Source organism: Leptosomus discolor, chromosome 1, assembly GCF_034619465.1.
Source record: "Leptosomus discolor isolate bLepDis1 chromosome 1, bLepDis1.hap2, whole genome shotgun sequence".
Classification (NCBI taxonomy): domain Eukaryota; kingdom Metazoa; phylum Chordata; class Aves; order Leptosomiformes; family Leptosomidae; genus Leptosomus; species Leptosomus discolor.
In genome coordinates, this window is record NC_141391.1 from 71893448 (window position 1) to 71954395 (window position 60948).

General features: G+C 44.2%; 2 protein-coding genes across 2 annotated transcripts; one reads left to right on the plus strand and one right to left on the minus strand.

Moving 5' to 3' along the window:
- Positions 1–1364: 1364 nt before the first annotated feature.
- TBC1D8 (TBC1 domain family member 8) lies at positions 1365–51432 on the plus strand. Its single transcript, XM_086482177.1, has 20 exons — positions 1365–1491; positions 15796–15906; positions 20276–20394; positions 22197–22425; positions 26109–26349; positions 33563–33770; positions 34954–35148; positions 36351–36533; positions 36916–37066; positions 37964–38178; positions 39009–39126; positions 43398–43683; positions 44183–44312; positions 44599–44697; positions 45255–45323; positions 47208–47448; positions 48688–48753; positions 49339–49428; positions 49591–49691; positions 50927–51432. The coding sequence occupies exons 1-20, from the start codon at positions 1365–1367 to the stop codon at positions 51383–51385; spliced, it is 3438 nt and encodes a 1145-aa protein (XP_086338303.1). The 3' UTR covers positions 51386–51432.
- Positions 51433–52476: 1044 nt separating this feature from the next.
- Positions 52477–57911, minus strand: RPL31 (ribosomal protein L31). Its single transcript, XM_086482178.1, has 5 exons — positions 57833–57911; positions 56989–57105; positions 55331–55456; positions 53090–53202; positions 52477–52548 (listed from the first exon to the last, which is right to left on the minus strand). The coding sequence occupies exons 2-5, from the start codon at positions 57093–57095 to the stop codon at positions 52517–52519; spliced, it is 378 nt and encodes a 125-aa protein (XP_086338304.1). The 5' UTR covers positions 57096–57105; positions 57833–57911; the 3' UTR covers positions 52477–52516.
- Positions 57912–60948: the final 3037 nt, after the last annotated feature.

A 60948-nucleotide genomic window follows, 5' to 3' on the forward strand; every position in this document is an offset into this window, starting at 1 on the left:
TGCTAAATGTTCCCACTGGCAGCTGGAAACCAGTCCGCATGGGCACCTTCCAAATCCCAGTTAATAATTACTGCTGGCTATGCTAAGCAGCACACTGCAGCATCAGGCCCTTTCAAAGAGCTGGGAGGTTCACAACTCACATAACAATAGGTTGAGCTTGGTAAAGTGAAGCTCGGGTCTTTTTCCCTAATCAAAATTCTCTGCTTAGAGGGGGTCTTTGCCCAAATTACGAGTATGTGATTTAACCCACAGTGACTAGGGTCCTTAATCCAAATGAAGAGCGTGTGAAGCTTAGCAGCCTGCTCCTGCAGTGTTTATAAAGAAATTATTTAATATTTGCTCTTAATCAGAAGCGGAAAGTGGCTGAGAGAAAGTGCATTGGCCATGTTTTAATGGCATTCTGGGTTAATGAAAATGCAAACTACAGTGTCAGAGGATTATCAACGTGAGGTGCTGCAGCAGTAACCGTTTCTGCAGGTTCACAAATGATCCTGCCAAGACCTCAACCACAAGCAGTGCCTGATTATTTCTTAAATGAGAAAAAAAAACCCCAACCAAAAAAACAACCAAAAAACCCCAAAACAAAACAAAACCAAAACTGTAAAATTAAGTTTCTGACTTTCCGGTTGAGATAACGAAGTTTCAAGCGCTGGCATTCACACATCAAAGCAAATCGCTTTCGGCTGCGATCTAGAAGCACACAGGAGAGCAGAGCCGCCCCGCCGCAGCCCGGGCACACGTCCCGTCCCGTCCCGTCCCGTCCCGCCGCCCCCCGCCGCGGCGCCGGGGGTCGCAGACCCGCGGGTGGGGTCGCGCACCGGTGGGGCACAAGCCGTGTGCTTGGGCGGGCCTGGGGGGGACGGGACCTGGGGGCCTGACCCAGGCGCTGACGGCCCTGAAAAGGCGGGTGCCTCCCTCCTCGCCTTGGGAGCACCGCAGCCTGGCCTGCAGCAGCCTCGGCGGCAGGCGATACGTCGGGACCCCGGGGGACCCCCGAGAAGGAGAACCGGGACCGTCCCGTCCCGTCCCACACACCACCCCCCCCCCCCCGCCACAACCGCCCGGCAGCACAGCGCTGCTCGCGCGGTTGCGGCGGCCCCACAAAGCCCCCGGCTCCGCGGGAAGGGCGGCCCGTACCCGGGCTCCGCCTTCGGCCCCTCCCCGGCGGCCGGGCCCGCGCGGAGGGAGCCGGAGCCGGAGCTGGAGCCGGCGCCGCGTCGCGCAGCCCGCGGGGGGCGATGTGACCCGGGAGGCCGGGGTGCGGAGCGGTGCGGGGCAGAACGGCGGGGGGCAGGCGGGCGGGCGGGCGGGAGAGGGGGAGAGCCTGAGAGATCGAGAGCGAGAGGACTGCGAGCCGGGGAAAGATGTGGCTGAAGCCCGAGGAGGTGCTGCTGAAAAACGCCCTCAAGCTGTGGGTCACGCAGAAGAGCAGCGGCTACTTCATCCTGCAGCGGCGTCGGGGCCACGGAGACGGCGGCGGCCGCTTCACGGGTACCTGGTGGTGTGGGGTGGGCGGGCGGGCAGGTTCGGCGGGTCGCCGGGCCGGGCCGAGCGGCGGGTCCCCCCCCTGCCCCTGCTCTGCCCCGCAGGAACTTGGCCGCGCCGGGGGGACCCGCCGGCGAGGCGGGAGGCGGGAGCGGCCTCTTTGTTCGGCCCGCGGCGGGGCCCCTCACCGGGCCGGCTCGGTACGGCTCGGCGCGGCTCGGCTCGGGGATAGCGCGAAGCGGAGAGGGCGGGGGCGCGGGGCGGACGAGGGGCGCCGGCGACCCCGGGGCATCGCGGCTCCCCCGCCGCGGGCGGTGTGGAGGCTGCGTCCGGCCGGACCGTGGGGGCGTCCCCGGTTTTCCCCGAGTTGCCTCGGGAGCAGGTTGGTGCTTCTGTAGCCTTGAGCAGCGCTAAAGTCACTTTTATTTTTATTTCCCCTCGCGGTGGCTTCCCCTAAGCGTGACTAAGGGCAAGCTCGGAGCCCGTAAGCCGCGGTGCGGAGGAGCCGCGCCGGTGCCCGCGGCCGGTGAGACCCACCGGGGCGGCCCCGCTCCGCGCAGGGAGTGGGGGGGCTGCTGCCCGCAGAGACCCGAGCGGGGACGGGGCGGGGGTCCCTGGGCTCGGCGGTGCGGGGTGGTGGGGTGCCGGGGGGGTGCCTGTGCCACCCCCTTCCCCGACCGGCTCACCCCCCCCTTTATATAATGGGAATTACATAAATAACGTGTTGGGCTTCTGACTTTGGGCCGGTACATGCGTTACGGGGAGCGGGTTGTTAGTTCAGTGTTGTGGGAAAGGGGGTTCTGACTCATTTTTGCATTCATTATAGTACGTCTTATGTGGCTGTAGGTGAGGCACGTTGTGTCCATGTGGCACTCCAGGTACGTGTAGGGAAGGATGTACATGAAGAGGAAGGATCATGCTCTACCCTCACAACAGTACAGATCCGCGAATAACTCCAGCGAGGACGTTGCGTTAGGCTGCGTTGACGTTGTAGAGTAACCAAGGAAGGAATCTGGGCCAAACTTTTTGGTTCAAAGGCATCAGCAACTGAATTCAAACAAACAATACTTTGGAGAAATAATACAGTTTTAACAGCGTAAGTCTTACTTAAAAGCAGATGAGGCTGTTTTGTAACTTTTAAAAATTAGAATTTTTAATGGTGGCTTATATATTTGAAAGGATGGTCACGTATTTTCAGTCAGTATTTTCTATATAGTTTAAAAAAGCTACATTACCACCATTGGTATTTATTTTATTAAAACCTTTTGCTCCTGAGCCATTGACCCTTGCCATTCGATAATACTACTTTCTGCCTTTTTTTTTTTTTTTTTTTTTTTTCAATCGGAGCTCGTCCTCGCTGTGGAGTCATAAGGAGCACAAAACTTCATTGTGGCTTGGTAGATCCCATGTTATCAATGTGTTACTAATGAAATGCTAGCCGTGGTAAGGTTAGTGGAAGTTTTGCCATTGAGTTAAACGTTTACCCTCATATTTTCCCCTGTTCCCTGTGTGGGAGTCTTAGGCCACTCTTTTGTGATTGTAAGGACGATGTGGATTAATTTTCAGAGTTAAAAATAGCTGTTTACAGCTGCTTGATTTAGGTCCAGGACAATCATGAAGTTCAGATCCACAAATGTTAACTCCTTGCACCCAAGCAGAAATTTGCAAACTTAAACCAAACAAACTGCTTTTCTCTCTGGTTAAGTTTCAGGTGAATCATTTTGCTGAATCTACAGTGCATGGGCTTGCATGAATCTCTTTTGGCTGGCGAAGGAAAGCCGCTCCTGTCTCAGACAACATTTTCCAAGGGAACTTTAAATCCTGACAGTCTCTTAGACCGTTTGGAAATGTTTGTATTTAAATGGGCTTAGAGATTAGAGTCTTGTAACCAAAAGCAAGCGTGGGGGAGCATTAAGCATAGCTGGGATTAGGTGGATAGCTTCATTTTTTTTTTTTCCACAGTTTTTACTTGGGATGAGTGAAATGGAGACCTGTACTGAGGAACAGTTGGGCTTTGCTGGTAACTGCTTTCAGTGTAAAGCTTACCTCTTGATTCTTGCTTTACGTGACTATAGAGACACTTTATTAGTTCCTGCCTTTTCCAAACTGACAGATACAAAGGGCAATTAAGCACTACCATATTTCAAATTGTGGTCTGCCAAGCTCTAGAGCCGTAAGTTAGACGATTTTGTTTGTTTTGCTGGGGAAGCAAAGCTTAACTTAGAACAATATCCATATGTGTTTTCTTTTCCCTTTAGCAACTTGAGCCCTGGGCAATTGCAGTTAAGTTGGATGGAAAGGTAGCAGTTCCAAAGATGTGAAGATCTTGTACATGAAAGCAGGGGCCATAGTAAAGGAGAATCTCATAGCTCCTCTGGTGAGGAGGAGGTGCATATCCTCAGGCTGTGTTAGACCCATGTGGGATTAGCAGAACAAAACCCCTGGGAGACTAGATTTCGTACATAAAGGGTGTAAGTGGAGCAGTGGACCACCCGTGATGTAAATTGCTTTAAACAGGGTAGAAGGGTGCAATGCTTTAGCTGCCCTTGTGCATGTTCCTGCAACATGGTATTTGCACTGCAACCTAGGTGAGGACATCTGTTTTATGGCCCTATTCTCATATTTGCATGTCTGTTTTTCTTCTAGGACACTTCTCTCCTTACCAGGGCATTTTATCCATTATGTAAGAGTAAGTTAGCACAGCTGGAGGGTATATGTTATGTGGATTTAATTCCTGAAGGATGGACTAGAGAACATCTCGCACACAAAAGCGCTTTTCTTCCGTATCTAAATTTCTTTCTTTCAGTACTGTGTTTCAGTCAGACTCTGAGCAGATGTTTGTAAGAGAGAGACCGTATTTACTACTGTTATTTAATTTGTGTCCTAGGGCAGTTGCCGAATGCACACTGGGCTTGCAAGCAGCGGTACAAAAATTGATGGAGTCTGTGTTTAACTCTTCATTACCTGACTGGTGTCATTCTGTCTGCCTGAGGGACACGCTTTTCAAGTAAATGTTTAACTTGCCACTTTACTTGGGTCTCTACTTGAGAGCTCTGTTGGATCAGAGACTTATCAAGAAAATTGATTAACTTTTTAGAAATACTTCACAGAAACAGAGTTACAATTTTTTAACTAATAACTAATTTTAAAACTAATTTCAAGTTACGGATTTAAAAAAATTATTTAGCTTAGCAATTTTTGTTGTTTTTTTGTTTTTTGTTTTTTTTTTTTGCCTAATTGGATACCTCTTTAGGTATCTCTACAAAAGGGATAAGCCCTACAAAAAGGTTTATGATGTAGCCATGATTCACAGGTCAAAGGTGGTTGGATTTGGTACTTGCTCATATCTTTAGTTCTGAGGTTACATATTAATAATAAGCTTGAGATGCCATCAGTAGTCAAAAATACTGTCAAATCCCTTATGGTAGAGTAGTGCAAGATGGTTTAGCCTATAAGTGAATCACTACTTTCATTTTTATTAGGGGATGTTGAAAGCTTCATTCTCCTTCCCGTTTGATTAGATTAGTTTTGTGCGTTTTGACAGCAAAACTGCTTGTTCTGGGAGGTGTTGGGAACGATTTCATCACTAGCACTGGACTGGGAGTAGTTTTTCACTCTTCCCAAGCAGCTAGCTTTTCAGTTGCTGTTTACATAGTACTTCACATTGCATACTCTTAGTATATAAAAACCCACTTAGGATTCTTTTAAATACTTGTAAATTTTCCCTTTTATAAATACAATTAAATAAAACTTTAAAAAGAACTCTTGTTTCGAGCAGCTTTTTGTCTTTAGTTTTTGAGATACAGTGCTTCTTTTACTTCTTGCTTGAAATAGATCAATAAAAGGTTATGTTTGTTCCTGTTTTACCTGTGTTTTTAATTTAGTTATTTCCTTCTAATATTCTTCTAGCCTCTGTTTTCAGCTCAGGGCACTTTCCAAGTTGGATGTGGGCTTACGTCATTTGCAACTCACAGAGGATGAACATTTTGAAAAGAAATTTCTCCTTCAGCTCACGTAAACCTTTATGGTTCACAACTTTAGATAGGAGATAATACACTGGCAAAAAGAAGCATCTTCTGTATATAAATCTGCATTTCATTATTCCTTTAATAAAAATAAATGTGGTAGGCATGATATACACTTCCTTGAGCTATATGCCAGCAATTGAAGTATACTAATGTCCTGGTTTGAGCTAGCTCAAACCAGGACAACTTCCATCTTAGGAGTTTACTTTTTTCTTTTAACTAAAAATCTTTCAGGGCAATAGCTTTCGAACTGATCTATAGAGCACCTCTTGCTTGTGAATGGGGATCTGACTAGTTACATGATATGAGCTCTCTTCCTTATTTTCTCCTTGCCTGGATTTTCATTTTTTAAAGCATACAGAAAAATGACTATTAATAAACTTCGTCCTTTTTCTGGAAATTAAAAATGCAAAAGGTCTTTTGCTGCTCTTTCATACTTTCCAGTGTAAACAGTACTGTAGTCATCATAAATACATCAGCTTTTAGTAGCTCCGTGCACCTCCCAGGGTCTGGGTAAATAATTTTATAATAGAGTGTGTTTCAGAGAAAGGCGGTGAGGGGTTGAGGGTTCCCTCGACTGGGATGGGGAATCCATCTACATTGCCACTGTTCATTACATTGTAGCAGGAGGGGGTCAAAAATATGGTGAAGACTTGGAATATGGTGAAGAGAATGCAAATGGGTGTCCCCATAAAATTTTTTACCTTTTGGAGAGGTGAAAAGCAAAATGAGTAGCATATTAAAAGAGCTGTCCCAATACAGTCTTCAAAACGGCTTGTCTTTTCATCTTAAAATATGTCCAAGATACCAAAACAGGTTACCGATAGATACAGGCCTAATATGAGCTGTAATTAAAAAAAAAAAAAAAAAAAGCTTTTATTTTAAACGCAGCAGATTGAGGAGAGGAAGTTGCCACAATAATGATGTTAATAAAGGATATTGGTAGTGCTCACTGTATTCATGGTTTTGTTTTCTTAAGGAAGAGCTCGGTCTCAAGCCTTGCACAAGGAGAGGGGGAAATCCAAATACTTTACTGAAAGCTTGGACTCTCGTCAAAATGTTGTCTAGCCTTGCCCACAACTGGAATTCAGATTGACAGGTTTTTTCCCTTTTTTTTTTTTTTTTCTCCTTCTTTTACTGTAACATTTGTTAAGGAGAATGCATGCTTATAAGCTCTTTGCCAAGGAGGTGGCTTCTCCACTAGAGCATTTGGCTGGGAGGCATGAGCTGGAAGGAGGGATAGGAACAGGAGGGTCAGGCTCCTACTTGCAAAGCCATGCACCCCAGTTCCTGACCTCTGAGCCTCCTGAACTGTGTGTGCTGCTCTGGCTCCCTCTGCTTGCTTTTCTGGGTTGGATTTCCTGCTCCTAAGGCACAGCGGTGCTGAGATGGGTAAGGTGAAATGCAGGTGCTTGTGTTGAAATGCTAACATTGTGTTAAATACTAACATTAAAGGTGAGGATGTACCTGTGCATGGGGGGGGGGGGGGGGGGGGCGGGGCTGGGTTGTGCCAGCTTAGAGACTGACCACCAGCCTATGCCACAATAATCCAGTGAACAGCGACGATGACTTTTTATTTCCGTGTTGTGAAGGCTAAATGGCACAGAAAAAGGCAGGAAAACCACAGAATGGTTTGGATTGGAAGGAACCTTCAAAGACCATCTAGTTCCAACCCCCCTGCCATGGGCGGGGACACCTTCCACTACACCAGCTTGCTCAAAGCCCCATCCAGCCTGGCCTTGAACACTGCCAGGGAGGGGGCAGCCACAGCTGCTCTGAGCAACCTGTGCCAGTGTCTCACTACCCTCAGAGTGAAGAGCCTATTCATTATGAAATAATTGAGCGTGTTTGTGGAGGCAGAGTTTAAGTAACACTGGATCAGTTTCTTCAGCATTGTTTACAGCACCCACCAAAAATGAGAGGGGCTTTTTTATATTGCCCCAAGTAGTGCCCCGTGTCTGTGTAATTACAGGACTGCAGCAGCAGCTTGTCCGTCCTACCTTCTCATCTGTTTTCAGGTGGAAAACCGTTTCAGATATTTTCACTTGCAACATGAGAATCGAAGCATTTGGCTCTGTGGCCTTCGGGGCTATAAAAATAGGCTTGGCCTGACCCAGAGTGATGGCAGAGGACTGAGATAAGCAGCTGCGAGAGCCCTGCCACGGCAGCATGCCTGCCTGGGGGGAACAGCCCACAGGGAAGTGGGGGTGAGGAGAAATAACCAGTGCCCCAGGGTTGCGTTGCTGTTTCCACCATCCTGGGAGAGTGGGTGCACAGTTTGGCTCACTTCTCCTTCCCTAGTGTGGACTTTCCCTCCCCACGTGGTGGTCTGATGCCGGAGGCAAGATCTCAGCATCACACCCAGGGATACAGGAGTCACAGGACACTGACCTCTGCAGTGAACTGCCCAAACTTCCCTTGTTTCTCGTGTCTAGCCTCCCCGGAGCAGCTGGAACTGAGGAGTAACAATTAAACAATTTGTTTCAGTTGTTTTTACATGCCAAATTGGAAAAAAAAAAAAAAACCAAAACAAAACAACCAAAAAAAAACAAACCAAAAAAAACCCAAACCAATTTACCTGGTGGCAATGTTTGATCTGGCAAAGCCCACATTGGAAGTAATGTAAGGCCTTGAATGCTGATATTTCCCTGGGTGAATAAATGCTTGGAGCATTAGGTTTTTACACAGAAATCTAATATTATCTGTGCTTATCTTCAAGTGTGGTGAGCCATTATCGTTACAAAGGAAACACAGCCTTCCTACAGCCGTTGGAGGAGTCCTCCGTCATCCTTATGCATGTGCCCAAATAAGTTCTGCAACTTTTTTTTTTTTTTTTTTGGTGGGGGAAGCCTAGTAAATACTCTCATGGGTGCTGTATTGTATCAAAACCTTTTTATAGAATTTTTCAGAGTTCAGCGAAGACAGTGTGGCTGGTGTAAAGCCAAGACGTTGAGCCGCTCTCGTTATTGGCCTTGCATAACTGAAAATGTTCTTATTCAGCAAAAAAGTGGATTTTAGGGAGGCCTGAGTGAAAGTAACAACCTGTTAAACATCTGAATTCTGAACTTTTAGAGGAATCAAATCAAGACGGTATGAAAGACCTAGGGATGTCCCCAAACATTTACGCTGGGGGCCAGCAGTAGCTTCATGCCCGCTGTCCTAGGCTGTATCCTACCTTGGTGTGCCACAAAAGCCTCCACCCTACCCTATAATGCCTGGTGCCTGTGGGGTGAGCAACGTGCTCTGGCTGGGATGTAAGAGGTGAGGATGAAGATAGTGGTGGTCCTCAGTTTATCTCAGCTCTGAGTCTGGCCTTGGGCCAGCCACGGGGTTGCAGTCACTGGTTAGGGCTCCTGTGTGGTGGGATGGTTGAGGCCAGGTGGGACCCAGCTTCAAAACCCCCCATCCCTCTCTCAGCAAGTACATTGCTCCTAAGAGACAGCATCTGAGATGCTTTGTAGAGCCAGGCGAGCAACCCCTGCTATTTGGTGCTGTCCTGGCAGTGCCCTTTTGGCAGGCTGAGCTTCTTCTGCTTGGTGTGAAAACCACCTTTCTGCTCCAGCTGAAGCACAGGGACAGTGGGGGAATGGGGACATCCACGTGCTCCTCCCTGTGTTCTGCTGCCTGGTGGTGGGCTGCTTGTTCAGCCAGTTTGCTTGCCTCCTCTAGCGTGGCTAATTGCTGCCTACCATGGCTATTGTGAGACTCTAATTGTTTGCAAATCATTGCGAGATGGAGGAAACTATGTGAAGAAGAGTAATTAGGATTCAGAGTATGGAGTGCTGCTCTGCCTCACAGAGCCAGCATTAATTCTGCTTTGTTAAAGCTGTTAGTTCAGTTTCACTGTCCTAAAAAGAACACCAACTTTATTTTTATGATCACCTGAATTGTTTGATTTGCTCTATTCTCCCAGTTTGCGTGCCTGAACAGCTTAGAGTGCCTCTTGCACCTATTAACTCTCCTTGCAAAACTGCATCCGTTGGGAAGCAACCTGTACTGTTAGCTCCTTCCACTTCACTAGAAGAGCTTTCTCCTTTCGGGTAAAGTATTGGTTTTGTCAGACTGCTACTTCTGCTTCTTGGGCTTGTTTTTCTTTCAGCCCCCAGCTTTCTGGTGGAGGAGCAGAAGTAGCAAGCAGCAGTGAAAAGCAGCAGTGAGCTCCTGAGGATGGATTCAGAGGCATGCTTTGGAGCGAGAGCCTGGCAGGATGCTGGGCTGTGGCTGTAATCATAAATCCCTCAATTTGGTGGTTTTGTCTTACGAAGGTAACCTAGTCTGGTTGAAAAACGGGGTATGAGTATTTAAAACAGGGCTTTGGCATGATACGGGTGAGCGTAGGCACCAACTGCTCTTCTGCACGGCCCTGCAGAGCAGCCACCCAGCACTCGCTGCAGTCCCTAGAGACTGCGCCGTGCCGCCGCTTTCCTGCCTTTGGAAGTGCCAGGTGCCTGTGGCCGAGAGCAGCCCCAGCTTTGGAGGAGCCGGGCATCTCGGCAAACTGTTTGGGTCCAGGTACCATAGTGGTCCTCTGCCTGTTTCTTGGAAAGGCTTGATTTGGCAGCTATTCCTAATGCAGGCCTTGTCGCACGTCTGTCCAGCTGTGCTGGTCTCAGGTGCAATGGGAACCTCAAATCTTTTTTTTTTTTTTTCCCAAGTAGACGAAGGAGAAGCAGAAGGACAATTTTCTCTGCATAAAACCTCTGCAGCAGTCAGTTTGCTTGTACGGTGGCTAAAGCTGTTCTCCAGGATGCTGGAGACATGGGCTAGACTCCGTCTTCTATGTGACCCCTTTGGTTTTGGGAGAGGGGGCGTAAGCGCTCGATTTGGGAGTTCAGCAGTGGCACGTGGGTGGGCAGAGGTGCCTCCTTGTGCGCATCGGGCCTGCTGCTCCCCAGGTTTTGAAAGTGCCATCAGAAATTTTTACTAACTAATTGCAGATACCGCATGTTACTGCTTCTTTGAACTACATTGACCTTCATTCCCCGCTTTGTAATGAATTTATGAGTTTGCATTAAACAAAAGATCCTGGCTGTGGTGACCAGATGTTTTATTTAAAACCAAAATAAAACTACAAGGGTAACGTTGCTCAGTTACTGCACTACTGCAGGCTTCCTTATCTCTTAGCCTTAGATTTAACTCTTCTCTTTTTTTCTTTTTTCTTTTTTTTTTTTTTTTTTTCCAAAAAAAAGGCAATAGCAGCTTTGGCCTTTTTGTTTTATTTTTTAAGGATTTTATTAATGTATTGGTCCCAGGCTCCTAAGTGATCAGTTCAAGTCCTTCTGCCTTGCAGCATGGCTTCGCTGCTGAAGCGACCACCCCATTTAAGGGAACGCATTTGAGTAGTTCTGAAAAATTTCCCTTTAAGGCCTTTAAAATATGATGGAGGTAAGCAAAAATCGTCTTGCTCTGTGTAGAGGGTGCCTCAATTCATGTGCTCTTGAGCCAGGCGTAATTGTTAGTGCCTTGGAGTGTCTCTTCAGTATTGTCCTAAAAAAATGGAAATAATAGATAGTTTTTCAGTTCTAGTTTTGAGTTCAGCTTTAATCACACTCTGCCCAGTGTCTCAGAAGTTGAAGAGAATTTTTGAAATACCATGTGGATAATTATCACCGATCCGGGAAAGGAGCCTGCATTCTTTAGTTTGAAAGATACAGTATGTTTAGTGGAAGTTGGTGTTAGATTAACTTACTGTAAACATGTTCCTTTTTGTAGATTAGTTATGAACGTGACGCGGGTTAACTTGTAATGGGATCTTTTGTCTTTCTGTGGGGGCATAAAGAACCATGTCTTTAAAGAGGAAGAGTGGTGCACTTGTGGTAGTTCATTTGAGAACCCAATCATTATAAAATATCCTTGACCTATTCTTTTTTTCTGTGAAGAGATGCTCAACAAGTTCACTGTGTGTGATGTCCTGTTTGTGTCCCATTTGGTTACAGATTGACCTCTGTAAAGGGGAGATGCTCCCTACCTGTTGCAGAAAATGAAATTGTTCCTTGATAATTTTTATATTTAAGTTTACTTGTGGTGTTGTGTCTGAAATATGCATGTATATTTGATAAAAATGGATTTGCAATTAGAAGTACAAGTCTTGTTTTACTTGGAGGTACTCCAGTTTCCAGGATTGAAGCAATAAAATATGCACAAAAGTAGATTTTTCAATGAAATAAAAACTACCAAATAAAGTGTAGGATTCGTAGCAAGTTTTCCAGATTTGTTTCACAGACTTACTCCTGAAAAAATATAGGTAGATCTTCCCTCTACCTGAAATCCAGCATACAGCTAAAGTGATCAGATTTATTGAGGAGAAGCATATAATTTCAGTAAAGCGTATCTTTTTCCACTTCTTTTGTCCTCTCTTCCATATTTGTCAGAAGTATACATCACACCTGAAACTTGCATATCATTTTAGCCTGAATATTTTTTTGCATGAAGAAACTTGTACCTTTCGAGGAACCTGCAATGTTCTGTCCCCGGTCTTCAGCAGAAGGCTTTGCAAACCTACGCCTGCAGCTTTCCTTAGTGCAGTTACTGTACAGTTAACTGCTTTCCTGAAATACTTCTGCCTCTTGGGAGGTCAAAATGCGGATGAGAAGTTGGTGGAGTGGCTTGTTAAAGGGAAAGAGGCACTCTGAATTTTAAGTTCCTCCCAAAACTCTTTTCCCATATAGAGTAAAAATTAAAAAATGATGGGAATTTTGGAAAGGAAACCAGTGTAGCAGTTGTTCTGTCCTTTTACCCCTCTGCTTCTGCTTCCTTTTAATTTTTGGCTATCCTGGAGTGTAAATGGTTTTTCAGTGTTGCCTGTGATGTGGAAGAGGTCTGCTGTATTCTAACTGAAGGCACACTAATGCATCAACATGTGAGCCAGAGACCCTTTATGTGATTTATATGTACCTAAGAGCCAGAGACCCTTTTATCTTCTAAACAGACCCTATTTTATAAGAGACCTTTCCATGGAACAAGCTGTTAGGACATGTTATTAGAAAGGTGTTTGCTCACAAGCTAGGTATTTTTCAAAGCATGTTTCAAAATCAGTACACTGTGTAAAATTTCTTGTTTGTTTGTTTGTTCAGGGATTTTTAGGTTGTTTATTTTTCAATGCTTCAGTGAGAAGCGTAACACAAGTGTTATGATTTGAAAGTTACGCCCAATGAGTATGAGGCAACTCACACTGGAAAAATTTTGCCTCTAGTTTTAGTAATTTTCATGCTACTACAGTTTCAATTAAATTATCATATTAGGCCTGTCTGTATTTATTAGTGTTTGGCTAATAAATCTTTTTTTTTTTTTTCGTGCTCCTGCAAACGCACTCTTAGTAAATCCCTTTCCCCCTGCCCTCTGCCTCTGTCAGGCTCTCCTTTATTTTTTGGCACTTAAGCATCAACTTCATACGCGGCTGTACCGCTGCAGAAATGCAGGTGCTAAACCACAGCCATGGGGTCCTGCCAAACAAGGTTACCGTGTTTGGCAGGAGCCAACTACAAAGAAGAACAGTGGGACTGCTGCGCAGCCTGCAGCGATGGTGGATAGCCTTGCCGGGGGGTAGGACAATACCCAAACACAGGGACAGGATCCATGCTTGGTGCTTGCTGGGTTTTAGCAGTACTCTTTTTTATTTTCCCTTGCTGTCGTTACGTCCCTTCTGGAGCAACCACACCACAAACCCTCCTGGCAGAGGCAGGACAGGACAGGACCCCCTGTTAACCACAGCGATGGCTTAGAGTGATTTAGATGTGGGATTGCTGCACCCGTGTGATGCCCTCATAGAGGGGGCCAGGCCACTTGGGCTTTATTCTGGCAGGTATCCTGATGACCATGCTCTTTTTTCCTTCTCTGTGATTCTAAGTTCTGGCTCATCTCTGTCATCCTTAGATAATATTTTACCTATGGGTAGTTTAGGCAAAGGAGGTGACTTTTCTTTGCACGGTTGAAGGAGGAAACTTTTTTTTTAATAGTTGGTAAGTAAAATGGAAATTGTAAGCAGAAGTAAACAATGAGAAGAGGAATTGGTTTTTCTGGTCAGTTATTCAGGAACAGAAAAAGGAATTAATTTTGCACAGGCTAAGAAGTAAAAACAAAATTTTGCAGCTACTTCTGTGCTTCCATGCGTTTTTTCGTGATTTCCGAAAAAAACTATTTCACAAATCAGATGTTCATTAAGTATTCTTCTGTGATTTTGGTAGCACTTACTGTTAGTTGACTTTTTCCCATGACTTTAGTGAAATGAAAAAGAACTCTTTCTCCTAGATCTATCATCAGGGGAAAACATGCACAGCACTTCATAAGTTTCTTCTTCTTTTTCTTCATTGTAATGTCTCAAGTCTTTTGAAATTTGAAAGTTAAACCCTGTTTTTGTTCTCTGCATCATGTGATGCTATCTTACTGGCTTTAATACAGCTGTTTTGAAGACTGCACACTGAAGTTGGTGCTCTGTTTTCTGTGAGCACAGGTAAGTTGCTAGCTTTTATACTTGGATGAATTTTTGTGTCTTTTTCTTGCAGTTCTAGGAGAGCCTTTAGCATTTGCTGGTATTATATGTATTACTGGTCTCCAGATTCAGGTCTCCATTTTAAATAGATGGATGTAGTATCTGGACGTGTATTTAGCTGAGAAGCAAACTGGCACTGAATATCTCACCGTACAGTTTTAAAACGTATTGTGTCCAACTTCTAGTTGGCTTTGAAAGCATCATCCATGATGTGTGTGAATGCAAAGAGGAAGTACTTGATGTAATTTTCTTCATTTTCAAAATGTTTTTGATGCTGTTCCATGTGAGCTTCTTACACCTCCTAGACCAGAAAGTGGTTACACTGCTGCTTTGTTGTGCTACACTTAAATTAGTTAGCGGTTTGTTGTCCAAGTGAGAAGGCATTTTAGGTGAGGACTTTGTAGGTCTTTTATTGTTCCCATTAATCACTTAGATGACAGACTGGAGAATGCAATTATAAAAACTCCATGTGGTGCCAAGGGCTGGCAAAACTTTTGGAGGCTGAGACTCGTTCCTTTTGTGTTGGGTTAATGGTGAAGGAACAAAGATACAACAGGTTGGAAAAATCAAATGTGCAAAGGGAAAACTTCCTAGATACTCTAGTGACATAAGCAAGTGTGGTAAAGCCATTCCTTGCTGTCTACCATTCCTCTCCTTATGAGGCTGTGTCTGCAGGACATGCAATGTGGTGGAATAGAATGTAAAGCTGCTCCTGAATTGCTATTTGTAGGTGCCATAAACCAATTCTGAGTTACTTTAATATGCCAGATTGCAAATCATGGCATTTGGATAATTTTTTCATGCATAGCTTGGTTCTGCCTGCTGCTGGGGGTAGGTGGCGAGAAAGGCCAGCAACTCCAGCTGGCCTCCAGACTGGAGAGTCTTTTTTGGTGGCAGCCGTTGCTCCAGCTCTCCAAAATGAATCTGCCTGTATTTATGCCAAGTGCCGATTTACAGTGGAATACTGCTGCAAGCTTTCTTGGGTATGGTGTGTGTATGCAAGACCTAGGAGGTGATTTTCCACTCTTCTTATGGCTGAGACTTCACTAGTAGTGAGCATCATGTCCGGTTTGGAGTGTCACGTTTGAACATGAGCTGGAGAGATTCCAGCTTAAGCTCAAGAACAATGAGCTGTTTGAAAAATATGGACCCCTAAAGAAGAGATGAGGTGATCGGGGTTTCTTTACAAAAAGAGAAATCATTGAAGGGTGGGCAACCATGATGATACTTTTTCAGTATGTCAGGCATTAACATCAAAAGTGCCCGTGGCCAGTTACTCTCCATATCCTGGGGAGCAGGATTAATTTCCAGCAAGAAAGTTTAAGATTGTAGTGGTTGGCTTGTTTGTTTGGGGTGTTTTTTTATTTCTGTAAGAATACCTAATGAACATAGTGGAAGAGGCTAGCTGGGGAAGTTGTTGCATCTTGGTTGTGGGAGATTTTGAAGAACAGGTTAGACAAACACCACTTATGGCATAGGTGTATTTATCCAGCTTCAGAGCGGGGCTGGAACGGTAACTTCTTAAGGTGCCCTCAGGTCTTTCCACTGCAATTCTGTGGTTATATACATATATATATGAGGCAAAACCGGAAACACAAGGAACTTGATATGCTTTTGATCTTCTAATCTCATTTGCCTTTTGCATTTTGAACATCTGTAAATTGGAGCACAAAGCAGGGGAAGAATTGTTATCGTTAAGTTCTGGTTTTAATTTTACAGCTTTAGATGTGAAAAGACTTGCAGGCTGCAGAAGTGAAAGTTGGTGCTAATTCTCTTTCCCCCCCTTTTTCTTTGCAGGTCGCTTGGTTGGTGCCCTGGATGCCGTGTTAGACTCTAACGCACGCGTTGCTCCATTTCGAATTTTACTCCAAGTTCCAGGCTCACAGGTTTACTCTGCCATTGCATGTGGTGAGTTATTGAGCGGATCAGAAGTTTACTGGGCCGTAGCTATTGGTGAGTCACAGATGAAAAACCCCAAACCGATTCTGAGCATGGTCAGTGTCTGCATGTCCAAGAAGCTCAAGGTAACCCCAGCTAGTAGCGTGTGGTTAGCTGTTACCTGTAGCTTGTTTAACAACCAAATTAACCTCTGGTTAAAATCCCAGATAGGAGTTATGAAAAAGTGTGGACTAGCAACATTAAGTTTCTATAGAAAGTTTGTTTAGCTGAGGGTGTTTTGTGTTAATTTTCTGTCTCTTACAAAGTAGTGTGGTTCTGCTCATGTGCATATCTTTCCTACAGTAGTAATAGTTCCTCACAGCAAGAAGTTGCTTAGCCTAGGCTTTCACCAGTCTAGTCTTTTGCTTGCTTACTGCAAAATGTCTTACCGCACTTGGTTATAATGAAGTATAACGGGAACATTTGGAAGGTGCTGGGTGATTTAGGAGGTAAAGTTGTCAGGGAGGGAATGTCTAATTGCCTGGTCTGTTGTGCAGTAATCCCTTTTGCAGTGTTTCTCCAGCCTCTGAAGGTTGAGCTCATCTTCAGGAAAGTGATGTTGATGTGAATTGCACCAACCTTGCCATGGCACAGTAAAGGCCATCTGAATGTGCTTGTTCTGTTCATCCTGTTCTTGCCTGGCCATTCTATAGGGCTGTTCTCATACTTTCTACTCCAGTCTGTAAAATTCTAGCACTGAAATTTACAGCAGATTTTCCTTTGAGAATGGTTCAAGGCTGCGCCAGGGAGGTTCAGACTGGACATTAGGAAGCATTTATTTACCAAGAGGGTGGTCAAACCCTCGAACAGCCTTCCTAGAGAGGTGGTCAATGCCCAAAGCCTGTCAGTGTTTAAGAGGCATTTGGACAACGCTCTTAATAACATGCTTTACCTTTTGGTCAGCGCTGAAGTGGTCAGGCAGTTGCACTAGATGGTTGTTGTAAGTCCCTTCCAACTGAAAATACTCTATTCTGTTCTGTTCAATTCTATTAAAATTAAAATTATTTTCTATTCTTGTTCTATTCTATTCTTTCCTTTCTTATACAGATCAAGCCATGAAATAGTTAGCTAATATAAGTGTCGACATGTTGTTGATGGTGTTGGACGCAGTAGTCCTTTAAATGGAAGGGGCAATCTATTTATTCACCCCCTTCCTCTGTATGAGCTCATTCGATATTTCTCCCTTGATTCAGCAGAGATCCCTCTGCATGTTCCCCATTAATACTGGGAATTTTTCCCTGTGCCAGATATGCGTGAAGAAGCTTGTGTAGTCTGTTTGTGCTGTTTTTGTTTTGGCTAGGTTTTCTTCTTTTTGCAGTTGCTTTATGCTTTATATCCCTACCTCTCTCCTTTTTATATTTAAATAATGCCATCTCATGGAGAAATTTAAGAGCTTCGTGCTCTTGTAGTCCTCTGATGAAGCCAGGTAGCTTTCACCGGAAAAGTAAGCTCAGTGTTGCTGTATGGGCTTCTTGATCATTTGAATATATGTAATATTCCTTTCTGGGGCTGATCCGTGCCCTACCCACGGGTTTTTTTTTTAATATATTAAAGTAATTACAAATCAAAAACTTGCCTGGTTGGAACAGTTAAGGATTTTGCTCAGATAAACTTATTTGATTAATGTTTTCTAAAATTCACTTTGGCTCTTCTGAATGGATGCTTAGCCCTGAGAAAATGAGATTTATAGTAACAGAGCGGAAAGCAGAGGGCTGTGTTTTGTATTCTGCGTGGGTAGGACACATGCGGCTGCCAGAGCTGCACAGAAATGAAGACACATCATAGCAGAAGTTGTTTCTGAATAACATCGCTGCTGTGAAACCCTGACGTGAGTGTCCAGGGGAGAGCTGGCGCTGGCAATAGGAGTCAGAAGAACAGCATTGCCTGACCCTTTTCTTAGAAAGCTGGAGGACTTTCCCTGCGCAGGAGCAGCCATCGCTGCTCTCCCAGCTCTGCCCTGTCTGAGCGAGGTGCTTCACGCAAACACGACATTAAAAGTTTTGTTACTGAATTTGGAAGGAGCAGTGAGTCAAATTAAGGTTCCTGCTGTATAGCAAGGACAAGGAGCAGCTCCAGGAGCTCCTTCCAGTCTCCTGGTGTAACTTCATTAGGGATAGCCATCATGTCATTAGGCAGTTAATTAAAATGACATTTTTTAATTGTACGTTGGCAGTCCTCTGTTCCAGGAGCTGTAGGCTTAAATGATATTATATGCATAAGGGTCAGGTCCATGTTACAGACTTTTGCAAATCTCCAAGGGCTGCTAGGAAGCCTGATCCCAGTCCAGCACGGCTGTTCTGGCAGAGATGTTTTAATCCAGATGGTTAATCATGTTATACCAGTACAGGGAAAAAAAAAAAAAAAAAAAAAAAAAGGCTAACCTCAGCCCTAGGGTAGAGCCACTTACAATTTTCCTTTCAGAAGGCTTGTGGGCAAAACAGAAACCCAAGCCCCAGTCAAGTGAAGTAGCTTTTGGGAGAGGGAGAGCAAAGGGATTGGTGAGAAGTGGATTTAAAGAAGAGATTGAGGAGCGAGGCTGTGGTTAGACTAAATATACACTTGGCACAGGCACATGAACAAGGTGGGTAAAAGGTGGAAGAAAATGCTGTGTGGAGCATCAGCACAGGAAGAGGAATAAGGAAGTCATCAGCAATGCTTGGGTCAAATCACAGGACAACTTTAAGCCATGAAATGGAAATTGGAAATAAAGGGACTCAAGAAGCTGAGAAGTTGGCCTGACCAAATGAAAGGGGCAAAGATCTTTCAGTACTTGAGCAGAATCCCTGGAGATACCTAAAGGCAGGCAGGAAAGATTGCAGTAACCCCCGTGGGAGAGAGCTGCTGCCAGAGCCCAGGCTCAGAGCAGTCCAAGCAGTGTGGATGCTGCTGTGAAAAGCATCTTGTGCAAGGCTTATTTCACAAGAGGCAGCCCACCAACACTCCCATACAGTTGGTATCTTTTAGGTTTCTGAGAAATAAAAGTTCAACTCAGTATTTGCTTTGCACAGCCATTTTAATATAAAATTACTATATTCCTGGTGTTCTTAACCATTGATATAATTTGTTTTCTTTACCTAAAGGGCATTTAAGTGTATCTTCTTTCGTGATTTTTTTTTTATTTAACCTTGGTTAATGATATTTATGAAGTTCCTTCACAAGACTTTCCTGTCAAGGAAATTAAGACTTGGAAAGTTTCCCTGCCAGTTGGCATTCTGCATGGAAAACAGAGTAGAAGAAAGTGGAAAATCCTTAGCTAAATTTGTCATTTTTTTGTTGTGAGGCAACATGATGCATCTCTAATGTACACACAAATCAAATCTTGAGATAATGGGTCTTCTATTTGAGATTAATTTTATTATTATAATATTCATCTGTGATTTGTTTGTCTCTTACATCCAACTACTCTCCATTCTTCCATTAGCAAGGCATTAGGAAAAGCAACTTTTTCTGCCTTTAGTTTTTTTAACATTTAATCACTGACCAGTAGGATATGGAAGGGCCAGATTTTCCCCTAGTTGCCCTATATTTTGCCCTTCTTGATCTTCCTGTCATTGTGTGATGCAGCAACGTTCAGTTTGAAGCAGAAAAAGCCAACGCAAATAGGTGGTGACTGAAACATTATTTCTGGAGTTAATGTGAATGCGTTAAACAGCAAAACCCTCAAATTAATCCTTAGAGAATGAAGCCTTAAAGATTTGAGAATCTGTATCTGTCAAAGATTCTCTGTTCAGTGTATTTCTTCCCCAAACTGCAAAAATGTGCTCTTATAGACCTTTTAGGTATTGCTGAACCAAACTCTTATTTTTAGGTACTTTCATTATTATAGAGAGCTTTTCAAATAGGATGCAGGTTATGACTGCATATATTCCTCTCAAAGGGTGTGCATGTCTGTGTGTGGAGTGTGTGTATGCATGTGCATACTAAGGGAGGGAGAAAGGAAGATCAGGGGGTTTTGGGAACAGGACATAAATCAAAGGCTTCCAGTGGCCGCTTAAGGAATGTCATGTCAAAATAAGCTGCAGTCTAGCAGCTCAGGATGAAGTTTTGCTGTTTTATCTGCTTTGACTTTTAATGCAGCATTTGCTGGCTGAGAGCATTTGAGAAGATAAAACTAAAAGCACTACAACTAATTCTCTAAAACAATGAGGTTTTTGTTTTCCTCTAACTATACTGCTATGAATGAGACCTTTTTTGACCTGTTTGCTACCAAGAACTTTGAGGTTGAAAGTTCAGTTTCTCATAATGAATTTATGAAATAGTGTGTTTTATTACTTTTTTTTCTTCCTGACAATTTTGTTTTGTAGGATGAGTTTCAGTACACTACTTTCTGCTTTTTTAGGTGCCACAGCAGAGGAGATAAACCAGCACTGGGAATGGCTGGAACAAAATTTGCTCCATACTTTGTCCGTGTTTGACAATAAAGAAGATATTGTTAGTTTTGTCAAAGGGAAAGTAAAGGTAAGGAAACTGTCCTACCTGATTACGTGTGGTTTGTTAGAAATAATCTCATGAAGTTGTCATCATCCATATTTGGTTTTGTCCATTTAAACATTATTTATTGGTTTTCTGTATGGCACTTGCACCTGATGTGGCCAGCATCTGTGCATCTTTATTCACATTTACTTGGAAACGTCTCAAAACCGAAGTATCTAATTTAATTTTTATGCCACGTGTCCCTTTCCAGTTTCACTTTTCTTCCATCTGATGTGCAGCTGAGCTTTCTTCACATATGCTTTCAGTTCCTCCACCTCTCCAAAACATTATGTTAAATACCTTCCCTTCCTGTATCTCACCTTTTCCTCCTTTCTACATTTCTCTTCCTATCTCCCATGTTTTTCTTAGCTTTATCCCACCAGTTTCTCATGTCCATTTCCATACTTCTATCCCTCTTGATGGGGCTCAGAGGTGCCAGCAGGCAATAGGCACAGTGCCTGACTCTGCTGGCAAGCACACCCGTGCAGACGGTGACGTGGTCCCCGCAACACAGGGACAGGGGGAACAAGGCCTTTGTGAAACGGCACCTGCGTCGTAAGGATCTGGCTGAGAAGCTGTCGGTGGATTTGCAGGATGTGGGAGGCATGGCTGGGCGCTGCTGGCTGGCCGCGGGGTTGCAGAAATGAGCATCCTTTTGGAAGGCTAAAGAATTTTAAAAGTAATTTGGTGATTGAAGACCAGGTTTAAAATAATAATGGCACATATGGTAAAACTTAGAAAGCCCTGAGCTCTGCTTCTAGTAAAATAACACGCATCAAGAGGAGCTTGGTGATGGCTGGAGGGGGTGTGGGTCTGCTGGTGACTACTGTACCTCAGGTCCTGCTGCAGGCTCTTCCTTGCAGAGAGTTTTAGTGAGGTGCTCTTCCCCCCGTACTCTTTTTTTTGGTGTGGAAAATTTGTAGGAACGTAAAGTTTTTGGTGAATTTCAACCCTTCTGCTGTGATCTCAGTGGGCTCTGAAGTTGGGCAAGAAGGGGACAAAGAGGCAAAAAATCACTGTGTAAATCTTAGTTTTTATTCTGCTTTCTTAAAAACAACTTTGCCCAAGCGCACTGAAATGTTCAAATAAAAGTAATCTCTCTTGATAACGCTGTGGCAGCCTGTTACCTAGCACAGCACATATTTAAAATTCTTCAGGTTTCATTAGTTAGTGCTAAATCCAGGTTTTGGACCCTTGCCTCTGCTGTAGATTTTTGGCACATTAGGAGTGCTTGGTAATTGCAAATTAACCAGGTGCTACAACATACAGATTATTTGTCTGAATGGTGCAAATACATACTTGACCGCTTTGTTATAATCTGGTGTTAAAATTCTCGGCGCTTAATTATGTTTACGTAGATGTTCTTGAAACCATGCCTTTAATGGTTCCAAGCATGTTACAAGTTACTGACACATCTCACTGCATTGCCTCTTGGTAGGAAAATAGTACTGGTCAGTATACACAATTGTTACTCTACCTTTGCTCTCTATACACCAAATAACAGCAATCATAAGCAGTAGTGAAACTGTAAATGTATGGTTTTGCCGGACTCATTGAAAAAATAGTAATAAAAAAGGCCCCAGAAGTTTTGATTAGGAAGCATTCAAAACGTGTGAGAGATGCAAACACCACAGAAATTTCTCCATTTGTGAAATTTGCAAATCAACTTGAATTTCTTTTTAAGAAAGGGTTGCATTATTAAAATTTGAATGGGTAGCTTGTAGCAATTTGCTCGAGTGTGGGTGCCATAGCTTTATCCTGATATATTAATTTTGTTATGGACTCAGGCGCTGATTGCAGAGGAAACAAGCAGCAAGCTCGCCGAGCAGGAGGAAGACCCTGAGAAATTCCGAGAAGCCCTGGTGAAATTTGAATCAAGATTTAATTTTCCTGAAGCAGAGAAGTTGATCACCTATTATTCCTGTTGCTGTTGGAAAGGAAAAGTTCCTCGGCAAGGCTGGCTTTATTTGAGCATCAATCATCTCTGTTTTTATTCCTTCTTCCTGGGCAAAGAATGTAAGTGTAAATGCATAAGAAACCTAATGCTGGGGAGAGATATAAATGTAACTCTAAAAGCAAGAATAGCTAGAATTTTCATGAAAAAATCTAGTTCACCTCTGAAGTTTAGTTTCTGAGTTTTTTGTTGTTCAGTTGAAAGATCCTGTTTAATTTAGTTTTCACTTCAGCCTTTATGTTTATATTTTAGTATGAATCCAGTAAAAAAATGAGACTGTAAGAGTATGCAGACACAGCTGCTGTCTGGTTCTTTTTCTTGCCGTGGTGAAGCAGCCTTAAAATGTAACAGACCTCCTACAGATTCTGAAACAGAGACTTTTAGTGCTGAAAACGGTGAGTGAAGACAGGTCCCTCCCATAGGCAGGGAAGCAGAGTCTTTGTTGCTGGGTGGCAGGGGAAGGGCTGGTGGGGCTAGGGATGCCAGAGTCCAGCTGCCTGCCTGAAAATAGCCCAGGAAACATGACAGGGCTGTGCCCTGGAAAACCAGGTGAAAATTCAGAGGTTTTGAGGGAAAACAACAGCAATTTAGGGATTTCTTTGTGTTTCTGAATAGCAGTGGAGGAAGGTCATAAGAAGTGCGTCCCAGGGTTTTTAGACCTTCGGGTGGTTCAGTGCGTTCTAAGACTTTGGTCATGATGTTCCTCTACAGAGGAAGGGTCGTGTGATTATGAAAAGCCTGTCAGAATAGATAACAGAAGGTAAAAATGACTGTAATAGGCATTAGATGTTGAAAATGAATGTAGCCATTTAAACTCTGTAGCATTTCTCTGTTTAGTGAGATTCTGCATGAACTGGTAACATTTTGAGTCCTGTTTATTCTGCTGGAACTTCAGCAAGGACAGTAATATAAACCTATACTGCTATAAATATGGCAAGAATTGTCAGTTATAACAATTAGGAAAACTTTACCATTTACTGTCTGGATTTGGGATTGAGATGGCTAGTCAAATAAAACTGTAGATTTAAAAATGGATTAGTGCAAAGATAAGAAAGATAGTAATTGGTAATTTCTAAGACTTAAAATATACAAATACATGCTTCGAGTTAGAGGTCCTTTTTTTCCCTTATATTATTTCAGGTTAATTATTTTGTCATATCTGCAACAGGTGGCAAAGTTAGATTTAAAATGCTGGTAAGTTTGGGGTTTTTTTTTATAAAAACAGAAGCTGAGTTTTGCTGGGCAGGCTAGAATGGAGTCTATTGATATTAGGTATCTGAGTTCTTGTTTAATCTGCTTGTTTTCTGTTTAGTATTAAATAATATCCTTTGTCAATTGTTTCTTCTTGCTGTCATTGCATGCTTTCTCTCATTAAATCTGAGATATCCAGTCTGCCAGAGCACAGAAAGCAAAAATGATACTTATTAATGACAGATAATGGGGGAAGGAGGAGGGAGAGAGAAAAAACCCTTATATTGTTGCAAAAAAATTGTTTATGCAATACCACAGATTGTTAAATGATACGGGAAGTACAACATCATGCTGTATTAATTAAGAAGAAATTGCTTCTTACCTCTTTTAATAATAATTCATTACGAAAATACAAAAACCCCACAAAGAACTACGTGTTTGCAACTTTTCATTTTGACCATGGAAAATACACTGTTCATTCACTGTTGCAGTCAGTTGCATTGCCTTTGTGTTCCCATGCATTTGCACGGAAATATGAAATTAAAACCTGAATTTTCTTTTGGTTAAACAAACTTCCCTAGCTCAGTGGGAAGCATTATATGTTGAAATGCTTCCCACTTCCTCGATTCTGATAGAGCAGGTTGCTTCTGTTTCAAAGCTAGTATTTTGTCACATTTATGAAATACTCATATTACAGTGAATAATCCATACTATAGTTCTGATTTTTACTATTTGAGAAGCTGATGCTGATTATTTGTAGAACAAGAGATTCATTGTCTTTTTTTCAGGTTGCAATCACAAATTAAATCTGGTTAAATCTGGTCTGAAAATATTGCTAAGAAATCACATTTATTGCATTCTTCAATACAGCACGGGGGGGGGGAAAGCCAATATATGAGTTGCAATAAAAATAGTTCTTAAATGTGTTTTAACTCTATAAAAATCACCCCAAATTGTAGCCTGAAATCTCTTTATAGGCAAAGTGTTAAGTCTTCTGCTTCTGGCATTTCTGTCCCCTTCTACTTGTTTTATGTCATGTTGAAATGACCTGGAATGCAATATTGGAACCTGTTTTCAGCTTCTCATAAAATTAACTTACGGCTTATAACTCCATGGAACATTTTTTCCAGGACAAGTCCTCTTTTATCTAAGCCTCGAAGTATTTGCAGAATTTCGGAGGCTTAGAACGTCAGATTTCTTGAAAGGGCGTGCCAAGGTTTCTTCCCATTTTCTAATTAAACTTGTGTTTTTCTAAAACTTTGAAGACTTTGTACATTTCATCAGTAGTTTGGGCCCCTTACAGCCTGCTGTGCTGTTTCTGTAACCAATACTGTAGAGCCTATGGGATTCCGAACTGTGTGAACAATAGTGCTATTGCTACGGCGCTATTTAATCTTTCTTCCCTTGGCTGTGCCCGTACAGATGATTTTATGACCATTCGCAACAGTTAGTGCGTGTTGACGCAGCTGTGCTTTATTTAAGTAAGAAAAAATGTAATCTGCAGATAATCTTGACAGCTGTGGTTCATGTAGTACAGAAAACTTGCTGAGGGTAGCTCCTTAGGTAATTAATGATCATGGATAAGTGTCATATATATATGACAATGTTTGTTATTAGTGCTTTTTTATTGCTTTATTGGCATCAGGAGACCAGCTAGGGATGTTAGGGGGTGTAGTCTTGATGTTATTGGCACAGAGAATCCTGGAAAGTCTCCAACAGTTGTTAAGGAGAAATTTAATCTATTTTGAAGTCCTTTCCAGCCTCATTTCTACCCAGGGATTCATATGAGAGCAGCAAGTAACATCCTGCAGTGGTTATCTAAAATAAGCTGATTCTGTTTACCATTAGTATTTATATGATTCATCCATGTTTAAGTATAGAGAACAGTGTCCTATACTTTTTCTTTTCTATAAACAAGGCTGACTACAGTTAATGTTTAGGGCAAGATTTGCCTGTGCACCTTTTCAGTAAAAAGTAACCAAAATGGGAAGATCCCAATGCCTAGGCAGCTTTATTTGAACGCCCTCTTTATAGTAGTAATTAAATTTTATTAAAATGTCCATGTGCAAAAGCTTCCTTTTGTATGGGAGTTAGGTTTATTTTAAAAGTTAAAGTACTGTGCATGTAATTGGGTTTCCACCTCCCTACAGTTTTATTTCTGGGAGATTCCAAAGCCTTTCCCTCTTATCATCGTACTTTTGAAAGGAATTGTTTCTTCTGGTAGTAAGGAAGCAGACTGCAGGAATGACTTGTAAAGGAGTTAGGAGCACAGCTTACGGCAGGTGTTCTCCAAAGGCAGAACTCCCCAGTCCAGCACTTCTGATGAAAATAGGTAAAATTTCAAGGGAGAGATTCTGAGAAAGAAAGGCTTTTGGAGCGGTCGAGAATGAATGTAGAGTAATAACAGGCGTTTTCAGCTTTTGCTTGGTCTTTGTAAAAATGTGCCTCTCTCCTCTTCCGTTGTTTGCATTTCATTCTGGATTTACTTATTTCCCAAATCTGAAAAATGTAAGCAGAGTTTCCAACCCACTTTCACTTTTTTCTCCGATGGCAGTGAAACTTATCATTCCTTGGGTTGAGGTCCAGAAGCTGGAAAGAACCTCCAACGTCTTCATGACCGACACAGTCCGCGTCACCACTCCAAATAAAGAGCGCGACTTCTCCACGTTCCTCAATATCGCTGAGGCTTTCAGGATCATGGAGCAACTGGCAGATGTGACGCTCCGAAGGCTACTGGATAATGAGATCTTTGAACTGGATCCAGGCCTGCAGGATCCTACTCAGATTACCAAGAGGTAAAACTAAGTTGTTGTACCAGCAGAGGTTAGATGGTGGGCTTTATGGTTTGCTGTGTTAGCTGGGTAAGATTGCAAAGGTTTACTTGACTGGGCGCAAAAGAGATTTTATGGTATATCAAATAGGTGCATTATAACTTGTGTGCAAGATACTTTTTTCCATTTTATATTCTTCCCTTAAACATCACTGTGGTTTCTTGTGCATTCGTTTTAAAAGTACCATTCCCTATAGAAGGGTAGATTGCAGCAAGGGATGTTTTCTGTCTTCCCTGAAGAGCAATATTATTTTCTTTATAACTTTGGCAACGTGTAGGCTTTCCTAGTGCCATCAATTCTGTACAATTACTGCTTTTGATCGTATCTGACACATGGAATGTATGTGATTGCCATACCAACTCAGCAAGCAGTTATAGGACTTGTAAAACCCACAGGCTGTTGCAACAGATTAATATGCTATTGTCAGCTCTACCCCATGCGTCCCTGAAATGCATCTCTGCATTCTTCTCCCACTGCAGAAAAGCATCGGGCTCTTGGGGGAAGACTAATAACTATTTCCCTGCCGGTAGTACAATATACAACTCTTATGTTTTATTTGCTGCTGTGGGAAGGGGAAAGGGAAACTGCCCAGAGGAATTTTAGGTGGGCAGGATGGAATAGCCCAAACTGGAATTTGCCTGGGGCATCAGGGTTAACTTGCTGGTTTAAAATACTTCTTTTCTGAATGGAGTGTGAGTGGAGCACTTATCCCCTCCTGAATCATACCCTTTCCTGTTCTTCCTTTCTCTCTCTCTGCCAGAGGTATAAAGGGAGTGACCCAGGTGTTGCTTCCTGGCTAAAACATAAGGAACTCGTAGTATCTTTTTTTCCCAAAAAATAGAGACAGGTACAGTAGGCATGTTATTGTTTCCGAGGGGCATTTTTGCGGTGGTGTTGGGCATACATCTTGGCTAAACACTTCTGCAATGTAGAATGGAGTTTAAAACAAGAAAACAGACTTTCTCTGCAATTTCATATGTACACACGATAAGGAAATCACTGACACCGGGATTTCATCCATGATGTCATCAAGGTATTCACTTGAGGTGGCACAGTGGTGAGCAGCCACGAACATCTTTGCAGGGTTTTTTGACATAACCAGTGTACCTTAAACACAAGAGCTACAGCTGGTTTTCCAATGTATGTGTAACTGGATGTTGTTAACGTTGTAGGCTTTTGGCCCAAGAAACGTTGGATATGCACTTTAACTAATGTAGAAAATGGCAGTAATAGGTTGCACCTAAGCCCCCTTCCATTCATTACCCTTCCACCCTCCTCCCGCTTTTGGACTGAAAAGTCAGATTCATGAAGCAAGGAAAGTAAATCTCCCAGAGGAGATGTAACAAAAAAATGGGGGAAAATATTTTCAGCTTCTGCTGGATTTTAGCTCATTATTATCACTTCCCCAAATAGTCTTTGAATCAGGGGTACTAACTGAATGGAAATCTACAAAGAATCTAAAATTCCAGTTGCAAAGAAAAGTATAAGTTTAGAAATATGCTAGAATAAGGAGGCTCTCAGGGAATCAACCTCTTAAGTACTTTGTGGCATGTTTGAAAAGTAGTATGTCTATTAGCAAACAAGCAACAGAAGCCATCCCACACATTTATTCAAACAGGTTTTCTCTCCTTCCTTCCAACCTGAAAAAAAAAGAAGTTGAGGGGGGCGGAGGAGAAGGAAGGGTAAAAACCTATTTACTGGAGAGTTCCTGGGCAAGGTATTCTCTGACCTGTGCTGATGTGCTGTAACTTGAGGTGGCAGAAAGGAAAACATGGAAACGTGGAAGATGACAAAATCCCATTTCCTGTGCATGAATTAAGTAGTGGTTGGATAAGTTTCTGTTTCTAGTGCCCTTTGTCACACTTCAGCAACTACTTTGATGTAACATGATTAAGCAAGACTGTAGTTTGAATAGTGGATAAACTGGTTTTTATTGCCAACATGTTTGGGGGGGGGTTGAACTTTTTTGGTGTTTGAAGTTTTTGTTGCTGCTTTTTTTCCTGAAGCCATTGTAGTACTACAAGAACAACTATTTTCCTCTCAACATTTTCCCCCGATACTGTCTTTGTTAATTCTTGTGTATGATTTGGAAGCAAATAGTAGTCTATCAAAATGAAAGCAGTAATCCACACATCATTAGAACTATTCCAGCTGTGACAAATTGATAAAGCTGCTGTAGATTGCTTTTGTTTGTTAGGCTTTCTTTTGGGATCATCCTACTGAGCAGTGGAGGGACGGGACTCTGAGAGGTTGTGGGATTAGGCCCGTGGTCTGTGACACAAGTTAATTGTTATTAACACAATTAAGTTAATTGCCATAAAAAGCAAAGCAAAGCTGAGGTGTTTGATAACTACAAATGCCGTTTCTTGCAGATATAGTATGTGTCATACAATTTTAAGGGAACATATTAACTAATCTTTCTTTTTTAATAGGAGGGTCGCTAAAATCTCTGGTATAGGTTTCTTGTACTTATTTCCATCTCTTTCAGGATGCAAGAATATCCATTGCATTTCTCAAATGTAGCGAGGAAATTGGCCAGAGCAGAACATGCGATTTAAAATTTTTAGTGCCTCTGTCAGTAGGGTTTCAAAAGTATGATACGTTTCTCCAGGCTTTAACCATCTCTGTTTCTTTTCTTCATGTCTAAATGTGAATTGCCAGCGAGGATAGCTTTGCTTCACATGAAGGCAAAGAACGTTTTTAACACTGATCTAAGCTGAACGGAAACCGTTTGAAGTATCTTGAATCATAAATGTCACTTCAGTCCGCATTAATTCCTTCAGAGAGTGCTGTAAACCTTGAGCAACAAGGAAGATGTGACTAGAAAGAATCTCATTTTATTGTATCTGCCTGGCAAAAGGCAGGGTTTGGATTATCTCTGTCTGTCACTTGTAGCAGATGATTGCCTAACCTGTTTATAAGGATATCCAGTAATGGAAATATTAGGATCCATACCAGTACTTCAGTGTCTTATCATGGAAAAGTCTTTCTGAAGTCTACCTTGAATCTTTTGTGCTGCTTTTTAAGTCTGTTACTTCTTATCCTACTCAGTACTATTAAGATCAGATGTTCCCTCTCTCTTTAGAGCAATCATTTGTGTATTTGGAGGTTGGTATGCACCTCCTTTCTCTTTTCTTCTTTAAACTGCACTGCCCTAGTTCAGTCAGGTTTTTTTCATCAGTCCTGATTTTAGCCATTCTGCTCGCTTCTCTCTGGACATGCATCACTTATCCCAAGTGGCTGCAGGCATGGGGTGGTGGGATTGCCACCGACACCTCGCCGGTGCTGACCAGGGCGGGATCAGCATGACCATCTCTGCAGCAATGCCGGGACTGTTGTGCTGCATCTTGGTGGCCGTGCACTTCTGCAGCCCTGCGCGGTGCTCCTCCTCCTCCCGTGAGTGCGGGGCTGTTGGCTCATGTTCAGCTTGTGATCCTGTGTAACCCCCAGGTCTTTTCTTTTTGCTGAATGGCTGCCGGTGGAGTTGATCTCCATGCTGCATTTGTGCAGCTCATGGTGTACAGCTGAAAATACTTTTTTTCCATACCATCCTGTAAGTTTACGAATATCAATCTGAGTCTGATCTTGTTCTTCTGCTCGTTAGCCTCTACAGCCTCACATCGTGTGCAAGTGTATAACAACAATCTCTTGATCCATTGTGCAAATTGCTGCTGAAGACGTTGAACAGAAGCTAGTCCAGGACAGACCCCCAAGGAGGTCCTCTTGATACAGCTTTCCAATTTACCAGGGAGCCTTTGAGATTTGCTTTTTGGGGTTCTCTTTTTGAATTGGCTTGGTACAACAGTTTTGCACTTCAACCCAGTTTTATTAGTTCCATGTGAGGAAACATCAAGACTTTCAAAAAATGCTAAAACATGCATCTCCTCCATCTACAAGTCCAGCATTCCTGCCATGTAAGGGAATGATGTTCATTTTACATGTGTCCTGACAAGTCCATGTTGGCTCTTCTCAGATAACTTCTCCTGGCTGGCTTACGAGAAGCCTTTCTTGCCACACAAATTTAGCTGTTCTTCCAGTAAACAAGAGGTGTATCATTGGATGTGTTATTTCCAAAATCTGTAACTTTCTGGAGCCTGAATAGCAAGAAGAGTCTAGTGATTGGTCTCTAAAAGCAAGGGGTCAGCCAGTCTGTTTAGATTTAGATAGGCAGCAAGTGACTCAGCAGAGCTAAAATCTTGCCAAGTTGACTTCTGTTAGATTTAAAGCGGAGGAAAAACGTTTGACAGTGAGGACATCATTTTAAGTGTCCTGATACTTTTAGGCATTTTGTTAGTCTTGTGTGTTATTTCCTTTAATTTAAAACTCTTGGAAGGTAACAAAGGGGTCACACACAAGGAGTTCTCGCAGTTCAGACTTGCCATTCACTTTGAAGTGCTGGAGTTGGAGGCAGTCCAGGATCCCGTAATGTGCAAGTCGGGAACTGTGCATGGAAAGAATTGCTGAATTTTCTGAAAAGTAGGGAGCAAGGCAATTGCATCTTCTCGCCTTTTAGTCTTCTGATGCATGTGCAAACACTTGATAAACGTTATTTTTACATAATAATAGCATTCCTTTTTTTTCTTAGGTGCAGTTCAGTATGCTGCATTTGCTTAAAAACCAAACCACCATGGAAGTTGTTAAGCTAGAGAAGAAAATTTCAAACAGATTGGGCCGCAGGTAGAAAGGTTGCATTTCTGTTCGGCATTGGAGGTACTGTGAAACTCAAAATGGAAGCTGTGGGACCTGGTGATGTGGGCCAGTTGCTGCATCTTTGCTGTATCACGTTTAAACAATTGCCTGTCTTGTTTTAGGAGTTAATTTCGTTTGTGGGGTTTTTGGCGTTTGGGTTTTTTAACCATCTCTAATTTTGTTTGGCTGTATTTATGAAGGGAAGCAATTGCTTTAAGCCCTAGAATTTGCCTGCCTAACAGGAAATACTTTCACGGTGCTCCACTTTCTAATAAAACCTCTAGTTTGAGCCCACAGCAGTAGGTGCTGACAGCATTTTATCCCCATGCTACCATTTTTCTTTCCGGTATCCCTCCTGCCAGCAGGCTGGCTCCTGTTTCAGCGCTTGTCTGTGGGGTAGCCCTGGCTGCGGTGTGGTCTCTGCGGTGGCCCTGTGTCACCCTGTGTCATGAGTCACGGGGGGACGGGCAGTTCTAGGGATGTTGGAGTTGGCAGCCTTCCCCTGGTACGAGGTGAGGGTGTTGAATGCAGTGCTTGGTGAATTTCCTTAATTTTAGATGCAGGAAATGGCATTCTTCAGCTTAAAAACCTGTGGCTTCTTGTTTGAAAGGCCCCACACCTGGAGCCTGCAGCCCCCAGAGGTGCAGCAAAATCCTGAAAACTCAGAAACTGCAGGTTTTGGAGCACAAGAAACAGTCAACTCTTAAATAAAGGACAAGCTCTGCCCCAACAGAGGTCCCACTCTTCTATATAATGCCTCTTTTCACATAAAGGTATAGAAATTTTAGCAGTCAAGTAGATGCAGAGAGGGTCTTACCTTCTCAGCACAATAGCAGGAGAGCACAGCTCTACCCAGACCTGACTGCAGATGCTATCAGCAGCATGCATCTGTGCTGTGCAGAAATGGAAAATATTTTAGTGGTGAGTTAACTAGGAGCCGTATCCTGATCCAGCTTTGTCACAATAGCAGATCGCTGGGGGCACTTATCAGAGTTGCTCTCGCTGTGGAATTTTAACTCGGGAGCAACCTTTTTGTCTTCCTTCACAAAGAGGGTTTCTCTTTGTTCTTTGTGAAAAACAGGAGATTATTTATCTGTTTTCCGTGGATAATATTATTAAGGAAGATAATGCCCAAGAAGGAAACTGCGGTGGAATGCTGGTCTAGCGCATTCTGTCTTTTCTGTTGGTTGCAGATATGGATCCTCCCTTCTCAGGTCTCAGTTTGTTCTGGATTGTGTCCCTCCCTGTTTCACACGGCTTTAGTTTTCTGTATGGATTAAACTGAAATAAAAAAGCCCAAACAATTTATTTACTTACTGAAGCAGAGGCTTCATCTGTCTCAACTCATTTTTAAACAGCAGGGCTGAGGTAGGGGGAAGGTATCTGCAGAAGAGGAGGGTGAAGGAAAGAGCGGAGAGAGGATTTACAGCACCAAGTTACCACTCCCTGTTATGCTTCAGCCCACGCTTTAAATTCTTTCAATGGAACAAAGTCAAGCTTTTTTTTTATTCCCCCCCTAAGGTGAATCATGTTTGGAAAAATTTACTTGTAGTAAAGACAATGATAGAATTTAAGCCCTAATGTTTCTGGAGCTGCTGTTGGTGAGCTAATAGCCGTGGCCTGTTTATAATGTAATTGCGTAGCTCTCTAAATTGCTGCAGACTTCTTCATTAAAAAGAGGAGGGAAAAAAATAATCCTCAAAGCCAAGTCTGTATAACCATAGCTCAGTAATGAAACCTTCATTTATTTAAACTTTTTCTCTCCACATAAATGTGGATTGGTGACTGGAAGGAAGCAAAGTCCAAACTGAATGTAGCTGGTGCTGTTATTCCCAACGGAGTCTGTAAGTGACCTGCGTTTTGGAACTGTTCTGAGGGCTTTCAGAGGCTGATACCTCTTCAAGTCAAGGATGCGATGATGTAAATGCCACCACCGTTAACTCTTCTATTACTGACCACTTCAGAAGTACAGATTGAGCAAATGCATTGCTTTTGGGTGCAAGTGCAAATCCCCGGGGTGGTGTTGATGATGCTACCGGGAAAAGAAACAAGGAACATAAAGCTAATTTCTGTTGCTCAATGTGTGTTCATCAGATGAAAGATTTAGTTATCTCCTGGGCATTGAAATCTGTAACTCTTTGAGGCTGGAAAGTCGTACAGCAGAGATAGAAAATGCACAATTAAGAAATAATTACCACCCACCCCCCCGAAACCAGCTGATTTAAATTAGTATCCTTTCCTTTCCTAGTCACTACAGTAGTTGCTTTTGACCTCTTTGTTGAACAAGCAAGTATTGATAATGCATCTTTTTTTGTATTTCAAACTCAGTCTTTTATCAGTCTGTTCACATAGGCAGCAAAGATTGCTGGGCACGGTGCTTTTATTCTGTATCCCTTGCTCTTGGTGAGGCTAACAAGAAAAGCAAACCTTGCACTGAATGTCCTGGCTTTCAGGGTCTTGTGATTCGCTCTTACTGCTTTCTCTTAAGGGATCTTGAAGCCAGAGCGCAGAATGAATTCTTTCGGGCCTTCTTCAGATTGCCCAGGAAGGAGAAGCTGCACGAAGTTGTAGACTGTTCTCTCTGGACGCCGTTTAGTCGCTGTCACACAGCGGGAAGGATGTATACTTCAGACAGTTATATCTGTTTTGCCAGCAAAGAAAATGGCTGCTGCAATGTTATCATCCCACTTAGAGAGGTAGAGTTGTTTGTTTGTTTCATTTTGGGTCCTTATCTGCCTTTTTCTGCCTTAAGCATCCACTGTCACTTGACTTATCTGCAAACTGTCGTTTGATGAAGAAGAGTAGGATGCTTGTGTGTATTGTACCTACAGGATTGTTGCAAAGCTCATTCTGGGACTCATTAGCGCGTCAGTTCCTAAAAATATGGGTGATTCAACAAGATCCTCAAACTGAAGTATGAACAGGTAACGCAGCAGGACAGAGCACTGCAAAAGCAGAGTCTGCTCGGTCCAAGACTCAGACAGGGCTCCTGTCCCAGCTCCACAAACACGTATGTCTAGCTTGATGTTGATGGAGACTTCAGTTTGGACCTATTCTAGCAATATAAAAGCTCCCTTTCCTGAGATCAACACTTAGAAGTGTTGAAGCTTTCCCTTCATAGACAAACTCTGGCAAACCTGTGAATACTTTGCAAAGCTGTAGGGCAGAGAGAAAAAGGGGGTGTTCTGGATGCAGTGACAAGCTGCCAAATTTCCGTGAAATCAGAGACTTACTTAAATGGAAGGAAAGCGCATGGGAAGGTGGTGGGAGTAGAAGAGGAGAAGGAAGCTGTCAGCAAACACCTGCCTGATCTGCTGTGGATACAAGGCTGTTATGATCTCTTAATTAAAGCTTTCCTTTCATCCTCAACTAATAACAGAGTAATATCCAAATGATATCCTAACTGTAGCAACTTACCTACCACTGTTACAGAAACAGAAAACAATAAGAGAACAATGTTACGTACTTAATTGGAAACAACTGAAAACTGTTTTCCCCTGTCTTCAGAAGTGTGAAAGTAAATTTCCTCCTCCATCCCCCAGAATTTGATCAAGTTGATCCTTTTCTAAATCTTGTTTTAGTCATACTCCCCTTTCTTATCTTTCCCCTCAGTCCACTCCCCAGAAGCAGGATGCAAAGTCATTTAAAAAAAAGAAAAGGCAGCAGGGATACTTTTTTGGTGCCTGCTTTGGGCGTCTAAAGAGACTGTGAACTTCAGGTGGTAGGGTGTGTCTGGACAAGGAAAGACAATATGAATAACCATGTTTAAAGCGTGTATACATTTGAATGCTGTGTCTGTACATTTTAGTACATGTGGAATATTTGAAGACGTTTCTGTGGATGTGGTGCATAATGTGATTTCTGTTATTTCTGGAAAAGGTAATCAGTATAGAGAAGATGGAGGACACAAGCCTTCTCCCTAATCCCATCATTGTGAGCATAAGGAGCAAGACAGCCTTTCAGTTCATTGAGCTGAAGGACCGGGATACTTTGGTGGAAAACCTGCTTCAGAGGCTAAAAGAAGTCAACTCCAGCAACCCAGTGCAGTGTAACAACTTGCAAAATAAGAACCAGGTGCTGAACTTCTGGGTTTTTTTTTGGTTATGAATTCAACATGTTTATCCCTTGGTCTGTTGTCCCGCCTTCCTCGGGGGATTGATCCAGCACTTGGGCTGGTGCTGTCTGATGCCTTCTTTAAAGACCTGCCTGATGGGATGGAGCACACCCACAGCATGGTTGTGATTGACGCACTGGGAGGGGGGCAAGGCTGCCCTTCACGGAGACCTCAGCGATCTGGAGGAATGGGCTGATAGAGACCTCATGAGGTTCAACAAAAGCAAATGCGAAGCCTGGCAGTGTAACCCTGTGCAACAGGAGGGGCTGGGGGCTGGCTGGCTGGCTGGCTGGCTGGCTGGAGGGCAGCCGTGTGGAACAGGCAGGGGCGTCATGGTGGACAACAGGTTGAGCTCATAAGTCAGCAGTGTGCTCTTACAGTGAAGAGGGCTAACAGCATATGGGGTTGTACAGGATTGTAAACAGCAGGTCAAGGGATGTTACTATGCTGGGGCTGATCAGCTGTTGTGTCCAGTTTTGACTCTATACAAGAAAAGCACTGACAAATTGGAGTCAGTCTAGTGGAGGGCTACAAGATGGTCAGGGGCTGGAGCACGTGCTTTATGAGAGCTGTCTTCTGCTAGTTAATGGGGAGTTACAGAGGAGATGGAGACAGACTCTTCTTGGAGGTGCCAGCTGAGCGACTAGCAGCAACAGTCTCAAGATGCAGCAAGGGAAAATCTGAATAGATAAAAAGAGAGAGATTGCCCCTCAAGGCTGGGCAGAGCTGGACCAGGCTGCCCAGAGAGGCTGTGGACTCCCCTTCCTTGGAGCGACTCAACTGGACACAATCCCCAGCAACCTGCTCGGAGGGGCCCTGCTTTAAGCAGAGAATTGAAAAAGATGGCCCCCTCCAACCTAAATTGTTCTCTGAATCTCTTTTTCAAATCCTAGTCAAAGTACAAGATTGTTCGGTACTTTGTCATTAAGGACACTTAGAATTTACAAACTTTAAAACTTCTATTTTAAAGTACCAGCCCTTTTCCTGACATACAAATGAATGATGTTTTGTATAAAGTCTTGAGTAAGGCCTTTCCTCCTGAAAGGTGTGAAAGGTTTTGATGCAGAAGGCAAAGGCTAACACAGCTCTGTTTCTTGAAGACAGTTGAGGACGTAGTTCTTAGCCTCTTCTCCATCATTACCACTTCGATTCTGCATTGCAGAACAGTCCTGCCTTTGGATCTACATGCGTGCTCAGGGACGGTGAGCCTGCACATCTGGGAACAGAGGCTTCACAAGGCAAGGAGAGAAGCGAATGTGGAAAGGAGAGCAGTTATTTGCTCAATGCAGAAGCACTAAGGTCAGACTTTCATCAGTCAGGAATGGCGGGCCTTGATTTTGGAAAGGTATGTAACATTTGGGGAAGTTGTAGGAGTTTTTGAGTTTGTTTTAAAAAGCTGGCATGACATTCAAACACATAATCATTTTCAGTAAAATGAACTCTGTACTGGCTGGAGAAGTTAGATATGGGATAACGACTTTTCTATTTGCTTAGAGTTTTTTCTTCTCCCTCCCACCCCATTTCTTTATGGTGGATATTTATAATTTGTCTCCCTGTGCAGTGAATTGCATATGCAAAATGGGGAGAGTTGTAGTCCTTAGAGCAGACTTCCCATTTCCCTTGGTAATGGAAATACCTTGCAGAATTTCTAATATGTAAAACGTTTCTGTTTATCAGTTCTCACAGGCACATGGTTTTTCTTTTAAAAGAGATTGTCTTGTTCCCAGTCTAGGGAGCAAATCAAGGAGAGCCTGTGGGATGACCATTTTGTAGAATATGGCAGGACTGTGTGCATGTTCCGCACAGAGAAGATCAGAAAACTTGTTGCTATGGGAATCCCTGAATCCTTAAGAGGCAAACTCTGGCTGCTCTTCTCAGGTGGGCACGCTTAGTAATGTTGGTTGTGGGCATCATCTCATTCTGAACATGGCAAAACATTTAGGGAAGAAATCTCCCAAGGGCAATTAAATGTCATTTACGTGGAGCTTATGATACTGCTTATAGAAGAGAGATGATCTGAACTGAACTAATAAGCGCAAGGAAGTTCCTAGGTAGGTCTGTAAAAAATTTTATCTCAGGATGACATGATGTGATGTGTAGAACAATTGAAATAACATCTTCTTTGTCTGTGTAATTTAGAATTAACGTCATGTTTTCATAAAATAATGATCATCCTCAAGCAACAATTAGATTGTAGCATAAATATTGATTTTACCCTAGACAAATCAAATTATTGCAAAATAATGACATCTTAAAATCAGCAGTCCTGCTCCTGCTTCTTGTTGAATGTTGGCAGGGGTGATAGAAACCAGAGATGGAAAAAATAACTCTTTTCTTCGACAGATCTGGCAAAGACAGAATGTGCCTACAATATGATCTCAAGTTTAGTCCTTAATCCAGTCTTATGACGTGTTCAAACATTTGTAAAAATTATTCCTTCATGTGGAGTTTTTCCTCCTCCGAGGTTATGAACAGCACTGAGTACCTTTGCCCCAGCAATAGTTTCTGCTGGGGAAGTTTTCTGTTCAATGTCGATATTAAGGTGTTTTGAATGATGTTGCATCATATAAGCTTTGCTGATATTTATTTTGTTTTCAAGACACATGTTCTGCTAGGGCTTTATGTCTTTTAGGTCTGGAGGTTTCACTAAATTCAAGGACCTTAGGGAAAACCATCTTGCTTACGGCCTTTCAAGCCATAATTCCCACAACACTAAGTTTAGCGTCATCCTAATCCCCTTGTGTCTTCCTCTTTCTCTCTTCCTGCTGCCTTCAGACGCCGTGACGGATCTCACCTCGCACCCTGGTTACTACGTACAGTTGGTGGAGGCATCCATGGGCAAGTGCTGTATGGCGACGGAGGAGATCGAGCGTGACCTCCACCGCTCGCTGCCCGAGCACCCCGCCTTCCAGAGCGAGACGGGGATAGCTGCCCTGAGAAGGGTGCTCACAGCATACGCACACAGGAACCCCAAAATAGGATACTGCCAGGTGAAAAACTCCCAGTGGGATAATGCTCGCTGCTTTTTTATCTTTTTCCACTCTCTCAGTTTTGTCGTTCTCTTGGGAGTATTTTTAATGGTGGTTTTGATAAATAATGTCATTTTAGTTATGAAAAATACATAATTTTAGATATTAAATGGCATTTACTCTAGAAAACAAGTGCATAGGCTTAACAAAAGTATTCCCTCAGCAATTTGCAAACTGCATTTAGAATTAAAGGAGGGAAAAAGAATGTTTCTGATGCTTCTGTTTGTTCGAAAGTGCGTTTCTTGCACAATACTTGGAGACAGTGCAAAGTAAACTGGCTTGCACAGATGAGATTCACATAGAGCACTGGGGCAGAGGTTTAATGAAGTAAAGCTCTGCCCCTTTCTTCCAAAACTGATGACAAATTATGAAAGTACTTTGCCCAGCTGGCCAGCTAAAATAATAACTTTACCTTCTGTGCAGCTCCCTGAATTCTGATTAACATCAGACCGCTCCAGCTACAGGAAGGGGGGAAAGCAGCCCCAAAACCTCTTGCACTATCAGTTACCTACTTGGTATCTGGGCAATTCCAGTACTGTGCTTTTCTCCATTTTTTCCTATTGCTTTTATGAAAAGCGGTGTACAAAAGCTTGAAAAACTTGTTATGCTTTTGGGTTGCAATTATGTATTTGCTGTCTATTACCTTTCTCTTGCTGGTTTGTTTTTTTTTTTTAGTTATTTACATCACATTAGGCTACTTTTGTTTCTTTAAAAATAGCCACAATGTAGGCTGTATGTCAGTAGGATTTGCTGTCACTAACAAATCCTATTTTCTTCTTTGCCCTTTTAAGTCTATGAATATTTTGACGTCCGTGTTGCTGTTGTATGCCAAAGAGGAGGAAGCCTTTTGGCTGCTGGTTGCTGTGTGTGAGCGAATGCTGCCAGATTACTTCAACCACAGAGTGATAGGTGAGCTTGTGTCTCACTTCTTGCTAACTGGGAAGGGGCAGGCGAATGGTACTGGGGTGAGTAAAATGCTCAAGGTCTTCTGAGCTCCAGACCTTACACAGGTGAGGTGATCCATCAACTTATTGGGTGAGTAGGGACAGCAGTGGTGGCTGCTCAGGTTCCAGCTAGGGTTGGTTTTGGTTTGAAGGGTTTGAACTGCAAGAACTATAAATATATGCTCAACTTTAACAGTTTGTCTTTTTTTTCCTGTTGTTCAGAAGGTGGTGGTGCTTTGCCTGTTAGGTAAAAATAGAAGAGTTTGCGTGTTGTGGTTAGGAGCGCTCAGTATTAGAGACTTGAGCTGTTTAAGATGAATTTAGGAAAGATCTGCTAGGGTAGTTATTTCTGATCTGTCCTGTCTGCATTGCCTGGCTGCTGGAGCAATACAGGCTTGCATCTAAACTGGCCCTTGGTAATGAGGGCTGGTACAAAACCCTCTGAATGTGAGATGCTGCATTAAGAAAGAAGCCCAGTCCCTCTGCAGTGCATGCCTTGTACTGCATGTGCGATGTCTCCTGTTCTTTGCAATGCAACTATTTTTAAGACTATTGTGCAAACGTCTGCCTAATGCACAGAAAGAGAGGGGCTGAGCTTGACGCAGTAATTGCAGGTATGCATGCAAGAGAGTCTATTTGCTCTTTGAGGTCACTATTTCCTCCTCTTACGGACGTGTTTGATAGCTTTTCCCTCTTTAATGCTAACGTTACTCTTTAGCTATTACACTATCTGCCATCACACTTATCACTGTAGCAAAGGGAGGGATCAGGGTCACTTGTGAGGAGGTGAGGATAGCAGGAAATCCCTGGTGGTAGTGGTTCTGGGAAGTAGAAATAGTGTGGGCACTCCTGTGCTGCCCGGGGAGCAGGAGGAGACATCTGAGAAGATTTCCAGCCTTTTGCTTGGAGAATGGGATTGTTATACTTCCCTCTTGACACTGTGCCACTGCACAGTTATTGTCTTGTCACTGAACCAGCAGGTAAGGTCAGTTAAAGCAGAGTTATTCCAAAGTTAGCTGGATGTTTACGATGTTTTGTGGTGCTTTGAATGCCATTGGTATTTTCATCTGGTGGACTGGGCACTGTTACTGTCCCACTTGTCAGAATTTTGGTTCTTGTCTCCAAACGTGACTTTAAACTGCTATCTTGATGACTTACTTCCATGTTTGTCTGTCTCCTTCCTTGATTAAAAAAGAAACACAGCTTTATCTGTCCTTGTGTGTTTCTAGATACCATCAGCCTGCCTTGAGTTACTGATGACTTTGGTGCTTGCTGGGTTATTGCCCCTAAGTAGCATTCTCCACACCCAAACAGCCTTGGCTGGCCATATTGCTGCCCTGAGTTCTGCTTGGGGTTTGTATGTTGCCTGTCACTTGCCATGGTGCAGCCTACATTGTTTGAGTGCTGTTTAGTTGTCCTGTCTCTCTGGTTTTCCTGTCCTCTGTACACAAAGGAAGGAGTACTGTGACTGTAGAAGAGGTACTGCTGTGGCTCACCACAGTGCAAAGAGCCAGGGGCTTCAGCTCAGAAGCTCCCCTGCTCCCCCTAGTCGAACGGCAGCCAAGGAGTTTTGCAGCATGGTTGCTTCACTGAGCAGTTACTTCTGCAGCTTTCATTTACCCTAGACCTTAGCGTGCCCAAATCGGTGCTATTGATCTCCACCCTGCCACTCCTCTCGTTCCTGTTGCTTGAGTTAGTGGTTTTGGCTTCACGTTTCAGTTGACCTTCTTTTTTGATTTGCAACCAGCGCTTCTCTAAACTTTGTATTGTTTCTTCCTACATAACACTTCCAAGACCCAACTTTTCGTCTTTGTCTGCACTGCCAACACTGTTGTCTAAATTTTGATCTCTCTATAACTTTGGTAATCTCTGACCTTGCTACCCATCACTGTGCTTTTCTTTTTCAGTGTCAGCCAGTGATCTCTATGGTCAAAACAGCTACTGACTTAATGGCCTTGGGTATTCCAGGCCTTCTTAGCTCCATCTTCTCTTTGGCCTTTTCTTTATGACATTCAGAATTTTAAAAAAACTTATTTATTTTACATTTTTGCTTTCAAAACGTAGGCAATTCAGTCCTACTCAACGTTTTTACTGTTATTACATGACCATCTCCCTCCTTCAGCCTTGCCAGCTATGACCGCTCTTGTCTTTTCACAAGCCTTTTCATCATTTCACTGCTTGCAAATGGGAAAAGCCTGCAGGTAGGGCTAACACCTGTTATCTCCTCCTTCAGGAACTCCCTCCATCCTTCTCCCTTCTGCAATGCATAGGAGAAATTATAAGCGGATAGCTGCAAGATAGAACAAGTTGTACTTGGGTCAAGAGTGGATAGGCAAGGATCATGCCTATCCTATTCTCATGTCACCATGACTTTTCCATCCTCTCCATAAACCAGCAGGCCATCTTACCCCGCTTTATCTGTTAACACTGTCATCATCTTGCTGTTATAATTCTTGAAACAGTAAAAACCTCACTCATTTCTCTGATTTGCCTTTTCAGTCTTGGAGATGTCATTTAGTTTGCATCTTGGGTCATCATTTTTTAAATGGATACTCTGGTGTTTTCCTACCTCATTATGGTTTCATGCTATAATACGTTAGAGGATCAGTTGCTCAGATATCCTGGTTTCTGGGAGCCTAATGAAAAGGTGGTCATAAAAGCCACTTTGAATACACCTGCTTGGCTTTCGTCTGCAGTGTCAACACTTCATTATAATATGATCTGCAAAAGATCTGGGCAGCGTTGCACTGCTTTAGCCAGTCTCTCCTATGCTGCCTCTGAACCTAGAATGATCTTTTTTACATGTTGTCTGCCTATCTGTCTCTGTCTTCCTTCAAGTACCCCTTAAACTGGCTCTATTTTTTTTGTCTATGTTAACTATGGCTATTAAATGGTTTGTGTTAAGGTTGTCAAAAAAATGACAAACAAAAACCAGCCCTCTGTTGAGTAGCCAGCCCCAGTCCATTTTTTCCTCTGTTTTCTTTACCCGTCTTATTTATGATCATCTGACGTGAGAAGGCTATCTCTTCAGAGCAAAGCACCATGCTTGATGTGTTTCTTAAAAGCTCTTTACTTGTCCCTGAGCACTTACTTTTGATTTGTGGTGCTGTAATGTTTGTTCACCCACCAGCAGAAGCTCTTTGTGGCTTGATATGAAAAGTTCTAAGAAAGAGAAATGTCATAGCTGGGTTTTTTGTGGGTTTTTTTTTTTTTTTTTTATGATTTGGATGCAAAGCCAAAAGATACTGGCTCTCTGCCACAAATTGTCCAGGTTATATTCTGCTTTTGGACGACAGAAGTTTTGAGTGCTAAGGGTATATATGTATGTCTCAGGAATTTCATAGCAATTAAAGTTGTCTCCTAATATTAGCAGAATATGAACTATGGGAAAGAAGTTAAATAACTTGCAAGGAAAGACAAAATAACTGAAAAGCTAACTGCATTTTGTATTCAGGAACATTTTTAACTTCTAGTGTCTTTGGTTAAAGCCCCTGGTCTGGTTTGTAGACACAGGCACTTCAGCGATATGAAACTATATTGATTCTACAGTAGTTGCTGACAGAGCTGAAACAGAGCCCAGATCTGCTCCTCTTGGAAAGACTGGGTGGGAGAGTTAGGAAAGCGTGTATCTGGGCATTGCAGAAATCTTTTGTTCTTTATATCTAGATATATATGCATGTAAGTGTATATTTATATCTGCACATATATTTCTGTGTAAGTATTTTTCTTCCTGCTTAGTGTGTGTAGCCATAGCCTAGTGTGTAGATTTGGATTGCCATCTTTTATATTTTCTCACTTAGAACGAAAGCTCTACTGCCCACTTGCTTGAGTGCATACACTGGAGAGGAATGTGTACTGTCAGACTTTCATTGCACGGATCCCAAGTCGAACAGTAAAATGCTTTAAGATGACTTTCGCTACCACTTAATTATTATGTACTCTTTTAGCTGAAAACAACAGCTGCTGCTATTCCTGTTTCATTGCACTCTGAAGGCCCTTAGCCGAATCAACACGGTCTTTTTGCAGAAAGTGGTACAGTAAGGATTACGGACACGAGGGTTGGGGCTGAGATCACAGCACGAGGATAATGGGATTTTTCATTGTAGATGAGTGGGTATCTTGTCAATTTAAATTTTAAGACAGTCTTGGAGTTGACAGTAGACAGTGATCATCAGCTTTAAAGAATAATTTTTCCTGTGTCAGTCCCCGCTAATACTGTTTCTTTATGACTTGCAGGTGCTCAGGTAGACCAGTCAGTGTTCGAAGAGCTTATAAAAGAGCAACTTCCAGAGCTGGCTGAACATATGAAGGATCTGACAACCTTAGCTTCCATCTCTCTTTCATGGTTCCTTACCCTTTTCCTTAGCATCATGCCCCTGGAAAGTGCTGTGAATGTTGTGGACTGCTTCTTCTATGACGGGATCAAAGCCATTTTCCAGCTGGGCTTGGCCATACTGGAAGCCAACGCTGTGGATCTGTGTAACAGCAAGGACGATGGGCAGGCCCTGATGATCCTGAGCAGGTACGGCCACGTGGTGCTCCTTCCATCACGGACCATTCTGCCGTAAAACAAAGGCATTTGGGTGCCGCTGTGATACCGACGGCGCTCGGTAGGCACCAGCGGGACCCTCTGTGTCACCTTGCTGCTGCTTTCGCGGCGTCCGCCTTAAACAATGGGCTTTGTACATCAGACAAGTAGATGTCCTGTGAAATTTCCTGCCAGCACCGCGACATGCATCGACTGCGTCAATGTGCAATATTTACTGCTGCTCTTCGTGCCTTCCCTAGAGTGACGGGCTTCCTGCTCCAGACTTCAAGGAGACAGAAGTTTTCTTCCTTGGGCAGCATTTAGTCATTTGGCTGGCTTGCCGTTCTTTGGATGAGTAATCGTGAAGGCGTTTTTCAAAAGCCTAGCAGCCTGAAAACCTTTCTAAGTCTGAGCCATAAGACTTGTTTGCTTATTTAGATTGAGAAGAGCACAGTGCAGAGTAATCTGTGTTGCTTTTATGTCTTCCCTTCAGGTTTTTAGAGCATGTCAAAAACGAGGAGAGCCCTCTGCCACCTATTGGTAATCACCACGCGTTCTTCAGCGACGACCAAGAAGCCTCCCCAGTGACTGAAATAGCTAACCTGATTCATGACTCCTATGAGGTAAAATACTGCTCCGTGTACACTGGTCGGTTTAGATGGAATTTTAAAAAAGAAAAAGGTTAAATTCCACATGGATGGTTTGAAAGTTAATACACATCTTTACAGATTTCCTAAGTGCTCAAATGCACAAGGCTAGGTGTAGTATAAATACCTACAGTGACAGATCAATTAGAAACTGGGTATGCCTTTTCTTCAAGGAGTCTTAAAAGTTGTATTTTCAGTAAATGAGAAATACAAATATCATAAAATACTATAAAAATAATAAACTTCTGTTCCTTCCATGTAGAAATTTGGAGACCACTCTGTGGCACAGATAGAGCACATGCGCTACAAACACCGAATCCGTGTCCTGCAGAGCCACGAAGACACAACCAAGCAAAATGTGGTGAGTAAGGTATTGCTTTGACTGAGGCAGCTTAACACCTCCTCTCTGGAGGCAGATGGCTTTCGTTTTTTAAAAGGCACCGCCAGACCTTGAAAAAAGGAAGAATCATTACTGACTCTGGAAAAAGCTCTTTCCTGGGATGCTGATGCGTTTGGTTTTTCTTTTGCGGCCAAGTGCATTATTTTCTAGGTTGACTTTAACCTTAAGAACAACTGCAGGATCATCCAGCCCAGCGCCTTGTCTCTGACGGTGGCCCTAGGCAGATGCTCGGGGAAGAGGTTAAGAAGAGAGCGAGCACGATGGGATGCTTCCATGGCCTGTAGCTTAGGGACTTCCCGGCTTTGTTTGTAATAGCCCTTGAGGGATTTCTCTTTTCACGGATCTGTCCAAGCAGTGAACCTAAAGAAGGGGAAAAAATTGCAAAGATTTTTCAGTACTGCAGTTTCCAGCTGTACCACATAAACACAGTCCCTGCGGGGCTCGTGGGCCTGCCTGTGTCAGTGACGACAGGAGGAAAAGATAGTCACTAACATGTTTTTTTTTTCTTTCTTTTTAAGCTCCGAGTTGTCATCCCAGATGTTTCCATTCTTCCAGAAGATTTAGAGGAATTGTATGACTTGTTCAAGGTTGGTCTCCCTGAAAAGCAGGGGATGCACCTATTTGAGGCTTCAGCCTGGGTGTAACTCCTAGCTGGTGCTTTGCAGTGCCGCTTCGGACCTTGTGTCCTCTGCCTGGGCAGTACTATTCGGATGGGATCTTGTCATTTTGCCCTTTCTGTGGTTGTCCAGTTGTTAAAGAGGAATAGAATCGTAGAATCATTAGGTTGGAATAGACTTGTGAGATCATCAAGTCCAACTGTTGACGTGATACCACCATGCCCACTAAACCACATCCTAAAGTGACACATTTATGCATCTTTTAAACACCTCCAGGGATAGTGACACCACCACCTCCCTGGGCAGCCTGTTCCAATGTTTGACCACTGTTTTGGTAAAGAAATTTTTCCTGATGTCCAATCTAAACCTCCCCCGGCGCAACTTGAGGCCATTTCCTCTTGTCCTGTCACTTGTTACTTGGGAGAAGAGACCAACCCCCACCTCACTACAACCTCCTTTCAGGTAGCTGTAGAGGGTGATAAGGTCTCCCCTCAGCCTCCTCTTCTCCAGACTAAACAACCCCAGTTCCCTCAGCCGCTCCTCATAAAAGACTGTGCTCTAGACCCTTCACCAGCTTCATTGCCCTTCTCTGGACACGCTCCAGCACCTCAATGTCTTTCTTGCAGTGAGGGGCCCAAAACTGCACACAGGATTCGACGTGCAAATGGCAATGTACTGATCCTTCAAAGGAGAGTTGCTTCAGTTTCCTTTCTAACTTGCTGCTTGGAAATAGTCCATGAGAAATCAGGTTCTGGTAACTTTCATATGCAGAAGAAATTAAATAATATGTAGCTCTGCTCACTGGGAGCTCTGCAGTGCTTTTAAGTCCTGCTGTCTTAGTGCTCTTTAAAGGCAGACCCTGTTTTCCGTGGGGGAAATATCCCTGTGAACTTCTGCCCTTGCTATTTGTTCCCAATTTTCTAATAGTTTTAATTATTATTTTTTTTTACAACTAAAAGCAGTTTCTACCTCAGTTCCTTTCTGTCAAGCTGATGGTTGATAGAACTGTTATAAAAGTTATTTGGAGACAGGGACATCTAAGCCTGTACAAATATACTTGATTTAGAGGTCCAAGTATGTAATTGTCACCCTTAATGGACCATTTCTTTTGTGTGTTGTTTGTAGCTGTAAATACTAGGTACTGAGAATATGACTGTGGTACGTTCTTAGTGTTACGTAGCTTTGTGGCCAAGAGCAGCTGCATCCTCCCCCCATTAGTGGTTGTAAGACGATGCTGCTGGGGCTTGCTCTGCAGTGCTTCTCTCTCGCTCCTTGCTGCTCTGTTTTTGAGCTTTGACTGGCTTGCACTCTTCCACCTTTCCTCATTTTGTTTCTTGATGGTGGTTCCTTTTTCATTAGCTCCCTTGCTCCCCCCAGGACAGCCTGTTTTGTTAGGACTCCCTGTTTTGCATCAGCTTGTCCCTAAGGGAAGACTAATCAGTACGGTATCCAAATGCAGAGAGAGAATAAATGAGCAGGTCAAGCCTGTATAATGCTTGCCCTGGATTTTCTCTGACGCTCTCTACCTTTGGCTAGTTAGAGACATCCCAGGCCAGATGTGGGCTAATTGAGTTTCAGTAGCCTTCAGGGAATTTCTTCCAGGAACCTGCCCAGTCTCCCTTCAAATTTATTAATTATCCATTGGAAATCAGGAGAGCGCTTGGCTGCTCTAATTAAAGATTCATACTTTGCTTTTTCTCCCAGGGATGGCCTTGTTATCATTATAACACCTCACAGAAAGAGAATTTTGAGCATTTCCAGCACACTTTGATGTGAATGCCTTTGTCTGCTGGATGCGCTCTCTCTGATACCGCACGCAGCAATCCCCCCTCTCCCGCCTCTGATTTCTCCTAGAGGGAACATTTAATAAGGTGTTACTGGGAAACGACGAGTCCGGTCGTCGAGCGACACGACCCCAGCAGGCCGTACGCCGAGCAGTACCGCATCGATGCCCAGCAGTTCGCTAACCTGTACAGGCTGGTCTCGCCCTGGACCTGCGGGGAGCACACCGACATCCTCGCCCAAAGGACCTTCCGGCTCCTGGATGAGAACATGGACCGGCTGATTGAATTCAAGGGGCTCGCCAGCTGCTTAGGTATCAGCTCCCCTGTGGGGTGGAAGGTGGGCAGAGCCCAGGGGGTGCACATGGGTGAGACGTGGATGTTAAAATGCTGTATAACTGGCAGGGGAGGATGCGGGCAGATGGTCTTCTTGGGCTTGTCATTAGCCTAACCAGTGACCTTTGCTAATTTTTTGTCTTCCAATCACCTGAAGTCGATTAGATTTAAAAAACAGCCTAAGGACATGATTGAATATTGTTTTAAAAATATTTGATTTCTTGGACAACAGTAATTTTGTTGAAAATATTTTATGAATTAAAATTATACTTGGGTACGCGTGGAATGCTAGAAAATCCTCTCTGCCAGACTGTTGCTCTCAGTATACCTTTGAAAACGCAGTATACCTCTTTGTAACTGCTTCTTGAAGACTTCATCTTACACAACCAACTGCTTTGTATGCTGAAAATAAGCAGAACAAAAAAAAAATGTGGCCAGCAGGGACTGAGCGCTGCACTAGGGCTGGCCTTGAAGCCACCAGCTGATGAGCCTGCCCATCCCAAAATACGGCTGAAGAAGAAAGTGCCACATCTCAACGGTTGGCTGACCCCAAGTGAAAAAAACTGAATCAATAGCTTCAGTAAAAATCAGTAAATCCGATTCTCGCCACTTAAGCTTTTTAGAATGTGAACCAAGGCACCTTGTGTTATATTGTTATTTGATTCTTAGAGGGATATAACTTTAAATTTAAAAAAAAAAGTTCTTCACAGTATTTCAGTGTATTGGAAAGTTTTAGAATCTCATTTCCACTGCTCATTTAAAATATAAATAGTATTACATGTGAAGTAGTTATCTCCTTTGGGCTTATTCTATAGAACATCAGTAAGGCCTGAAGGGGAGAAATATTAAGAATATGGTGGCCCCAAAGGGAGTTTTCTGTCTCTGCCCTGTCGCGTTCCTGTCAATCTGCAGCAGCAAAGAGCCTTTGCTAGATTCACTGCCATCCTCCTTGCCATTTTCAAACTGAAGCTCCACAGGGTTGGGTGCTCCCAGTCTCCTTTATAAGAACAAAGACCAAAGCAGATGGCTGTCACCTGCTGCTCCTTATTGACAGGCACAACTTAAAATATTCCGATGTAATACACTGGCCATATGTTTTCCTGTATTGTCCATGAAAACAATTATCTTTTGTGCACAGAGAGATGCCTGATTTATTTTAAACTGTGGAAGTAAATGCTCTGGTCCACTTCCTTCTTGTTCTTTTTTTTTCCTTGCAGATGTTATGTATAATGGAGAAATGAATGAGAAGATAAAGTTACTGTACAAGCTGCATATCCCACCGGGTAAGAAGTCTGAAAGGGAATGAATACCTCAGTTTCCCTAAAAGTCTCTTGCTTAAAGCTTTTGGAAAAAGGCTGCTTAATGAACAACGCTGCTTTGCTTCCTTCAGCTGGGAGCATATAGGATGTGCGTTTGTAACGATGCTCACCGCGTTCCGAAATTACTACACAATGTCAAGGCTCACGTCTGCTGCGTTCAGACATCGTTTGCAGCCAATGACACGGTTACATCTAGACAAAGTATGAACTGAAATAACATTTTTGGACGGCTTGTACTCTGTGTACAGTAGAAATCTCCTTACCATCTCTTGATCCAGTTCTGATTAGGTGACAAAATTCTGCGGCAGTTCCTCTGAGCAAAGTTTTTAATTAAGTGTGCCATTCTTGGCAGACTTCCAGCTCTCACTGCAGCACCAGTCTTATTTACATTAACATAATTCTACAGTATGGTTTAACGGAGTACTGTTGAAAAAACATCTTTGCCCAGTTATTTTGCTTTCTTCAAATATGTAAATTTTAAAAGCATAAATAACCATTACGCAGCATTCGAAGGATTAATCATTACATTTGTCACTGTTTTTTGGACAGCTCTCACAGAAAATGAACGAGACAGCCAGTCACCGTTAAAGAATCCTTTGCTGTCAACTTCAAGACCACTAGTCATTGGAAAATCAAATGGTATGGCCAAAGTGGTTCTCTTAATGTGTGCGCGTGTGAGATAACCAACTTTCTGTTTGTTAACCCTACTTTATTATCTCTGCTCTCTGGGGTTTATTTTGAAACGTCCGTTTACTCCAGACTTGAAAACTAATTCTCCTTTTTGTGTCTGCTGCAAAAAAGGTGATGCAGTAGATTACCAAAAGCAGTTGAAGCAGATGCTGAAGGATCTAGCCAAAGAAAAGGATACTAAAACGGAAAAAGAATTGCCAAAAATGAGCCAGGTATGTGCATTAGAGGCTGTAGTCTTGTATTTAAAGAAGTGGAGAGTACTGAAAAATGAAATGATCGAATACAACAGTTTAGCTCTTTCTGAGTTAGCGTAACTTCAGCCTGAGCTTACATTCAGTCCTTTAGGTGTCGAGGACTGGGCTCCTCTGATCCAGGGAGCGGGTGTTTAAGAACTCCCAGCTGCCTTTCTAGCAGCTCCCTCTCCTCAGACTGGCTGGTGAATAGAAAGAATTTCAGGCTGACCCTCACCTGCAGCGTCACAGGCTGGAAAACAGGCTCAGGCAGGCTGGAAAAAGCCTCCCTGCTAGGCACAAAGAATTCCCGAGAATGCACGTGGCTGTTCTTTTCCCACCAAACCGGTAACTTCTTTCTTAGTCCGTCACCAACTGGGACTTGCCCTGTCTTAGCCAAACGCTGACTGAACTGCATGAAGTCAGGCAGCTGAAGGCTCTCGCCATCTTACCGTCTCCTCCCTAAAGCCAGTAGAGCTTTGTGTGCGTTGTTGGCGTAAGGAAATCTCCTGGAGGGAAAAGGGTCCCATGTTACCCAAACAAATGCACGGACACGCAAAGAAAGATGGGGCTACACCCAGAACCCCTTCTGTGCCGGCGTTGCTACGTAGTTTTGAACGGGTGGCACGTCCCTAAGCTGTCAGCTCAGCAGGACCACGTAATGTCTCCTAAGGCATCGCCTGAGTGAACCTCCTGCGGTCCCTTCCACCCTGCGTTAGCCATCCTCTGACTGCCTGAAAGTTGAAGGCTCACACATTTCGTAATATTTTGTTAGCAGAAGAAAAAGAGCTGGGGAAAGATGGGAGAGAAACAGCAGAAGGGAAGTTGCTTGCAGGCCTGTGGATGGCCGCTGTGCTTCTAACCCGTGCTGTGTAACAGCCACCAGCTTCCCACCAGTAATGGTTGTATCCCTTGCCTTGGATCTCACTTGCCCTTTGGTTACCTGGGAGGCCCTGCTCTCCTTTGTCAAGGCAGCAGAATACTTTTTCTGCTCCGTTCCCTTTTTGAGTTGCAGCACTAAGGTTTCTTAGCGTCGCTGGGGGCTGAAATCCCTTTGCTGGTATTTTTTTCAAAGCAGACGGAAGTTCTAAACGAGCATCTAAACACACAGCATTCTGCCTGCCTCGGCAGTACGGCGCCCTCGCCTGACTCCCGAGTTACCCACGGGGTGGCTGTTCCTTCAGTAGCTTGATTTCGGTCTTTTTCGTCCTTGACAGAGGGAGTTCATTCAGTTCTGCAAAACCCTGTACAGCATGTTTCACGAAGATCCAGAGGAGAACGACTTGTATCAGGCCATTGCCACTGTGACCACGCTGTTACTTCAGATCGGAGAAGTAGGACAAAGAAGCATCAGCCTGGGGAGCGGGTCAGACGAGTTCACGGAGGACTTGCAGCCTGAGGCCTCTGCTCCAGACCAGGACGCTGTTTTTACCGACACTGTGAAGACCCCTCACAAAGACTCTCAGCCTTCACCTGTGACTGAAGGGGACTGGACTGTCTCTTTTGAACATATTTTAGCATCCCTCTTGACTGAACAGTCGCTAGTTAACTTCTTTGAAAAACCCTTAGAACTGAAGCCAAGACTAGAGAATGCAAAGCTCAATCAATATAGTCTCAAAACAAATGGAACGAGCTGCCAGTCCCGGGGTGAACACCCAAAACTAAACACACAGTAGCAGCAAACTTGTCCGAAATGAAATGCACTGAAATTATGCCAAAGCACATACTGTAAAAGGCTTTCAATTAGCAGTGGACTTTCGATAAACAATTTGTTGGTCTGTGGTTTTCAGTTTAAGAGCTTTCAAAGCTAAAGGGTGTGTAGATTTGTTTTGTGCCATTGATTTATTAATTATGTTCTTGTTTTGAATGTAAAAGGAAACATCTGTGTACGGAGTGAAGACACCGAAGCCCTCTTCCGCGCTGGGAGAGCAGAGGCTGGCTCCAGTCGTCCTTTTTTTTTTTTTTTTGTGTGTGTGTAAACAGGGGAAAACACTTCTCAGCTACTGTCCCGCAGATTGTTTGGGTTGCCTTTTTTGCACTAATACCGAAAACTGTTTCAATGCTGGTAATTGAAACTATTTTAATATATTTGATTGTATTCCGATTTGTACGTCTTGCTGAAATGTTAACTGTACATGGACTGTGCTTCTGATGTTGGTCTGTGAAAACATGCACTTTTCAATAAACCCTTTTTGTACTAGACTTGTGTTGACAAGTGTCTATTGACGTATGGAAGTGCCTTTAGTCCCTACTTCATTCAACAAATTCCAGTTACTTGACTGGTGAGAACCCCAGGTTTCAGCGCAGCACGCAGACCTGCCCGGGAGAAGCCTGCTGGTTCTGCCGAGTGGTGGGGCACCAAACACAGGGCCTTGACTTCATCCACGAGAGATGACATACACGAAGGACTGCTCTAGCAGGTGTGGGGGTTGGGTTTTGTTGTTGCCATTTGTTGATTTTGGTTTTCAAACAAACTTGGCCTTAACTCAGAAGACTGGTGTAGTGGCTCCTTATTGCTGATAAAGGAGCAAAACCAAACCACCAGGACTTTGCTACCTGCATAGGAACAGTCACCTCTCCTCCTTATTCCGCTCACGTGTAACTGAAGTCTACAGTATCTTTTAATTAAGGAAATGACACAAGTATGTACGAGCCCTAAGCAAGGAAGATACTTTAAGATGTTGTCACCTGGTCAACTCAGTGCTTCATGGATGAGAGCTTGAAGAGACTGGACAATAAAAAAAAACCCAACCAAACAACCTGGGCATAAACTTTCTTTTTATCCTTTTATTATAATGAAAATCAGGTTAATTTTCATCCACATTGACCGTCTGTAGACCTGCAAAACAAGAAACTGTATCACCACCTATTACTAGGACAATTCGCTTTATGCACACGCAAGGCTTCACAAGGAAGCGCACCTGCAGCTTCAAAGCTTGTTTGCCGATCTACTTTGGGAAGAGCAAGCGACACAGGCCAGTATTTCACTTGCAAATAATAATCAATCCTGCAAATAAGATATTTCTCAGGTGACAAGCAGAAAAGGCTCACCCTGATTGAGCTTTTGACATCAGAGGATGTACTTTACATGGGAAAACAAACCTTAAAACTACCCTAACAAGTACGGCCAGTGGTTTTTATTCTCTCAAAATCTACAAGATTATTTCACTGAATTCCGCGTTTACTTTTCAATGCCGACCAGGCAAGCTGGCAGCCCTGTGCTCTACAACAGAGCCAGTTTAAGCCAGCAGTCTGACCCCTCCAGCACACTTTCCATCTGAATTCTGCACTGCCAGAGGAGCTGTCCCACTCTGCTACTGGTTCAGAAGAACACAGCACGGAGCAAGAGGCACAGCGTGGCGTGCGGCGCGCAGCCTTACCTTTGAATGCTGTGACTGGTACGTAGGTAACCAGCGTGTACAGCTTGTTCGGCGAATCTTCATCCTCGTTGCGCTTTCTGGACAAACGCACGCGGATACGGTAAGGAACGTTCCTAAAGTGATCACGACAGATTAATTTTCAGTAAAAAATTTATTGAAACCAGCTAATTCAGAAAAGTTCTTGCTCCACGATTACTAGTCCCCCTCAAATTCTTGAGCTTTGCCTATTTGTGCAAAGACACGATGAGTCAATTCTGTTTCTGTCTCGGCTGCATAACAAGACTGATATCCTGCATACCTTGGAGATTGTACCATTTGCCTTAGGGGAGCTTTTTGGTTTGGTTTTTAGTTTTGTTAAAGTGCGCAGGTTTAGATTTAACAGAACCTTGAATCAGATGAATCCATAATCCAGTGGGAGCGTAAAGTCAGAAGTGCATCACCAGTCTGCCACCAATCCAGGAAATACACTATGAAGATGATCAAGGAGCACAGCGTGGCTACGATCAGCAAGCAGCCGTTACCAACCAGCGCTTCTTGCGAGACTAGAGAACAGCGAGGAAAAAACCCCCAACAGCCTGTTCTGAAAGCCCAAGGCCCCTGTCAAGGGTCAGAGCCCTGCCCAATCTATACGCCAGAAGTCGTGTGGAAATTCTAGTAAGCATTAGACCTGAGCCAACATCTTATTCATGGGCAAAAACCTGTTCGTTTCTTCCTCACAAAGCCCACAGAACCACAACGTAAATCACTTAAGATTATTTTCTTTGTAATAGGCTAGTCACACCTTAGCATCCTCCCCTAATACGGCCCAAAATATGCTGCTGAGGGCAGGCACACAATTACTTGTCCACACCATTCTTCAAGTACTCTCCCACCTCCAATGAACTCGGGATTTCGGTAAACTCCTGCTCAGAGTACTTTGCTCCGTATGTGAGGGAACTGCCTTCTTGCTGTACATTCTCAAGAGCACACTTACCAAATCAGATGGACGTAGTAGTTAAGAAAAAGGAACCTGCTTCCATTTGCTCCCTTCTTGAAACAAATCAAAAGCATTTTTCACTACTTCTTTGCATAGATCACTGACTATCACACAGTGATTTTAGCCTCTCCTGATCCTTCCAGAGACAGGTACGTTTCTCTGCATACATTCGCTACTCTAACTAGGGAAAACTGCAGTTAAACTCGGGCCGCAGAGACAGATGCAGCGACTCCTTGCTCCACAGACCGCGCTCCTGCCAGTTAGCCCAAGGCATCTCGGTGAGCAGCCTCACCACTAAGCTCTGAAGCTGGGCTGCCTCCTGGCTCAGCTGCTACTTCTTTGTTGCACGTGAACTGGAAGAGCCCAACGGGAAGGACGGAGAACCCATGCCCAGAAGACCCAGTAACTCAGTCCCATCTTCCCACTCCGCTTTTGAAGGAAGGGTTGGCCTAAGCACACAGTTCAGGAAAAGGATTGTATGGCACAGGCCAGACTTGGGTATCTAATTCCTAGAAGACGTGGTTTAAAACAAGGGTTCATGTGTATCCAATGTATCACTTACAGTACTAATCCCTACCAGTTAACTTTTATTACCTTTTAAGAGGTCCCACTCCTCACAGTCTTCCTTTTGGACCATCTTCATACATACGAAATACCAGATCAGCTGCCTCTATAGCAGTGATCTAACACAAGTTGTAATTTTTTGCCCCCAAACTACCTATCGTTTGTACTTTCAAGAGATGATTAATGGCCCTGTTTAAACCACACCTCATGATTTCCTTGCGCAGCATTTCTTGATTTATCAATGACCATTTCTCAATTCAGTGGGCTTCGAAACCTAACCCTGCTCAGATACCTCACACAAACCCCAGGTACCAAGCCCGGGACCATGTCACTAAAAAGCCACGTTTCTAAAAACTCTCTGCTGCGACAGGGACTGGGGTGCGACAGCATTACAACACCCCAACCCTTTCTCTCCCCCCCACCCTCCACCCCCAAACCTATCTTTCCTTTGCTTTATTCTTATCAGAGGTAGAAGGAAGGTCTTTCAATTCCAGAGTTTACCGAAGCTTTGCCACAAACGCGCTGAGGGAGCTGACCAGAACACAGAGGCGAGGGAAAGACCAGCTTGGCACGTAAGGAAGGCAGCGTTTGCAAAGAAAATGCAAATCCTGGAGGCTTCCACCCCTCCAAGCCCCGCACCTCCACGTACGCAGTGTCACAAGGTCCTTCCTCGCCTGCTGAGGAAAGCTGCAGAAACCCACCTTATCCCTTTTGCCCAGACCGCCTTGTTCAGCCTGGTGTCAATGCGAACGTCGGGAGTGCCCATTTCCTTCATGGCGAATTTACGGATCTCCTTGAGAGCCCGCGGTGCGCGCTTCTTGAAGCCCCTAGGACAAACACAAGAGCTGTTTCTTTAACTTCAGGAAGCGTCGGCACCGGACGCTTGTCGCAGCATTCAACCCCTGACGTTCTCTAAACATACAATCCACAGAACTGTGTTCCACAGCAGCTCAAGTGTGACCAGACCCTCGCTCCTTAGCTGCTACCCTCAGTGTCTGTGCCTGACAGAAACCACGTACACTTACGCAGCCTAACTTCAGCAAACTTTTGCAACTGCAAGATGTCCCAGATCTTAAGTCTTATTCAAACATGTTGACGTTAGAACTTACTGCAATGTCGCTGAAGAGATCAGAGCCTTATCCAAAGGCCTAGGAGAAAGGCAGTGCGACAGCAGCGATACAAACCTGCCAGAACTGCATCGGTCCTGAAATAAACAGCGGAAGAACCAGCCTGATGCTGTTCTGAAGGACAGCTTCTGCTACGCAGTGTTTCTTCCTGTTAGCAGGACCGATACCACCATTGGAACTGTTTTTTTACAGTCTCGTGCCTATTCTGGACAGATTCTGCATGACTGGGCCTCTACACCAAGAGTCACAGCCGCGCTGTTTCTGCCGTATCTATTACACCCGCACCATGACATGCGACTAGTGCCAGTGCTGGCCCCATGGTGGGTTATGTTTAGTATTATTTGCACCCTGCTGCTGATATTTAGTGCTAGAAATCAGAAGCGGGTGAGCAATTACAAGCAAGATGAGCCTTCAACAAAAGGCATTTCACCCTTAGTACTTCATGCCCCAAAATCAAAGAGGATAACCCCAAAAAGAAAAGCATCTGCCAGGGTCATCAGCCTTCAAAACCGACTGAACTTCCACCACCACCACCCAGCAGGCAAGGCCAGAGCATCTTGTCACCACCTAAAGGCTCCACTTGTGGCCTCCCGTCCTGACCCGCGGTTTGACAACAGTTCACAGTATTGTTCCTCATCCATTCTAAGGTAACTTCAGCAATTTTGCTGTTTTGAGTCGGCTGTAGTTTCCTCCCCCGTGGCTGCAGCCACACACACAGAGAAGCAAAGGGCAACACAGTTTCAAGTCCTCTCAAGCACTTTATGTGTGAGGTTCGAACTGTTGTCAGCTAAAAAGCTGCTCTCATCTATACACAACAAATATTGTTTAATTCAAATCACACTTCACACCATTCAGTGATAAGCACAGAGCCAATCGTGTGATTACAACAACACTTCATTTCTAAAACTGACTGCGGCGGGCTAAACTTTAAACCTGGGAAAGAAGGATGACCTGCGCACAGAGGCTGAACAAATTGAAACCTCAAACTGAGCCCAGGAACACTCACAAAAACAGCAACACGCCTGATCTGAAGAGCCAAATCCTCTGCATAGGTCCGCATGGGCACAGAGCTGTCTCCTCGGCACACAACTGCAGCACAAGGGACTAAACCATCACACACTGGCGTCGGTGCTGGTAAGGACCGTCCTTCTCTGCTGTTTAAAACCCACCGAAGCCACTCCCGAACGCCACTTTGCGTAAGGCCAATGTCACCGACACGCAGCAGCACTTACACGCCATGGATCCGTTTGTGAATGTTGATGGTGTATTCCCGAGTTACCACCTCGTTGATGGCAGAGCGTCCCTTCTTCTTCTCGCCACCTTTCTTTGCAGGAGCCATCGGAGCCACGCTGAAAAGCACCCAGGCACACATCAGATGCGGACCTGGGTTCCCTCAGCCTTCCCCCTGTCACCTCCCCTCACCTCATACCCAGCTCCTTACTTACATAATTCCCACATTTAGAAACTTAAACTTAACCTTAACTCGCGCCCGGGGTCGCGCCAGTTGCAGACTTTACACAGCAACTTTTCAGCATCACAAACGCTTTACTCCCATCTCCCTGGCAGGAACAGGACACGTATCTGAGACTCTCGGACCACTTCTCGTGATGATCGGGCACCTGGCCAGTCCCTAGCGCCCCTAAGAACACCCCGTCCCGCTTCTTTATGCCCAAGCCCCTTCCTTCTTCAAGGCGACCCAAGAGGACAGCTCTGCCCGTCGCGGGAAGGAGACGACGGTGCCAGAGAGGCTCCTTCCAGGGACTGATGCGGCCTCCGTCTTCCCACTCCCTCGCCAAGGCCCAGCACGGGCCGTACGCCCCGCAAAAGCCCCGCAGGCCTCCGCGGGCCTGCGCCCTGCCCGGCTGAGAGCAGGCCTTGGGGCGGGGGGGGGGGGGGCGCGCAGGTAGACGGGCCCTGGCCCCGCCGAACGCGGCCCCGCCGAAAGGCGTCACCCGGTTCCTCCCGCGCTGGGCCGCCCCCCGCGCCGTGCCAGGCCAAGGACTCCCCCACATCGCGGGGTCTGCAGGGCGGATGGCGGCGGATTCAGCAGGCCGCCGCCCCCGGGGTACCACTCACCCTGCCGGGCACAGGCCGCAAAGGAGAGCGCAAGGGACTGTGGGAGCGAGGTGTCCTTCCGGGATGCGGCTGGGGGCCGACTGCGCCGGCGCCAACCGGAGGCGCGCGCCGGGGGAGGGAGGAGCTCAGTCAGGCGGTGGCGCGCATGCGCGCGTGCTGTGCGTGAGGGGCGGGTGGGCGCTCCGCGGTGGTCTGGCGTCCCCGCCTCTGTGTGTCGGTACCGGGGGGGGCGGCGGGGCCCTGCGGCCGCTGGCCCTGGGTGGGGGGGCTCTGACCCCGGAGGGAGCGGCCGCCGGGTCTCCCGGCGCGGGAGCTGCTTGTGGCGGAGCCTCGAGCCGGAGGCCTGGCGGCAGGTTCGCCCAGCGGAGCGAGGGCTTGGCCGCCCCCCAGGTAGCTGCTTGCCTGCTCGCCCCCCTGTTTAGGAGTCTGTGGTTTTGGTGCGCTGTGTGGGGAGCTCGGCTTGGGGGTCGTTGTGCTTTGAGCAAGTGGAGTGGCCTGTTCAGATCTGCAGCTGCTGTTCCTGAGACAGAAACTGGAGCACCTCCCCTGTGAGGACAGGCTGAGAGAGCTGGGGTTGTTCAGCCTGGAGAAGGCTCCGGGGAGACCTTACAGCGGCCTTCCAGTGCTTAAAGGGGGCCTGCGGGGAAGGTGGGGAGGGACTCTTGATCAGGGAGTGTGGGGATAGGATGAGGGGTAATGGTTTCAAACTGAAAGAGGGGAGATTTAGATTAGATATTAGGAAGAAGCTCTTGACTGTGAGGGTGGTGAGACACTGGCGCAGGTTGCCCAGAGAAGCTGTGGCTGCCCCCTCCCTGGCAGTGTTCCAGACCAGGCTGGATGGGGCTTTGAGCAAGCTGGTCTGGTGGAAGGTGTCCCTGCCCATGGCAGAGGGGTTGGAACTAGATGGTCTTTAAGATCCCTTCCAAACCAAACCGTTCTGTGATTCTGTTTCAGCGTGGGGCAGTAGTCTGCAGTAAACACCCTCTCTTGGCCACTTGCCTAGAAAAATGGCCCGAGGTGAGCGATTACGTTGAAACAAGCCACATCTTGGCTATAGTGATCTAGAGCAACAGCCCAGCTCTGTGAAGAGGACTGGCATTGCATTGTGTGTGCAACAAGGGAACATGTGCAATAATCAAAAACCAGAATGTGCGTACTGGGAAGAAATGAGACGGAGCATGAAAAACTAGGTATTGATGTAAATCTGTTCTTGCAAGTGCCCTGTATCCTTCCAAACAATGCAACAAGCCAGCTTATTAGAAGACAACCCCACCCTATTTACAGCTTCTCCCTGTTAGCAACTTAGAGTACAGCTGGCTTTAGAAAGATAAGTGTTTGCTCCGAGGCTGAGCTTGCTCTGGACATGCCCACTGGCAATCGGGAGAGATGTGGGTGTGTTATAACTATCCCTGATCGTGAAACAAATTCTTATTGGAATTTTCACTTCCTGTGACTTCCATCATAGTAGCTGAGATCCATAAAGTGCTGCTTCCACAAGTATTCCCTCTGAGGTGCTCATGTTCCTTCATTACCTCTTTCCTCCCATGAACTTTTTGGCCTGCAGATTTCTCCTTCCCTTTCCCAGAATGAGCCCTTACAGGAGTGGGTGGAATTTATGAAGTTAGCCTCTAACTTGGCCAACTGGCCTTGGCTTAAGTTTGCTACAGTTAATGGAAAGGTTCCTTCAGACATTCAGGCAGTGAAAGAACCTTAGAGTTTAGCTTTTTAATCTTCATCTGGTGGGGTCACTCTTGCTTCACTGAATGCAAGAATTTAAAGAGATGAGCAGGCTAACTCAGAGTGGTACCTGAAGTTAGCAGTAAAGACACTTTCTCAGAGACCAGCTCTGATCGCTAAGCACTTTTTAGAAACCAGATACGTGATTCTCTCATCTTCCTGCAATGAAGTAAAATGAAGGGATTGTATGGACTGAAATACACGGGCACTGATCAGTGCTACCAGCCAGTCTTGCTGTGGAAGCAGCAGGGTCATTTTGCCAGTGGGTTTTCTTCAAGAGGTTTTTAGCTTTTTTCAGAACTCGAGGCAAATGAACCTTCATTTCTGGGAAAGTTTACTTTTACCATTTCCAGGTCCCAGCCCAGTTATCTCCATTGTTCTTCTATGGCACAGAAACCAGAGCGGAACACGTGGGCCCTGGTGATGTGATCCTTGGTACGGAAGGGCGGGAAGGGCAGCGTGGTCTGTACCCTCTGCAAGCTGCCCTGAGGACCATCCCCTTTCAGTCTTGCCCTGGTGAATGAAAACATTACTACGCTCAGTTATCCACCGTGTTCTGTGTTGGAGGTTGCTGCTCCTGCAGCAGAGTCTGCAGAGGGAAAGCAGACCTGTACCTTGGCCGCTCCATCCTGTAGTCAGTTTGAATTTAACATCAGAAAGGGTCTGCACAAGGATTCCAAAGTGGAAACTAGACTGTCTACAGTGTGGGCACGGTAGCAATTCCAGCAGAGATGTATCAAGAAACTCAGGTCAGCAGTGTCTTAAAACACGGAGGGTGGATGTGGGTCAAAGCCCTGGTGTGTGCTGGGTCAAACCATTCTTTCAACCGTCTGCTTTGTCCTAATCTAAAACTGTTCGGTTGGAACTACAGAGCTGTCTGAGGCCTTTAAAGTTTTAAAGGAACTTAAAACGAACTGTCTTGGCTAGCAGCTAATGTAACCTCCTGAGCTATCATCCTCGTCTATGCCATGACAACGATCCCATAGGATAATACTTCTTTTTGCTAACTGGGTGCCAAACACCATTGAAAGCTACGGCTAATGTTAAAAATCTAAAGTGAATCACAAATGTGTGCAAGTCCTGCAATAAAGCCTTTTGGCTATTTTATTTTATTCTACAAATAAAGACAACTGTCCATCATTAAATGGAAAAAAAATAATAGTTGTATATAGCATGAAACAGTAGTTCCCTTCACAAAAACATTTCTAATTCATTAGTTTATTACAAAATATCCACTCACAAAAAAGCACAAGCACAATCTTTATACTTGTGAAATGAGTTGATATTTCATATACAAAATAATTTCCACATAATTCCATATAATTTTATTTTATATAGAAATAGGTCATTATTACAACAGCTGTACAATACACTACTTT

Bases quoted from the DNA above. Each gene is read 5' to 3' on its own strand.
- RPL31 (XM_086482178.1), bottom strand. From the start codon at position 57,095: ATGGCTCCTGCAAAGAAAGGTGGCGAGAAGAAGAAGGGACGCTCTGCC. The intron at 55,457-56,988 runs GTAAGTGCTGCT...TGTTTGTCCTAG, and splicing joins CACAAACGGATCCATGGCGT to GGGCTTCAAGAAGCGCGCAC. The intron at 52,549-53,089 runs GTAAGGCTGCGC...CTTGTTTTGCAG, and splicing joins ACCAGTCACAGCATTCAAAG to GTCTACAGACGGTCAATGTG.
- TBC1D8 (XM_086482177.1), top strand. From the start codon at position 1,365: ATGTGGCTGAAGCCCGAGGAGGTGCTGCTGAAAAACGCCCTCAAGCTG. The intron at 37,067-37,963 runs GTGGGCACGCTT...TGCTGCCTTCAG, and splicing joins ACTCTGGCTGCTCTTCTCAG to ACGCCGTGACGGATCTCACC. The intron at 38,179-39,008 runs GTGAAAAACTCC...TGCCCTTTTAAG, and splicing joins CCAAAATAGGATACTGCCAG to TCTATGAATATTTTGACGTC.